The sequence below is a fragment of the Hibiscus syriacus genome, unplaced genomic scaffold (genome assembly GCF_006381635.1).
Source record: "Hibiscus syriacus cultivar Baekdansim isolate YM2019G1 unplaced genomic scaffold, ASM638163v2 tig00110346_pilon, whole genome shotgun sequence".
In the NCBI taxonomy this organism is placed as follows: domain Eukaryota; kingdom Viridiplantae; phylum Streptophyta; class Magnoliopsida; order Malvales; family Malvaceae; genus Hibiscus; species Hibiscus syriacus.
The window spans coordinates 2,418,084-2,479,031 of NW_024062697.1; the positions used below are offsets into that span (position 1 = coordinate 2,418,084).

General features: G+C 33.5%; 1 protein-coding gene across 4 annotated transcripts; it reads right to left on the minus strand.

Moving 5' to 3' along the window:
• Nucleotides 1–48,638: 48,638 nt before the first annotated feature.
• On the minus strand, nt 48,639–55,110 carry LOC120120709 (polycomb group protein EMBRYONIC FLOWER 2-like). 4 transcript variants are annotated; one of them, XM_039140263.1, is made up of 15 exons: nt 54,782–54,802; nt 53,860–53,988; nt 53,484–53,539; nt 52,559–52,623; nt 52,382–52,434; nt 52,115–52,168; nt 51,973–52,032; nt 51,591–51,637; nt 51,380–51,528; nt 50,919–51,180; nt 50,620–50,668; nt 50,393–50,476; nt 49,540–49,619; nt 49,254–49,343; nt 48,639–48,959 (listed from the first exon to the last, which is right to left on the minus strand). In XM_039140263.1, the coding sequence occupies exons 1-15, from the start codon at nt 54,785–54,787 to the stop codon at nt 48,836–48,838; spliced, it is 1,308 nt and encodes a 435-aa protein (XP_038996194.1). In that variant the 5' UTR covers nt 54,788–54,802; the 3' UTR covers nt 48,639–48,835. The 4 variants fall into 4 exon arrangements, with proteins under 4 accessions (XP_038996194.1, XP_038996195.1, XP_038996197.1 ...); XM_039140264.1 differs by lacking the exon at nt 54,782–54,802 and adding an exon at nt 54,947–55,110 and having other exon boundaries at nt 48,640–48,959; XM_039140266.1 differs by having other exon boundaries at nt 48,640–48,959; nt 51,380–51,513.
• Nucleotides 55,111–60,948: the final 5,838 nt, after the last annotated feature.

Genomic DNA, 60,948 nt, shown 5'->3' on the forward strand with positions numbered 1-60,948 from the left:
CAACTTATTCTTATATTAGTAGTAAATATGTGAGAGAATTAAAAATTCAATTTTAGAAGCTAGAAGTAATAATGTGATCGTGACTAACCCATTAGGGCATAGTGCTCGGGTGAATCAATTGTGTCGATGGTGTTCTATAAGGATTCAGGGAATTGAATTCTCTGCTATTCTAATGGAATTACCCTTTGACGAGTTTGAAGTTATTTTGGGAATATATTAGTTGTATCGTTACCATGCCAATATTAATTATCGATTGAAGCAAGTAGTTTTGAGAAGTTCTTATGGATCAGAAGTAATTGTGCACAGTGAAAGATTTAATCCATTAGCTAATGTGATATCGATAATGTCGGCCAAGAAGCTAATGTTACAAGGATGTCAAGCTTTCATCGCCAATATGATCGATACTCGAGCCAAGGAGAGGAGAGTGTAGTGGAGGACATTCCGACAGTCCGAGAATTTCCAGATGTATTTCCAGCTAAGTTACCTGGATTACCTCTAGATAGAAAGGTTGAGTTTCAAATTAAGGTTATGCTGGGAACAACACCAATTTCGATGGATCCTTACAAAATGGCCCCAGAGGAACTGAGTGAGTTAAAGTCTCAATTGCAAGATCTATTGGATAAAGGATTCATCATACCTAGTGTGTCACCTTGGGGTGCTCCAGTGCTATTTGTAAAGAAGAAATATAGTTCTATGTGTCTCTATATTGATTATCACAGCTCAACAAGGTGACAATAAAGAACAAGTATCCTCTCCTAAGAATCGACGATTTATTTGATCAACTGAAGGGAGCTTCGGTGTTTTCCAAGATTGATTTTCGCTCGGGCTATCATTAGATGAAGATACAAGAAAATGACATTCCAAAATTGCTTTTAGGACTCGATATGGTCATTATGAGTTTGTGGTAATGCCGTTTGGATTAACCAATGTACCTGCAGTATTTATGGACCTCATGAATATAGTATTTCAACCATACCTCGATCAATTTGTTGTTTTCTTCATTAATGACATCTTGGTGTATTCAAAGACAAATAAGGAGTATGACGCCAATCTTAAAGTGATTCTTCAAACACTACGAGACAAGAAGATTTATGCTAAATTGTCTAAGTGTGAATTTTTGGTTAACCGAAGTGGCATTCCTTCGACATGTGATATCTGCGGAGAGGATTCAGGTGGATCCTCAAAAGATTAAGGCTATTATAGATTGGGAAATTCAAAGAAATGTCTCTGAAGTATGGAGTTTCTTGGGATTGGCTATATATTATCGGAGGTTTGTTAAGGACTTTTCGATGATTTCCTCCCCATTAACAAAGCTATTAAGAAAAGATGAGCCATTCATTTGGTTGAATAAATTCCAAGAGAGTTTTTAATCCTTAAAGATGGTGCTAATGGAAGATCCAGTGCTAGTACAACCAAAATCGGGCAAGGATTATACTATCGATAGTGATGCTTCCCATAATAGTTTGGGATGTGTTTTAATGCAAGATGGAAAAGTAGTAGCCTATGCCTCGAGACAACTTAAGCCACATGAGAATAATTATCCGACGCATGATCTTGAGTTAGCAGTAGTGGTGTTTGCACTGAAGATATAACGCTACTATTTATATGGTGAGCGTTGTTACATTTTTACGTATCACAAAAGTTTGAAGTGCTTGCTGACCCAAAATGAGCTTAATCTGAGACAAAGAAGATGGATCGAGCTACTTAAAGACTATGATGTAATCATAGATTATTACCCCGGGAAAGATAACGTAGTAGCTGATGCACTTATCTGAAAGACTTTTGTAACTTTACGTATGTTAGATGCCCAACTTGCGTTAAAGGACAATGGTGCTTTGATGGCTGAATTAAAGCTAAGACCGCTATTTCTGGAGTGAATAAAGGAATCACAAAGGAGGGATGATAAGTGTTTAGCAAGAATAGAACAAGTGGAAAAAAGTTGGAATCGAGGATTTTGAAGTAAAGTCAAATGGATGCTTATACTATAGAGACCGAGTTTGTGTTCCAAATGATGAAGAATTGAAAAGATATATACTTTTTAAAGCATATTGTAATCCGTTGACTATGTATCCAGGAGGAAATAAGATGTATCAAGATTTAAAAGGGAGATATTGTGATCAGGCATGAAAAGAGCTATAACAGAGTTTGTTGCAAAGTGTCTAACATGCCAACAAGTGAAAGTTGAACATCAAGTGCCTTCAAGATTATTACAATTGATCTATATTCCTCAATAGAAATGGGAAAGAGTTACGATAGATTCATAACTGTATTACCTTTGACACCAAACAAAAAGGACTCAATTTGGGTAATTGTTGACCGATTGACAAAGAACGTGCACTTTATTCCTGTTTGAACTAATTTTTCAATGGATAAGTATGCAGAACTATACATCAAGGAGATACTTCGACTTCATGGAGTGTCAGTTTCAATAGTATCTGACAAAGATCCAAGGTTCACTTCGAGATTTTGGAAGTCTTTACATGGAGCATTGGGTACCCGATTGAACTTTAGCACGGCTTTTCACCCACAGATTGATGGTCAATCGAAGCAGACAATTCAGGTTCTGGAAGATATGTTAAGAGCATGTGTTATTTATTTCCATGGATCGTGGGAGAAATATATGCCGCTCGTAAAGTTTGTTTATAACAATAGTTATTAATCGAGTATCAAGATGGCGCCCTACGAAGCTTTATATGGAAGAAAATATCAAACACCATTAAATTGGTTTGAATTAAAATATCAAGACTTAGTAGGGATAAATCTGATAAAAGAAGTCGAAGAAAAAGTGAAGATTATTCAAGATAATCTTAAGATAGTTGCAGGTCGACAGAAGTCCTACGCTGATTTAAAGAGAAAGGAAATTGAATTCCAGGTGTGTAATAAAGTGTTTCTCAAAGTATCGCCTTGGAAGAAGATTCTCCATTTTGGACGCAAAAGAAAACTCAGTCCTAGATTCATTGGACCCTATGAGTCTTAAAAAGAGTTGGACATGGGGCTTATCAGTTAGCATTGCCACCAGAAATGGAAAAGATCCACAATGTTTTTCATGTATCAATGCTTAGAAGATATCGATCAGATCCTTTGCACATCATAGCACGGAAGAAATAGAAGTTCAATCTGACCTAACCTATGAGAAAGAACCAGTGCAGATTTTAGCATATGAAGTCAAACAGCTAAGGAACAACATGATTCCATTAGTTAAAGTTCTCTTGAGAAATCACGAAGTTGAAGAGACGACATGGGAACGTAAAGAGGAAATGAGAAGACAATTTCATCATCTCTTTGTATAATAAAAAATCAAGGATGAATTTTTTTAAGGGGTGAGATTTGTAATACCCCAAACATCGAGTCAGTGACTAAAATGCAAGAATTTAAAATTTTGTAGTTTAATTGGAATAAATTGAAAAGTTAAAGGACTGATTTTGAAAAAAATTATTAGGACTTGTTATCAATGTTTGAAAAATAGAAGGGTATTATGGTCTTTTAGAAGGAAATTAATTTAAAATTCATTTTAAAGTTATTTTAAGCATGTGGGTTTGGAGAGAGATGAAAGAAAAATCTGAAAGCTTTGGGATATCTTCTCTTCTTTTTTCTTCTACCGTGACTCTCATGCTAAGGTAAGAGACTGTGAAGTTGATTGTTACCTATATTTTTGAGTTGGTGTTTGGTTCATGGGTGGTATAGAAACTTAAGGATTCTTTAAGAATAATAGAAACTAAGAGATTGGTGAATTAAGGATGAATTAGTAAAATGGGGTTTTAAGGGATTTAATGAGATTGATTAGTATTTGGATTTATAATGCTATATTTGACTTATCAATGATCTAATTAAGGTGTTTGATTGATGGGTATGATTTTTAGCTTAAAGTATTTTATTGAGAATTATGGGATGTTAAAAGAGGATTAATGGATACAAGTTGAGTGGGATAAATGTTATTGAGTTTAAGGGCTTGAATAGAGTTAAGGGTAAAAGATTTAAGTAAGTTTTGAGAAAAAATCGAATTTAATTAAGTGAAATCTGGGTATGGTATCGATACTGAAAGAACAGTACCAATATTATAAGGCTAAAATTGAAGGATATTATAGAATCTAATGAACAATATCGATAGTGATTGAAGAAGTATCGATATTGATGTAGAGGTATCGATACCATGAGTAAGGTATCAATACTGTAATTGAAAATGGAATCTCATAATGCCAAATTGGTATCGGTACTGAAGTGGGTATTGGTACCATAGAAGAGAAGTATCGGTACTATAGGAGGGGTATCGATACTATTCAATCTAAAATTTAAATTAGGAGTTTTCATTCCATTTATGTAAGTGTTGATTGGTTACCCGTTAATGGAAATTCGGTATTGATATTGGACATGTCTATGTGTAGATTTGGATCGTAAGCATACTGAAAGAATCGACATAGTATGAGATTGAACAAAGGAAAAAGGATTTCATTTAGGACTTACGTGAGGCAAAGTTGAGTGCATTTTATATTAGATATGAGGGCGACTTGCGATAATCCAACCTCGAAGTTTTCGATCAAAAATAGTTTTATTTATTTTTATTTTACGCAATATTTTTTTATTATGCTTTATATAAATTTTATTTCCAAAGTATTGTTTGATTTTATTAACATATGAATATGTTTTATGTGAAAGTGTTATATATGAATGTGTTTTATATGAAAATGTTCTATGTGAATATAGGCTATGTGAATGTGTTATATATGGGTAAAGAATACTATGAACAATGTAAAATGAAATAATTATAAAGTTAAAGCCCAAAGTATATGTATGAGAATTAGAGGTATAGTTGGCATGCCAAGAGTCGAGAGTTCTACGAGGTCTTTCGGGACAAATTTCTACGCGGTTCTTGGTATAAATCTATGTGCCACTTTGTGCAAATTATATGAGCACTGGTGACTGCATTTAGTGCACAACCTCAATGTACTCAGATACCTTGAGTTTTGAGTAATATACGTTGGGCTAATAAAATAAAGTGATATAAATTGAATAATGAGTAATAGTATACGTTAATGGCATTAAATGTATCTCGATTTCAATATGAAATGTTTTATTTGGATTGAATAAGCAAGTGTTTTTAAATGATTTTATACTCATTATTACCTCACTAAGTCAACGAATTAGCGTGTGATTGTTTCACATATAGGTTCTAAGAGATCAGGAGATTAAAGCTAGGAAGGAACAACATACGCTTGAATAGGATCAGATCATAACAAATTGAAACGTAGGTTTATTATCATTTTGTAATTTTGTTGGCATGTATCATAAGGTTTTTAAATTGTAATGCTCTGTCAGTTTTGTAAACATAGTATTTTACATTTATGGAAATTATCAAGTATTTATTTTCATTTTGAAAAATTGAATTTTCAATATTACATTTGTATAAGGGTTCATCACTAAAAGAAAAAATATATAAATTTCAAATTTTCAATGAGTTTTAAAAGAGTCAAAGTTTTGAAAAGTTAATGTGACACCTCGGATTCGTATCTGGGTCAGGTATGGGTTAGGGGTGTTACACTTGGACGTGAAGCAAGTTGCAACAGTGAAAGCAGTGGTCGACAATCAATTTGCCGTTATCTTACCAATTTATATTGAACTTGAAAAAGAGGGTTTATTTTTAAGATGATTTATTTTTATTTTATGTTAATATGTTAAACTTGGATCTTTATTTTAAATATATTTTATGAATTCCATGTCTATTCACTTTGACTTATTATTGATTAGTGTTGCTTGAGTTTAATTTTTGTCTGTTTATAGAGATATAAATTGTCTAGTAATGTTGCGAAAGTAGGTTACATCATTAATTGTATCAACGGCTGTGAGATCAGCATTTAGCATAAAAGAGATTTTTGTTGACTATTTTGTCGTAGCATTCTTAGTATGCTTATTTGAATTATTATTGAGATATAGCCTTTCTTGTGAGTGTTGGTGAATATTTTTTAGAGAACAATAACCTGCTATGTTAATGCTAGACACATCAATCATAATGTTACATCATTTTTAATTGCATGCTATTGTTTCTCATCCCACAATCATTTGCCTAAATAAATAATTGCTTCATTTACTCGGGTTATCCCATTTATTCTATTTTTCTTTCTATTACATTGCTACATTATTGCTTTCTACGTCAACAATACACAATTTTACATTTTTTGAATAACAATTCTACGAAGTAATACTAATCACTATGGATACGATACTCGAGGCACTTGTTGCATCCACATTTACTACTTGATAATGATAATGTATGCTTGCACTTTACTGTTACATTACTCAGGGCATCAAAGGATCTCAATCGATCGATAAGCCTTTATACTTCAATGGATCTAATTATGGTCATTAGAAGAACTTAATGAAGCTATTCATTCAATACATTGATCTTGGAGCATGTAAGTTTATAATGAAAGGCTATTCTTCTCCAACGAAGAAGATGAATGATTGTAATGACCAAGAACAAAAGAACTTTCAACAAAAAGCCATGATCATGCATATTTTATTTTATGTGTTTGATCCATGTATATAAAAGTGTTTCTTCATGTTCAAATGCCAAGATGTTTTAGGATAAACTTGAAGAACTTCGTGATGACAAGAAAAAAGAACCATCAAATTCAAATCTCCTTCCCAGTCTAAAGATGGTGTGCTTTATGGCTCTTGAGGAGCAAGAGGTATTATCTAACTCAAATAAATTAAATTCATATTATTTTAATGAGTTACAAGGTTAATACGATGGATTAGTTTTTTATTTTGAGATGAACTCCAAATACACGAAATTTTTTTCAAAATTTAAAGTTGAAAATGATTTCTTTTGAAAATTGAAAATTTTGAAAAAGAAAATTTTGATTTAAAAGTTAAGCTTGAATGTTTAACAAAAGAAAATGAAATCATTTTAAATAATTCATCTAGCTTAATAATGCCAAAATGCTCACATTGTCATTTTCATGGTCACATTGTACATACTTGTCCTTTAAAGAAAATAAAAGCTTTTAAATTTAGACAAGTTTTGGTTCATAAGGGAACTAAGGGAATTGAAACTAACATTCAAGGACCTAAAGCAATTTGGGCACCAAAAAAAAAGTAAATGTCTCTTGTAGGTGTGTTGGAGCAATGGTGATAAAGAGAAAGATTTTGGATGCTCTAATCACACAAAAGAATTATGAGTAACCTCTAAACTTAAGGTTTATTGATTTTGTATGTTGGTTGCCTATTGTTTTTATGCATGCATGAGTATCGAGCATGAATGAGTAAATATTGTTTGTTGTCTCATGTATGTTGAAAATGTGTTATGATGGACATTTTTAAAGTTAAAAGTTTTTATCACTATTTAGTTCATCATAACTTTTTTAGTCAAGTAAATTTTTTATGATTTCTTTATAATATTTTGATCTTAGAATAATTTCCCCTTAGCCCATGAAGAGTTGGACCCAAGTAAATTTGATTTGGGCTTGAGATGAGCCCAATAAGAAATAAAAAAGGGTGTTTTTAATCTAGACCCAAACGTGAAAGGACTAAGGGAGAAATTATCCTAATTTTTGAAACAAATGATGAAACCCTTAATTATTGATGATCTCACATCTGATTTCCACTCCTCTTTTTCACCCAAAAGCTTTTCTTCTTACTTCTTCTTTGTCTTCCTCTTCCTCTCCAAACTTCAAGCAAAATCTTTGAACTTTAAGGTTTTCAAGCATTCTTTAAAGCAACCAAGGTAAGAACTACAATCTACATCTCCCAAGCTTCCATTCAAGCCCTCATTTGTAAGATTTGGCTTAGTTTTTCCAAAGGTGGCTTTTATGGAACTTTAGGATTTCAATATATTTTAGGAGAGTTTTAATTTATAGGATCCTTTCTAACACCATCCTAAGTTCCTAAATGAGTTGGGAACTCATTTTCCTTGTTTTGATTAGTGCAAGAGAAGGGTGAGAGTTTTAAAGCAAGGGGCATGGATAAATTGATCCTTGGTTGAGCTAAGGACATTTTTCAGCAGCTTAGAACCAAGGTAACATGATTATAACTTGTCCATACCACATGTAGGTCATTGTATGTGCATATATGGTTTTGGTTCATAAAGCATGCTAGAGTAATTCATGGTAAATTTCATATTTGATGTTTGTAAGCAAGAAAGATTATATCTTTTGACTTCTAAGACCTCAAATATGACTTTAATAAGCTTTCCTAGTCGTAGGGAGTGAATGGGTGAGTTTTAGATGTAATATCGTGCCCAAAATAAGGTACCTCAGGTCGTCAGTATCGATACTGGAAGACAGTGTCGATATTATTCTTTATAAAAGGAAAAACAAAATCAATTTATGAGAATAGTATCGATACTCCCTCAAGGAGTATGGATACTCAGGGTTCAATTTTGATACTTAAAGGGTGGTATCGATACCGATGCCAAAATTTGGATTCTAGAATACTATTTTGGTACATATACTCAAGGGAGTATCGATACCAAGGGTCGAGTATCAATATTCCCCATAGAAGTATCAATACCATGGCATTTTTCAAAACATTGAAGATCTTTTTGGTATCGATACTTAGGGTGAGTATGGATACCTAAAGGTCAGTATCGAACTACAGGCACAATATCGTTACTGTAGGCATAGTATTGATACTGCAGGCACAGTATTGATACCATCGTCCTTTGTTGGGCAGATTTGGTTTATTTTGTTTGAGGGTTCATGCTTGGGTATTTTGAGATAATATAAGCTTGAAGTGTTCGATACTAGTGAAAACAAATAAAATAATTAATTACACACCCAGAAATCAAGCAAGTTAAGATGACATAAGATTTGCCTTTGTATGACGCTCAGGAAACGGTTAGAACACCAAAGTTACTCTAGCATTTTGATGATTGTTCTTTGTTTGTGAAATATCCAGATATTGTGTGATGGTACGCATCTAATGCACGTAAAATTTCAGATCGTACCCTTATGCTCGAATAGGTTTAGCATGTGCGCTTTCGATGCACTTAAAATTTCGGTCCTTACCCCTGCCTCTCGGGTATTCGAGATAGTCTAGGGATATAAGTTCTGATGCAAGAAAAATATGGATTATTACCATAAATGTATCACATTCTTGATAGACTATTATGTTGTCTGAGATAAACATAAAAATCCTCTAACCACATCATTAGGCCTATCTCATGTTTTTCTGTATGCTTTGCATATTTATGACTCTACACACATGCATGTTCATGTAATGAATACATGTAGTATTGCATAGTTATTTTTGTGGCACTGAGCTTGCAAGCTCAGTATATGGAATGTGTTGAGTTAATCGATTGGCGAATATGGCCAAGAGGGGGGGTGAATTGGCAATTAAAATTTTGGTGGAAGCTTTTGCAGAAAATTGAAAGAAATTTGCACAGCGATTTAGAGTGGTTCAACTTTCTCAACCAAAGTCTATGTCCACTACCTTAGCTATCCACACTAAGGATTTTCCATAAATTCATTAATTTGTCTTTCTTTCGAGGACAAAGTGTAACCTTACAAACCCTCAAGAATTATACCCCAAATTCTTGAGAACACTCTCTCCCAAAGAGAACAATACAAATTTGCAAACTTACAAGGAAATCCTCACAAGGTAGATTGTTTGCAAAATTCTAGAACAAAGAAAAGAACACTTAAGAATGAATACAATTGAGCACAATAAGTTCTCTTGAAAGAAAAATGAATATTGAATGAAAAATAGGCTTGAAATGCTCAAACTTGAGGTTTGATGCTTTCTCTTTGATTCTCTCTTGATTCTAGTTTCTTGATGTTTCTTGTCTTTGATCAACGGCTTCTAAGCTTGTTTAAATACACCTTGAATCACTTCTGAACGTTGGGGATGATTAGTGGAGTCAATATAGCCGTTTAAGTGTGAAAACAATTAATTAAAACAATTGGGAGCGTCAGTGCATCGGTGTATCAGTATAAAATTCAAATATTTTGACCGTTGGACCCTAAGTGCATCGGTACACTAAGAGTGCATCAATGCATCAAGTGCATTCGATGATTTAAAATAGCCAGAGTGCATCAATGCATGAATGGTGCATCGATGCAACAAATGCATTCGATGTTTTCATAAAATCCTCAGTGCATCGGTGCATGGTATGTGCATCGATGCATGAAATGCATTCGATGTTCAATTTAATTCATGGTGCATCATGGATCGGTGCATCACTCTAAAAAATTGATTTCAGGCTTGATTTTGGTTCAAAATACTTTATGAAAATTGTTTCAAAATATATTAAGTATAAAACATAATTTTACACATTTAGTAAGGTTTGAATTTGATCTTAAAAGACTTGGAGTAATAATTTGATATTCAAGTAATTAAATTGAATATACTTTTAGAAAATCATTTGAAAAATCTTAAAATTCATTTAACTTAATTTGTTATATCGAAACATCAAAATGCTTTCAACAATCTCCCCCTTTTTGATATAACAAAACTCTTGAGTAATTTTAAGATTTTCTTTGAAAATAAGTTTTGAAATCAATTGAAAATTACTCCAAATTACTCTCCCTTACTATAACTCTTCTCCCCTTTAAAACTTTTAACACTTAACACTTCTCCCCTTTTTGTTAAATCAAAAAGACTTAAAATCGATTTAAACAAGGTTTTGAAAAATATAGCCAATTGATTAAATATCTATATATATATAGCTTAAGCTGCTAAGATCACAATAAAAAGAGAGATTAGCCATTAGTTTCATAATCAATATTCATAATAAAAATGTGAAATGGTAAATTGGTCATATTTCAACTAAAAGGTAAATGATGTATATATTGAAACAAACCAAAATATATATATGAAATAAAAGTTCAAATATCCATCAAACAGTCATCCAACAATCAAAGAAAGACAATCCAAAATGTTTTAACAATTTAAATTAAAGTTCAACCCAAAAATAATCAAAGCAAAATAAGTTTATTCATCCATAGAAGGATCGGGAGGAGGAGGAGGGTAACGAGCTCTCATCTCAAGCGTGAGTGCATCCAAACGATCATTCATATCTTGTTGTCGAGCTCCCAAGGTAGAGAGCTGGGACTTATTGAATGTGAAGCGTGAATCCATGGACGCATACCGTAAATCAAATGTCTCCAAAAACGAACAAAAATATGGAGGCATTTGATCTTCTTGTGGAGCTAGTTCCAGTGCATGCTCATCATCAGGTACATGATCGTCGATGTCTTGCATAAGTTGTTGAAATTCAGTATCATCGTCATCATCCGGAGCTGGAGGAGGAGGAGCTAGGAGCAGTTCGTGAGGAACTAGCTCCCGGAGTTTGCTTGCCTAGTCTAAAAACCCATTGACCGGTTACCTCATCTTGTTTCCAATCCGCTTTCTTCAAGGATGTGAGATTGATTTTATTTTGAAGTGAGATAGGATTGTCAAGAGAGACATCTAGACCAAGTTTGATAAAGAGGTTACTAAGAAGACATCCATAAATCAATGTTTCAACATGTTTTGAAGGAACAATGTTTATGATGTCCACTAGTTGACTGAATATAATGTGGGGCAGATTTATTTTGATTTTATTTTTAAGACAATACATCCACCATAAATCCCTAGCACGAAGTGTGGAGTACCTACCTCTGGATAGTCTAAACCACCAAGAGATCATCAAATGGAGAAAACAATCGTGATGAGATCGTAGAGTACTAACACTGGAATTTGGAACATAGGGATATTCCACATTTTCATTCTCATTATATACACCACTATCTTCTAACCCAAATCGGAAAGCTATAGTCTCGGGGTCAATATTAATATATTGGCCTAAAAGATAGGATCTAATGGCTATAGCTCCACATTGAGTTTCATTCTGAATACACACCGTATTGGAATAGAAAATGCAGACCAATTGTTGATAGACGATAGGTTTAAGCTGAAACAATTTATCAAACTTCCAAGCTTTAAGAGTCGGAAGGTATTTGAAGTCAATGTCAACCATGGTTTGAAGTGAAGGAATACGCTCTTCGCGAATTCTATAAGTTTGGAAAGAAATTTTGTACCTAGAGTACAATTCATCTCTACGACGCTCAGGCATGTTAAAAAAAGATCCTAATAGAGATGAAGGTGGAGGAGGAACGGGATTAGGAGGTTGGTTTGAACGAGAACGACTCGATGAAGTTCTAGGGCGTTTAGGATTTGACATTGTTTAAAGGAAATCGGAATAAGGAATATCACCTGCAATTTGAAACATGTGTATGCATAATCAATCCCAAAACTCAAATGAGTCCTCAATAATTCAAGGTTCTCTAAACCATATCATAATGGGCATGTTTTGAAAACTATTTAATAATATTTGATGAAAACAACACAATTAAATCAAAAATATTACTAATTTTCGAAATCAATTTTTTTTTAATTTCGAAATTCAAAGAAAAATCTTGAATTTTTGTTTTTGACAAAATTGGTAGAAAAATCTAGTTTAGAACCAACAAACAATCAATGCCCGATATAATGTTCATCCTAGAACTAATCAAAACTAGTTCTAAAATCAAAAATCAATAAAATAGAAGTTTTGAAATATTACCTTGAAAATTCAGATTGAGAGGGATGAGGAGCTGTTTTGCACGATTTAATGATATAAGCAGGTTTGAAAGTTGAAAAACTTGAAGATTCCGATGAAAAACCGTTGATTTTGAGCAAGAATGGAGATTTTTAGAGAGAGAGGGATGAACGGTGGGAGAGTTTTAGTTTTAGGGTTTGAGAAAATGAAGAAAATAAAGCATTTTAACCCAAAACCTGACGGATGCATCGATGCATGACCCTGTGCATCGATGCACATTCAAGGCGTGCATCGGTGCATCAACATGATGAATCGATGCACATTCAAAGGGATGCATCGATGCATTGTTAAGTGCATCGGTGCATGAAGCACAAAAAGTCAAAAATCTGTTTTAAATACTTAAAATGCTAAATTAATTAGCTCTAGTGGTATTGGAAACTCATATATTAAAAATTAATCATGTTCAATCAATTAAATTAATATTTATTTGAACATAAAATTAATTTTCATCGAGAATCATAAACTCCCTCTAACTAATAGTAATGAATGTAATAAGAAATTACTATTATAAGCATTTTTCATTTAGTCTTAAAAGTGCTAAAATTATTTTAAACACTAAGTGAAGATAGGTTAGTTAAACCTAATTCTCTCCTAAGTGTCCAAAAACGTTCCTTATCCAAAGGTTTTGTAAAGATATCCGCTAATTGAAGCAAAGTATCAATAAATTCTAGAACTACATCTTCCTTAGTGACATGGTCTCTAATGAAGTGATGTATTATTTCAATGTGCTTAGTTTTAGAGTGTTGGATGGGATTTTTAGTGAGACAAATAGCACTAGTATTGTCACACTTGATAGGAATGGTACCTACTTCAATTCCATAATCAAAAAGTTGTTGTTTCATCCATAAAACTTGTGCACAACAACTACTGGCTGAAATGTATTCAGCTTCAATGGTAGATAATGCAACACAATTTTGTTTCTTTGAAAACCAAGAAATCAACATATTTCCAAGGAATTGGCAAGTACCGGAGGTGCTTTTCCTATCTAATTTGCATCCTCCATAATCCTCATCAGAAAAGGCATGCAAGCTAAAGATAGAGTCTCTAGGATACAAAAGTTCTAAACTAGGAGTGTCCTTAAGGTATCTAAAGATTCTCTTGACAGCTAGTAAATGTGATTCCTTAGGGCATGATTGAAATCTAGCACATAAGCAAACACTAAACATAATGTCAGGTCTACTTGCAGTTAGATAAAGTAGAGATCCAATCATTGACCTATATAATTTAACATTTACATATTTACCTCCTTCATCTAAGTCAAGCTTTGTTGAAGAGCTCATTGGAGTGTCATGAGGTTTGCCATTTTCCAGTCCAAACTTCTTGAGCATATCTTTGACGTACTTAGCTTGATTGAAGAAGATGCCATCTTTTCTTTGCTTGATTTGGAGTCCCAAGAAAAATGAGAGCTCCCCCATCATGCTCATTTTGAATTCGCTTTGCATTAGCTTAGAAAATTCTTGGCAAAGAACATCATTAGTAGAACAAAATATTATATCATCAACATAAATTTGAACTACTAATAAATCTTTACATTTTTGCTTTAAAAACAATTTAGTGTCAACCTTCCCTTTTGAAAAACCTTTTTCAATTAAAAAATTTGACAGTCTTTCATACCAAGCTCTAGGAGCTTGTTTTAAACCATAAAGTGCTTTTGTCAATTTAAGAACATGATCTGGAAATTTTGAATCTTCAAAACCTGGAGGTTGTTCCACATATACTTCTTCTTTTATAAAACCATTTAAAAATGCACTTTTAACATCCATTTGATATAGTTTAAATTCATGAAAACATGCAAATGCTAATAACATTCTAATTGCTTCCATCCTAGCTACGGGAGCGTATGTTTCATCATAGTCTATGCCATCTTCTTGAGTATACCCTTGAGCAACAAGTCTAGCCTTGTTTCTCACTATATTACCACTCTCATCAAGCTTATTCCTAAATGCCCATCTAGTACCTACAGTAGATTTATTACTAGGCCTTTAATTAATGTTCATACTTTACTTCTCTTAAATTGATTTAATTCTTCTTGCATAGCCATAATCCAATGTTCATCATTTAATGCTTCTTTAATATTCTTAGGCTCTATGCATGAAATAAATGCAACATAATTACAAATATTTCTAAGAGAAGATCGAGTTGTTACCCCTTTAGATGGATCACCCATAATCTCACCATCCTTGACATAGTTGTACTCTCTTGGATAAGATACTTCCCTTTCTTCAATGGTTGGATTCTCGAGGGGATCATGAGTTTCCTCATCTTTCGTTTCTTCCTTTGATGATGATTCTCCAACTTCATGTCTAACATCATTTGTATTTATAATACCTACATCATCATTAACATAAGAATCCTTCCTCGGAAGGGGATTATCATCGAAAACATGTATAGACTCTTCTACAACTAAAGTTCTTTTATTAAATACTCGATAAGCTTTAGAATTTAAGGAATAACCCAGAAAAATTCCTTCATCACTTTTAGCATCAAATTTGCCAAGGTTTTCTTTACCGTTGTTCAAAACAAAACATTTACATCCAAAAGGATGAAAATAGATAATGTTAGGTTTTTTATTTTTGAAAATTTCATATTGAGTTTTCTTTAAAATTGGCCTAATCATTACTCGATTTATAACATAACAAGCGGTATTTGTGGCTTCCGCCCAAAAATATTTTGGCAAATTATTTTCACAAAGCATGGTTCTAGCCATTTCTTCTAAAGTTTTATTTTTCCTCTCAACAACTCCATTTTGTTGAGGGGTTCTAGGTGCTGAAAAATTATGGCTAATACCATTAGAATTAAAAAACTCAATAAATCCAAGATTTTCAAATTCAGTGCCATGATCACTCCTAACACTAGTTATAGAGTAACCTTTTTCATTTTGGATTATTTTTGAAAATGTGGTGAAATGTTCTAATGCTTCATCTTTAGTACTTAAAAATAGAACCCAAGTATATCTAGAATAGTCATCTACCAAGACAAATACATATTGTTTTCCACCCAAGCTAGTAGTTCTAGTTGGCCCAAAAAGATCTATATGGATCAATTGTAATACTCTACTAGTTGATACGTCATTAATGGATTTAAAAGAAACTCGCTTTTGTTTTCCTTTAGCACAAGTATCACAGATTTTATCATTATCAAATTTCAGTTTAGGCATCCCTTGAACCAATTCTCCTTGAACTAACCGTTGCAAAATACTCATGCTAGCATGTCCTAGTCTCCTATGCCATAACTAACTATCATGCTCATCCTTAGCAACTAGGCACAAATTAGTCATATTAATAGAATCTAAATGCACCATGTATATGTTTCCTATTCTATGACCAACAAGCATAACCCATTTAGATGCAATGTCAATGACTTTACAACCATTAATATCAAACATGACATTGAATCCCTTATCACAAAATTGACTAATACTCAGTAGATTATGCTTTAATCCATTCACATATAAAACATTCTTAATTTGTATGGAAGAGGTATTACCAATAGTACCAATACCTTCAATGTGACCTTTTGAATCATCACCAAAAGTCACTTTTCCTCCATTTTTGGGGTTAAGTTCAATGAACCGACTTTTGTCTCCGGTCATGTGTCTTGAGCATCCACTATCAAGGTACCATGAATTTGGATTTGTTTCCCGTGCCTTGTAGCAATGCTCCTTTTCCTACAAACATAGATTAATTTCTAATTTTTGGTACCCAAATTTTTTTGGGTCCATATACATTAGTTTCCAAAATCCTAGTCCCCTTAGGTATCCATTTGTGTAGGATATCCTTATCTTTAGTAGTAATGAGCTCTTTTGGAACCCATATACTTCTAATAATTTTTCCATTGGAGGTTTTTGGGGACCTCTATGATTGTAGTTTTTAAAACTTTTTCTAACAAAGTTGGATTTTGAATTTTCTCCATTTTTAAAACATTTTGTTCCAAATTTATCAAAAGAAGCTTTAAGATCATCAAATTTCTTTTGATGATCATCATTGACCTTTGAAAGTAAATTTTGCAAATCCAAATTTTTCTTTTCAAACTCTTCTAGTTTGATTTGCAAATTTTTTATTTTACTTTCAAGATCGTTGTTGGTTTTGGATATGAGTTTATTTTCATTTTTCAATTTAGAAACATCATTTTTATATTTTAAAAATAATTTCTCATAATCCAAAGCCAACCCATTATATTCCTCTAATAGCTCATCATAGGATAAATCATCAAAATCAGATGAGTTAGAGGTTACCTTAGAATCTTCCCCGAATGCCATCAAGCATAAGTTTGCTACTTCTTGTTCCTCTTCATCGGAACCTTCTTCATCGCTCCATATAGCCACATGAGCCTTGTGCTTATTCTTTGATTGACCATTTCTCTTCAATTATGGGCAATCATATTTGACATGCCCAGGCTTTTTGCATTCATAGCAACTGATTGGGTCCTTCTCTTTTGGTTCATTTTTTAGCCTTCATTTCGTTTGAATTTTCTTCCTCGGTAAGGTCTCGTCATTTTTATGATCCGTTTGGCAAACAATGCCATTTCCTCATCATCGTCATCTTTATCTGAATCACTCTCAATTTTCTTGGATTTGAGAGCAACTCCAATGTTTTTCTTCTTCTCCTTCTCCTTTGGTGTCTCTTCAATCTTATCGAGGTCCACCTCATCTTCAAGCATCATTTCATGAGTGAGGAGTGAACCGATTAGCTCTTCAAGAGTTAAGGACGTTAGGTCCTTAGACTCGATGATTGTCGTCTTCTTTGATTGCCATGATTTTGGAAGGGAGTAAACTAACTTCCTCACAAGCTTTTCATTTGAAATGATCTCTCCATATGATTTGAGGCCATTGACAATCGTTGAGAATCTATCAGTTATAGCTTTGATATCTTCATTTGGTTTCATCTTGAAATTTTTATAGCTATGCGTTAGAATACTAATTTTGGATTTCTTTACCTCATCGGTACCTTCATGAGTGACTTGAAGTTTGTCCCATATTTCTTTGGCGGTTGTACAAGATGAAAATCTTCCGTATTCATCTGGTCCAAGAGCACAAAATATGATATGGATGCCTTTAGAGTTGAGCTGGAACATTTTTGTCTCTCCTTCACTCCATAATCTTGGATGAGTGAGAGGCTTGAAGTATCCTTCTTCTACGACATTCCATGCTCCCATGTCACTTGCTTGAATGAAGTACATCATCCTATTTTTCCAATAGGAATAGTTAACCCCATTGAAGAAAGGAGGATTGTTGACGGGCATCGAATCGAGACCGAAGTCGAAGTTTGAAGCGGAGGCCATTGCTGATACCAATTGTTGAGTTAATCGATTGACGAATATGGACAAGAGGGGGTGAATTGGCAATTAAAATTTTGGTGGAAGCTTTTGCAGAAAATTGAAAGAAATTTGCACAGCGATATAGAGTGGTTCGACTTTCTCAACCAAAGTCTACGTCCACTACCTTAGCTATCCACACTAAGGATTTTCCACAAATTCACTAATTTTTCTTTCTTTTGAAGACAAAGAGTAACCTTACAAACCCTCAAGAATTATACCCCAAATTCTTGAGAACACTCTCTCCCAAAGAAAACAATACAAATTTGCAAACTTACAAGGAAATCCTCACAAGGTAGATTGTTTGTACAATTCTAGATCAAAGAAAATAACACTTAAGAATGAACACAATTGAGCACAATAAGTGTTCTTGAAAGCAAAATGAATATTGAATGAAAGATAGTCTTGAAATGCTCAAACTTGAGGTTTGATGCTTTCTCTTTGATTCTCTCTTGATTCTAGTTGCCTGATGTTTCTTGTTTTTGATCAATGGCTTCTAAGCTTGTTTAAATACACCTTGAATCACTTCTAAACGTTGGGGATGATTAGTGGAGTCAATAGAGCAGTTTAAGTGTGAAAACAATTAATTAAAACAATTGGGAGCGTCAGTGCATCGATGCATACCCATAGTGCATCGGTGCATCAGTATAAAATTCAAATATTTTAACCGTTGGACCCTTAGTGCATCGGTGCACTAAGAGTGTACCGATGCATCAAGTGCATTCGATGATTTAAAATAGCTAGAGTGCATCGATGCATGGCTGGTGCATCGATGCATCAAATGCATTCGATGTTTTCATAAAATCCTCAGTGCATCGGTGCATTGTATGTGCATCGATGCATGAAATGCATTCGATGTTCAATTTAATTCATGGTGCATCGATGCATGGATCGGTGCATCGGTGCATCACTCTGAAAAATTGATTTCATGCTTGATTTTGGTTCAAAATATTTTGTGAAAATTGTTTCAAAAATATATTAAGCATAAAACACAATTTTACACATTTAGTAAGGTTTGAATTTGATCTTAAAAGAATTGGAGTAATAATTTGATATTCAAGTAATTAAATCGAATATACTTTTAGAAAATCATTTGTAAAATCTTAAAATTCATTTAACTTAATTTGTTATATCGAAACATCAAAATGTTTTCAACAGAATGTGTTTATGAGCTCAAGTCAGTAGAGGATCGTCAAGGAGCCTATTGCACAAATATATTCCAGGCCAGACTTTGCAGAGTATGTCTTGAGTTTATTTTAGAGGGCATGTATTTTATGTGGAGTTTGTATTATTTGAGTCATAGCTCTATTTTAGTTTAAAACGTTATGGTTGTATTAGTACGTATTTTGGGAGACTCATATTTTTGTGAACTCAGATTATGATCTTTATTTATGCTATGATGAATGATTTGATGTTTTGTAAATGTATTTTAAGAAAATTTTGGGTTGACCATTTTGTTGGTTTCGTGTGGCGTCGTAATCCATAGATCTTCGGGTCAGACTAGATTGGGGTGTTACAGAAAATTATTTTTCTTTCAACAAGTAATATCCATGATTTATTGGATTTTTTTAAATTAGATTCATATTAAATTTATGGTATCAAATATGATAATGATTTTAAAATTTCTTTCAATTGGTATCATTTAAATATTACATATATAAGAAAATTTCAAATATTCCTTTTAACTTGCATATGCTTTCTTTGACATCTTCCATAAATACAATTGATATCATAATTTTTTTTTTAATTTTAAATATCAATTGGCATCATTTTATTTAAAAAATAGTATCCTATGAGTTATATTTTTGAAATATTTTGGGATCTATAAGTAAGGGGAGTCATAGAAAATAATTTTTAAATATATTTGCATTCATGTGAATCTAAATCATGTAAAACGTGATTTATGAAATATATTTTTGTATTTCATGATTATATGGTAATTAGTTTGAATATTCATCAGTTGATTTTAAATGTTTGAACCTTAATTTTTAATGAAATTCATTCTTTTACTTTTTTTCTATTTACATGTGCCTAATTCTTTTTTACATTACTGATATGCAAATGAAAATGAGATTAAATGTTCATGCATGTGTTCTTACTAGGATATGGTATATCTCTAACAATTTATACTCATATTCAAACTTCACATTATGTAGTGCTTTATGCATGTGCAAATCATTGTGAATTTTCTTTATATTGCATAAAGTTTAACAGTCTTGGATTTATTGAATTTCATGTGTTACTAGCATTCTTTCTCATCTTATTGAAATCCAATATTCTTCTTAAGTGCATAAGTATTTTTGTGCCAAAACTTTTCATGGAATGCTTTATTAAGGTGGAGTTTTGTTTTAAAATGATTTATATGTTTGAACTCTTTAATATTTTATTTATTTAACTTATTATTCGAAGTTGAATTATTTTTTATATAACCAAAAAGGGGAGAAGTAAGTGAAAAATTAAATTTCTCAAAGAAAAAGCGGAGCTTTTGTCAAAAACAATTTTTCAAAGAAGTTATATCAACAAGGAGAGGTTGTTGAACTTTTATTTTGATATAACAAATATTTTTAAAATTTATTTTGGACTTAAATCAAATAATTCAAAGTTCATAACAATTTGAAAATATATTTTTCTAAATTATTTTATATATTTGATATGTTTTTGAGTTAATTAAAATGTGTTTTAAGTGTTTAAAATGTGTTAATATGAAAACCATTATTCAATCACTACTTGACATTGTTCATGACATTGTTCATACACTTGTACTGTATTTTGATAAAATTTTGAAACTTTGCCCCCTAAATAGTTTTGACAACCCAATTTTCTTCAATGGTCATATTTTTAAGTAAATGTTTCGAAACTTTCATTAAAGTTTTAAAACTCTCGATTACAGTAGTTTAAGAGTTTCGAGACTTTCCCAAAAGTTTTGAAACTTTATGTGCATGTAGTCTTAATTGCACATTTTTAAAACTTCCAACGGCTATAACTCATCCCGACTAATAAAACGGCTAGCAACTCATTCCACACAATAAAAACATTCCAAGGAAACTTGAAAAATGGTACTACATCTATCCAAGCTTAGAGATCAAGAGAAAATAGTTTTCATTCTTATTTACTTCATTTTTCTCTTGTGCATAGTTATATAGAGCTTAATTACATATCCTTAGTTTTGTTCTTGTGAGCTTAAATCTTTGAAAACACCTACCTCGTGAGGTATTCTTGTTTACCAATCATCATTTGAAAAAGGGGAGAGGTTTAAGTTGAGCCTAGAAAACTAGAGTTGTAAAGGTTATTCTTTGTCCTAAAAAAAGAAAGAACAAATTAGTGAATTTATTGAAATTCTTAGTAGCGGATGTAGACTTTGGTTGAGAAAGTCTAACCACTATAAATCTTATGTCTAATTCTTATCTTTTATTATTTCCACACAAAATATTTTTTAAAGGCCAATTCACCCCTATTGGCAATTTCAATTAATTAATCGAGCCTAACAAAAAAATACAGTTTAAAATTTAATTGTTTAGGGTTACAATTAAAAATGATTTTGAATAGATAAAATGTCAATTTTAGACATCATGTTGGTATTTGAATTATATTTATACTTATTATTACTATGATATTTAAAATTTATCAACTTAAACTATAATAAAAATATAAATATAAATATATTTTACTAAGAAAAATTTGTAATCAATATTTTTTAACATGTGGACTTAAAATTATTATGAAAATAATAATTTAGATACTTTTTTTATAATAAAATAATATATATACTTAAAGTAAAATAAATCTCTTAAGTTCTATCAATTTATATCTAACAATCAATTTGAACATTAATAAAAAATAATAAATAATTATACATGTATGTGCATTAATTTAAAAACCAATCAAAATTAAATAATTGAGGACAAAAATATAATTTCAGAAAAAAGTGATTTTCCATATCAAAAGTTAGCAATTTGAGCTTTTGAGGTTATGTTATAAATCAATTTTCCAACCATGATTTTAAATCAATTTTGATTATGAGTGAAAATTCACTTTTTTCATTACCAAAAACATCCCCAAACTGAAAGTTGATATGACCATTTGACTAATGATTTTTGTTGTTCATTAGTACAACGTTGACATGACTTTTCACATTGTTGAAATGACGATCTTGTCGAAACGATTTTTTCCTCAAGTGAGATTTTAAAAAAAACACACCATTTTTTAATTATCTCTTTCTTGATTAATTTTTAATTAAAAAGTAATGTGATTTAAAAAATCTCTCGTTTCAAAAATTTTGAGATTCCTTTTAAATAAAAAAATATATGGTTCGAGAAGTCGCTCCCAATCTTTGATTATGGTGTGATTGGGCAACCAAAAATGTTTTTTCATTTTAAATAAAAATTAAGTTTAATTAAAATGAAAAGTTGAGGTCTGCGTTACCAAAAATCGAGTTCGAGAATCGCATACGCGTCGGGAAAGATTAGAACCCCCACAATGCCCTAAATCGGTACCTAGTCGATTAATTAATATATTCGCAATGAATTTTATAAACTCGGATCTAATTTAGTTCATGATCCCATAAAACAACAATTTATGAATTTTTAAATGAAAATAATAATATTTAATTATTTCCTATCCAGAATAACAAACCCCTCATTCCTTGAAGCAATCAATTCTTACTCTAATCGAAATAAATGTGTAACATCCCAAAATACGGGTTAGTGACTAAATTGTAAAACTTCAGAATTTGGTGATTAAAGTAGAATAATTGGATAATTCAATGATTTATCTGGAAGGATTGTTAGTAATTATTAAAAGAATTAAAGGGCAAAATGGTCATTTAACCATTAAATGATTAAATTGTATTATGTTGAGGATATATACGGGGGAAAGGGATAAGAAGAATATCTCTTCTTCTCCTCTTTGTTCTTCTATACGAGAGAAAGCCACAGCAAAGGTGAGTTTTCTATTTTCTTGGTTATTTGTTGTTTTAAAAGTTGGGTTATGATCACTAGATGATAATTAAGCTTAAGGAAAGCTTAATTTGTTCTAAAACAAAAAGATGAAGAAGTTATAAGAGATTTAAGAAAACGAGTTTTTATATGAAATCATGGAAAAGAGTTGATAAGTTGAATTTGAAGTTAAATTTGACTTGTCATCATGCTAATTAAGGAATATGAAGTGTTAGAATGGTATTTAGAACATATTGAAATTTGAGTATTATTCTTGAATTACATATGAAGGATAGGATTTTGAAGTTATAGATGATTTTCATGGATATAAGTTTGTTTAAATAATGGTAGTTGAGTTTAATGACATGATAGGGGTTTAAAATAGAAGAATTAAGTGAAGAATTGATGATTTTCGAGGTTAAAATACAATTTCGGGGTAGAGGGAACCGATACCCTATGAAGGGAATCGATTCCCCCTCTTGGATGAAAATTCCAGTATGTGCAGGGGAAACAGATTCCCCCCTGGGGGGTATCGATTCCCCAGGAATAGATTCCCCCTGGGGGGTATCGATTCCCCCCTAAATGAAAAAATGGAATTTGATTCATTAAACCGGTTTAAGTTATTAACATCAAGTTTAAAGTTTAGGCTTCTGATAGTTGTTTTGAAATGATATATTTATGTAGATATTGAGCCTAAACAAGTTCCGGAATAATCAAAGGATTATAATCGAATCAAAGCAAAGCTAAGGTGAGTGCAATTTTAATTGTACTTATATTATTGAACGAACCTCGGCTTGCGATGAGCCAATGATGGAGTTACTATGGTAAGAAGTGACTCCTAAAATGTTATTTGATATGTGATTCTTATATGTACATGAATAAATGATATGCATAAACATAAGAGCATGAAACATAAGATATATGATATGATATACATGCTTATATGCATATGTGATATATGCTATGAGATATGACCAATGTGAAATGAAATAAGCTATGTGAATATATGAAATGATATATGAATATGCAATATGTGATATGATATGAAATATATGGTTACACATACATGTGGTATGTGACAGAAGAGAAAGAACAAGTGATGAGAAATATATTCATAATAAATTCCCATAGTATATGATACGAGAGCTATAAGTATAGTTGGCATGCCAAGAGTCGAGGGTATTGTAGTCCTTCGGGACGTAGTCCTTCGGGACGTAGTCCTTCGGGACGTAGTCCTTCGGGACGTAGTCCTTCGGGACGTAATGGTCCTACGGGACATATATAGCAGTCCTTCGGGACGAATACTGAACAAATGTTTGATGCCCCATGAGGGAATTTATACGAGCTGTGGTGACAGCATTGGTGCACAACCTCAATGTACTCACATACCTCTATTCTCAATAATATACATGGGCAACAACAACAGCAATTGAAATATAAATTAAAGTGAAAGTGATGAAAAAAGGTAAGTTTCATGTATGCATGACTTGATTATATATGTCATAGGAAATATATCCATGCATATTGAAATATCATGATCAAATGGTAAGAATGCATTTTCATGAATCTACTGTTATATGTTTATTTATTGCCTCACTAAGTCTATGACTTAGCGTGTAAGTGATTTACACGTAGGTACCAAGAAACGTGAAGAGAAAGAATAGAAGTGGCAAGGACAGTATTATTACTAGAAGATCAGATCAGAAGTAATCGACAAAGTATGTATTTTGTTGTGTATAAAGTGTTGGCATGTAATAAGTCATTAATTATGAGTACTCTGATCAAATTTGTATTTTGTGGTCTCTTTTATGTAAATTAAAGTATTTTGTTTTAAACAAGTTTTAAATTCCCTGGGGTTTTCTTTAAGTGTCAAGGTTTGAAAAGTCAATGTGACACCTCAGACTCGTATTCGGGTCGGGTACGGGTTGGGGTGTTACAGTTAATGGTATCAGAGCCAAGGTTTAGTCGATTCTCGGCATAAACTGGAGTCTTGAGTGTTTTATAAGGTATACATGCCAATAAAATAGTGAAAAGTTTTGATCTGATGGAATAGTAAGTATACTGTTGTGCTAATAGAACTATATGATTGTATTTTTATAGATGTCCGGACAAGGTAGTTCAAGAAATGAAGTGGGAGATGATATACCCGCTGAAAGTAGTAATTCACCTGCTCTGGCCAGGCAGAGTGAATAACAGACACCCTCTGGAGTGCATGTGAATGATCAAGATGTATTCTTTAGAACTTTAGATGCGGTATTGACGCGTTTTCAACCTCCTGTTACTTCAACTCCAAAAATGAATGTTGCGAAAGAGTTGAAGGGATTAGGAGCTCTAGAGTTTAGAGGGGAAGCCGATGAAGGTCCTGTTACTACAGACCTTTGGCTTAATGACGTGAAGGTCATGCTTACGGGACTTCATTGTTCCGATGCTGAGAAGCTAGATGGAGTAATTTCCTTGATGAGAGGACAAGCAAGGATCTGGTGGACCAATGTTACATTGAGAATAACTAACGCCCAAGTAACTTGGTCATTATTTTTAGAATAATTCAAACATAAGTATATCGGAGATCAATTTGTTCGTCAAATGAAGCAAGAGTTCATGAATCTAAAGCAATGGAATCACACTGTATATGAGTAAGAGTGTGAATTCAATAAGTTGAGTCGCTTTGCTGCCGAGCTTGTTCCTACTGAGAAAGATGCTTGTGAGTGGTTCGTAGAGGGGTTACGTCCTCGGTTAAAGGAGATGTTGATTGTATTGAATCTATCCTTGTTTCAATAGGTAGTCAATCGTGCCAAAGCTTTGGAAAGAGCTCAGAATGAGAGATTTGAAAATTCAAGGACTCAAACAGTCAAGAGAACGGGTACTTCTTCGAGTTCCGCACCGTCAAAAAGAGGCAGAGATGCTGGTTCTCGACCTCAAGCTAGATCAGAGTCAGTGGTATCCTCAGATAGAGGATCAAATCCGATGAGAGGCAGACAAACTCAATCAGTAGGATCTGGAGCTGGGAGATTTAACCAGAGTCAAGACAGACAATGCCAACATTGTGGAAAAAATCATTCAGGGATATGTAGAAGGATTTCTGGAGCTTGCTATAGATGTGTGGAGACCAGAAATTTTGTTCGGGATTGTCCTAGAGTAGTCGATGAATCTGCACAGCCAGAGAGGTCTATTTCTACAGGCCAAAGGGGAAGAGGTAGAGGCAGAGGAAGAATTCAGTCAGAGTCCTCTGCTCAACAAGAGATACGTTCCACTGCTCGAGTGTATAATCTCAGGACCAATGAGGATCGGGATGACCCAGAGATTATAACAGGTACCTTTTTGTTGTTTGATAAACGGGTTATGGTATTGATTGATACGGGTTCTACATATTCATACATTACTAGTAAGTTAGTGAGAGAATTGAACATACAATTAGAAGCTACTAACAATGAGGTGATAGTGACGAATCCGTTAGGACACAATGCTCGGGTAAATATGGTGAGTCGAGGGTATCCCATACGAATTCAGGGAATTGAATTCCCTGCTAATTTGATGGAATTACCTTTTGAAGAATTTGAAGTGATACTGGGAATGGATTGGTTATATCGTTATTATGCTAATGTCGACTGTAGACTGAAAAGAGTAACGTTGAAAAGTCCAGAAGAGATAGAAATCGTGGTGTTTAGTGAAAGGTGGAATCCATTGGCAAATGTGATCTCAGTGATGACGGCAAAGAAGTTACTGTTACAAGGATGTCAAGGGTTCATTGCTAGTGTATTGGATGGAAGAGCCAAAGACAAAGAGATTGAAGAAATTCCTATCGTTAGAGAGTTCTCTGATGTATTTCCTACAGAATTGCTAGGTTTACCTCCAGACAGAGAGGTAGAATTTTATATTGAGATAATGCCAGGAACAGCGCCCATTGCAATGGCACCATACAGGATGGCTTCAAAAGAGTTGCAAGAATTAAAGATTCAATTACAAGAATTGCTGGACAAAGGTTTTATTAGACCAAGTGTATCACCTTGGGGAGCTCCAGTTTTATTTGTTAAGAAGAAGGACGGTTCAATACGTCTCTGCATTGACTACAGACAACTCAATAAAGTGACCATCAAGAACAAGTATCCACTTCCCCGAATTGACGATTTATTTGATCAATTAAAGGGAGCTTCAGTGTTCTCAAAAATTGATTTACGTTCGGGTTATCATCAATTAAAGATTCAAGAGAAAGATGTTCCAAAGATGGCGTTTAGAACAAGATATGTTCACTATGAGTTTATTGTAATGTAGTTTGGAGTTACGAATGCACCAGCTGCTTTCATGGATCTAATGAACAGAATTTTTCAACCATATTTGGATCAGTTCGTGGTGGTTTTCATTGATGATATTTTAATATATTCAAAATCAGAGGAAGAGCATAGTTCTCATTTGAGGATTATCTTACAGAATTTACGAAACAAGAAGCTTTATGCTAAATTCTCTAAATGTGAATTCTGGTTGAATGAAGTGACATTTCTTGGACATGTAATTTCTACAGAAGGAGTTCAAGTGGATCCTCAAAAGATTAAAGTTATTCTGGAGTGGGAAGTTCCAAAGAATGTGACAGAAGTTCGAAGTTTTCTGGGGTTAGCTGGTTATTATCGAAGGTTCGTTAAAAACTTTTCGATCATAACATTACCCCTAACTAAATTTTTGAAAAATGAAGTAAAATTTATTTGGACTCAAGAATGTCAATAGAGTTTTGAAAAGTTAAAGAAGATTTTGATAGAAGCTCCAGTGTTAGTTCAACCTGAGTCTGGCAAGGACTTTGTAGTGTATAGTGATGCGTCTCATAATGGCTTGGGATGTGTATTAATGGAAGAAAGCAAGGTGGTGGCCTATGCTTCGAGATAATTAAAACCGCATGAGAAAAATTATCTGACACACGATCTGGAGATGGATGCAGTAGTGTTCGCTTTAAAGATCCGGCGTCATTACTTGTATGGTGAAAATGCTACTTGTATACGGATCACAAAAGTTTAAAGTACTTGATGACTCAGAAATAGTTAAATTTAAGACAGAGAAGATGAGTGGAATTTCTCAAGGATTAGGATGTTGTGATTGATTTCCATCCCAAAAAGGTAAATGTGGTAGCGGATGCCTTAAGCCGAAAGACGTTTGCAGCCTTACGAGCTATAGATGCTAAACTATCATTAGGTGGAGATGGTGCAATTTGTGCAGAATTGACTATCAAACCATCATGGTTAGATCGAGTTAAAGAATTGCAAGCTAAAGATGAAAAGTATTCAAAGAAGTTGCAGCAAATAAAGAATGGAGAATGTACAGATTATGAGATGAAAACTAATAGGAACTTATATTATCAAGGGAGGCTAGTGATTCCATATGTTAATGAATTAAAGAATGATTTATTAATGGAAGCTCACTGTAGTCCATTGACGATGCATCCAGGAGGAAACAAAATGTATATGGACCTCAAGAGTCGATATCGGTGGCTGGGAATGAAGAAAGACATTACGGAATTTGTATCAAAATGTTTGATTTGTCAGCAAGTTAAGGCTGAGCATCAGGTTCCGTCGGGACTGTTACAATCAATTTTAATTCCTCAATGGAAATGGGAGAATGTAACAATGGATTTTGTGACGGGATTGCCTTTAACTCCGAACAAAAGAGATTCAATATGGGTGATTATAGACAGGTTGACTAAGTCAGCTCATTTTATTCCGGTACGAACTGATTTCTCTATGGATAAATATGTTGAGTTGTATATCAGAGAGATTATACGGTTACATGGTGTACCTATTTCCATAGTTTCTGATCGGGATCCTAGATTCACGTCACGATTTTGGAAGTCTTTACATGGATCATTGGGCGCAAGACTAAATTTTAGCACAGCGTTTCATCCTCAGACAGATGGTCAGTCTGAACGAACTATCCAAATTTTGGAGGATATGTTAAGAGCTTGTGTTATCGAATTTAAAGGATCGTGTGAAAAATATTTTCCGCTTGCTGAATTTGCATATAACAATAGTTATCAGTCAAGCATCAAAATGGCTCCATATGAAGCTTTATATGGAAGAAGATGTCGTACACCCTTGAACTGGTATGAACTTAAGGATCGAGAAGTTATTGGTCCTGAGTTGATTCAGGATATGGAAGAGAAAGTTCAAGTCATTCAGAATAATCTGAAAGCTGCAGTTGATAGACAGAAATCATATGCTGATTTAAAAAGGAAAGAAATTAAGTTTCAAATCGGAGATAAAGGGTTCTTGAAAGTGTCTCCGTGGAAGAAAGTATTAAGATTTGGACGTAAAGGAAAATTGAGTCCTCGGTTTATTGGACCATATGAAATCGTTAAGAGAGTAGGACCAGTGGCATATCAATTGGCTTTGCCACCTGAAATGGAGAAAATCCACAATGACTTTCATGTCTCCATGCTTAGGAAATATCGATCCGATCCATCTCATATTGTGACTACCGAAGATATCGAAGTTCAATCAGATTTGACTTATGAGGAAGAACTTGTTCAAATATTGGCTCACGAAGTCAAGCAATTAAGGAACAAGACTATTCCATTAGTCAAAGTGTTATGGAGAAATCACAAGGTGGAAGAAGCGACGTGGGAACGTGAAGAGGACATGAAGATTCAATATCCCCATCTCTTTTTACAATGAAAATTCGAGGACGAATTTTCTTAAGGGGGAGAGATTTGTAACATCCCAAAATACGGGTTAGTGATTAAATTGTAAAACTTCAGAATTTGGTGATTAAAGTAGAATAATTGGATAATTCAATGATTTATCTAGAAGGATAGTTAGTAATTATTAAAAGAATTAAAGGGCAAAATGGTCATTTAACCATTAAATGATTAAATTGTATTATGTTGAGGATATATACGGGGGAAAGGGATAAGAAGAATAACTCTTCTTCTCCTCTTTGTTCTTCCATACGAGAGAAAGCCACTGCAAAGGTGAGTTTTCTATTTTCTTGGTTATTTGTTGTTTTAAAAGTTGGGTTATGATCACTAGATGATAATTAAGCTTAAGGAAAACTTAATTTGTTCTAAAACAAAAAGATGAAGAAGTTATAAGAGATTTAAGAAAACGAGTTTTTATATGAAATCATGGAAAAGAGTTGATAAGTTGAATTTGAAGTTAAATTTGACTTGTCATCATGCTAATTAAGGAATATGAAGTGTTAGAATGGTATTTAGAACATATTGAAATTTGAGTATGATTCTTGAATTACATATGAAGGATAGGATTTTGAATTTATAGATGATTTTCATGGATATAAGTTGGTTTAAGTAATGGTAGTTGAGTTTAATGACATGATAGGGGTTTAAAATAGAATAATTAAGTGAAGAATTGATGATTTTCAGGGTTAAAATACAATTTCTGGGTAGAGGGAACCGATACCCTATGAAGGGAATCGATTCCCCCTCTTGGAATAAAATTCCAGTATATGCAGGGGGAACAGATTCCCCCATGGGGGGTATCGATTCCCCGGGAACAGATTCCCCCTGGGGGGGTATCGATTCCCCCTAAATGAAAAAATGGAATTTGATTCATTAAACCGGTTTAAGTTATTAACATCAAGTTTAAAGTTTAGGCTTTTGATAGTTGTTTTGAAATGATATATTTATGTAGATATTGAGCCTAAACAAGTTCCGGAATAATCAAAGGATTATAATCGAATCAAAGCAAAGCTAAGGTGAGTGCAATTTTAATTGTACTTATATTATTGAACGAACCTTGGCTTGCGATGAGCCAATGATGGAGTTACTATGGTAAGAAGTGACTCCTAAAATGTTATTTGATATGTGATTCTTATATGTACATGAATACATGATATGCATAAATATAAGAGCATGAAACATAAGATATATGATATGATATACATACTTATATGCATATGTGATATATGCTATGAGATATGACCAATGTGAAATGAAATAAGCTATGTGAATATATGAAATGACATATGAATATGCAATATGTGATATGATATGAAATATATGGTTACACATACATGTGGTATGTGACAGAAGAGAAAGAACAAGTGATGAGAAATATATTCATAATAAATTCCCATAGTATATGATACGAGAGCTATAGGTATAGTTGGCATGCCAAGAGTCGAGGGTATTGTAGTCCTTCGGGACGTAGTCCTTCGGGACATAGTGGTCCTACGGGACATATATAGCAGTCCTTCGGGATGAATACTGAACAAATGTTCGGTGCCCCATGAGGGAATTTATACGAGCTGTGGTGACAGCATTGGTGCACAACCTCAATGTACTCATATACCTCTATTCTCAATAATATACATGGGCAACAACAACAGCAATTGAAATATAAATTAAAGTGAAAGTGATGCAAAAAGGTAAGTTTCATGTGTGCATGACTTGATTATATATGTCATAGGAAATATCATGATCAAATGGTAAGAATGCATTTTCATGAATCTACTGTTGCATGTTTATTTATTGCCTCACTAAGTCTATGACTTAGCGTGTAAGTGATTTACACGTAGGTACCAAGAAACGTGAAGAGCAAGAATAGAAGTGGCAAGGACAGTATTATTACTAGAAGATCAGATCAGAAGTAATCGACAAAGTATGTATTTTGTTGTGTATAGAGTGTTGGCATGTAATAAGTCGTTAATTCTGAGTACTCTGATCAAGTTTTATTTTGTGGTCTCTTTTATGTAAATTAAAGTATTTTATTTTAAACAAGTTTTAAATTCCCTGGGGTTTTTCTTCAAGTGTTAAAGTTTGAAAAGTCAATGTGACACCTCAAACTAGTATTCGGGTCGGGTACGGGTTGGGGTGTTACAAAATGAATATTACAGTTTCATTAAATTATTCAAATGCACCCATAACAGATTAAATTAAAATTACCAAGCCTTTTTAGAAAGAAGAAGAATATTCGATTATTTAAAAATATCGAGACCAAACCTTAGATAAGTTCTAACAATCTTTTCTTGAAAAATTTAAATAATTGAACATTTTTTCCTTTCATTCCCAAATTTTAAATGAAGAATCATTTTTTTAGGTTTCACTATTGGGATACACTTTCAATTTAAAATTGTTAAAAGCGGCTCTCTAATAAGTTAAGACAAGCCCCTTAAAATAATTTTAAATTTAAATGGTATTACCCTTAATCCGATTATGTATTTATAAGTCAAGTTATGCACATGAGGGTAACAATACAATTCATAATAAAAATGCCATGCAATTCACAACTAAATCATTCATATATTTGTACATATATGAAAACTTATCAACAATGAAAAACCAATACAAACAACTACTTTTTTTATTGAAACAAAGAAGTCAAATTGCATTAAATAAAAGTTAGAGGGCCAAATCACAATGAAAAATGATTTCAATAAAACAAATGAAACGTCTCCAAACCTGGAAGGACGAAAACAACAATTTGGCCCTAAGGATTCCAAAACCAATGGGTTACACCCTTGAAAGGCGTGACCAGTGCACACGTGTTATGAAAACCAAATTTTAATTTGGTTTATTCTTCCTCTATGTCCACGAGATGAAAACATAGAAGTGCCTCTCGCCTCAGCTCCAGTTTTCAAGGGCCGACGATAGAACCACCAGAATGCTCGTCGACGGTCACCGTACGCCGCAGAACGCCATTGGTCATCGGTCACTGTTCGAGCCGAAATTTCATGAGAAGTTTTGTTTTTATGTCGTGGTCGCAGATTCGATATTCTTTTAACTGATAAATGTTTCGATTTTCCCTCTTCGATTTGTTGTCAAACTCCGTTGGATCAGCTTGATTTTAAAGTATGTTGTTCATTAGCGTCTTGGGAGTCTTTCCACCGTTCAAATCCTGGAATGAATCCTCCGATTACTGAGAATGAATGTCGGTCGAAAATGGGAGCCTCTCTTACTTTATTTACTTTGGTTTTCACCTCCCCTTTTTGATTTGCAGGAATGGATATTTATCTTCTTCAAAGAGGATATTCTTTCCCTTATTAAGAGATTTGAAAATCTCTCCTCATAAAAGAGAGATTATTTTCCTTCTTAGATTGATTTGGATCTATTGTACTTTAAGAATTTTAATAATATTCTTTTCAAAAGATTATTATTCTTGCCATAAAGCTCATATTCTCTTCATCGATCAGTATATGGAAACATCATCGGCATGTGACTGGTTGTGGGTCTTGTAAATGGGTTGAAGGATGTAATGGGCCTGTAAAAATAAGACATTTAATTAGTGCACTAACGTTTATTGTAATATATTTATAAGTATAAAATAATAATTTCATATACCTTTAAATATATGTATGTATAACCACAAACATAAATAATGTGTAATCATAAGTAATTTATTAATATATAATATATCAACAAAACTCGAATGAAATTCTGGAAAAAATGAGCGTCTACAGCTGCCCCTCTTTACTCATTGTTGTGTAACGAGAATAGAGCAAAGATCAAAAGATGGTCAAATTTGTCCGGCCATGATAAATTCAAAAGATTAATCCATTCCATTGTAACTTCAGGATAAGTAAGACTTGAAAAATCTTCTGAAGACGAGTCCGCTCTTTCTTCTTTCAAGGAGGATAGGACTCGAACAATCTTCAGAAAATGGGTATGCTCCTTCTTCTTTTAAGGAGTATAGGAATCAAAAAATCTTCGGCAAATGGGTATGCTTCCTCTTTTTTCAGGGAGTATAGGACTCGAACAATTTTTGAAAAATGAGGCCACTCCTTCTTCTTCCAAGGAGTATAAGACTCGAACAATCTTCGATAAATGTGTCTGTTCCATCTTCTTTCAGGGAGTATAGGACTCGAACAATCTTTGAAAAATGGGTTCGCTCCTTCTTCTTTCAAGGAGTATAAGACTTGAACAATCTTCGAAAAACTGGTTTGCTCCCTTTTCTTTCATGGAGTGTAGGACTTGAACAATCTTCGTAAAATGGGTTCGGTCCTTCTCCTTTCAAGGAGTATAAGACTTGAACAATCTTCGAAAAATGGGTTCGCTCATTCTTCTTTCAAGGAGTATAGGACTTGAACAATCTTCAGAACATGGGTCCGCTCCCTCTTCTTTCAAGGTTTTGGAACTGGTTATCCCCATCTTGATGTTTCAATATATTCAATCTTCAACTATATTTGGGAACCCTGTAGATATTTAAGTAATCATGTAATTATGAATGCCATGATCCTATTCATGCTTAAAATGTATGTTGTTGTGAAATTTAATGCATTTTCTTCTTCAAAAGAACAGCATCTCCTTTTGATCTCAATAAAATTTAGCTTCATCTTGGGCATAGAACATTTGACTATTTCACCCCAGTTAACAATCTTGATACCATATCTTTCAGTTCAACAGGACCTTGGTTTTTTTCTTTCTTGAACCCCGCCAGTACCAATGACCAACTTCTTGATTAGTAATAATCATTTCTGGGTCATATTTTAATGGCTGAGACTTTCTATGTATTCCAAGATTTTAATTTCTCGTAACTATATAGACTTGCATGTAAAAACCATTATCAACTTCAGAATACCTACATTTTCCAAAACTTTTTGCATAATTATACACAATGATCTCATGTACTTCAAGTTAAGCTATATGTTTTTACTTCTCAAAACAAAATGCTTGCAAAAGGGAAATTAACAAAAAATTACATATTTTTATTTATATAAATGTAGAGAAATTTAGGTAAATACATTGGAAACTTTTAACTGGAAGAAGTAAAAGAACAAGAGAGTAAACGTCTTCAGATATCAATAATACAGATTTTTTTCAACTAGCACGCTGTTAGAATGACTCGAGTGTAGCTTCTGTCAAAAGGATCTCTAAAATTATGACGATGCGTAAGGGTGTGAAGCTCTTTCTAAATTACCAAATCTCTAAATGTTGGATTCTATATACCAATATTAAATCTCATGTGCATTGAATTTCTCTCATGGTTGTTTCCATCGAGACTCATTAATCTTTAGTCCACACCCTAATCACCAACTGACATTGTTACTACCCATATCAGGAGCTCTTTCAACTTCAAAAATCAATTCAGAACCTCCACCATGCACGAATTCTGAATTTAAACAAAACTCAAGCCACCCTTTGCAGGTTTTCAACATGAGGCTTCATTTGGTTTCAAAATGCCCTTTTCAGATTTTCATCTTGAACCCCCTTTTATTTTTTTATTCTTCTTTTCTTTTCTTTTCTTCTTCATTTTCTTTTTCTTCTTTTTCAATCAAAATATCTCTTAACAGCGTCGGAATTCACTCGATAGGGTAATTCCAATCCATCCATCTTAGTTAAGACAAGAGCTCCCCATAAAAGGCTTTCTTGACAGCATAAAATCCTTCCCGGTTGGGCATCCAGTTTCCTCGAAAATCTTTTTGAATTGGTAAGATCCTTCTAAGCACCAGATCTCCTTCATGGAATTCTCAAAGGTGAACTTTCTTATCATATGCTCGTATCATACGTTTTGGTACATCTAACCATGACAAATAGCTTTCAATCTATTTTCTTCAATTAAATTAAATTGGTCATATCTGGCTTGTACCCATTTTGCCTCATTTAGCTTCACCTCTGTAAAAATTCAAAGTGAGGGAATTTCCACCTCAATAGATAGAACAGCTTTCATCCCATATACTAAGAAAATAGAGTTACCCCAATCGACGTTCGTACTGAAGTTTGATAAGCAAATAGAGCAAATGGTAACTTCTCATGCCAGTCCTTGTAAGTCTCGGTCATCTTCTCTATGAGCCTTTTGATGTTCTTATTAGCCGCCTCCACTGCCCCATTCATCTTTAGGCGATAAGTGGTGGAATTATGATGTTTTATTTTAAACTGCTCACAGACTGAGTCCATCATCTTATTGTTTCAATTCAATGCATTGTCGGAGATAATCCTATCTGGTAAACCATATTTATAAATGATTTCCTTCTTTAAGAATTTACATACAGTCGACTGGGTAACATTTGCATAGGAAGCTGCTTCTACCCATTTGGTGAAGTAATATATTGCTACCAGAATGAAACGATAGACATTTGAAGCTTTAAGCAAAAATTTTCCAATCACATACATGCTCCACATTGAGAATGGCCACGGAGCTGTCATCACATGCAACGAATGAGGAGGGGTATGTATCATATCTCCATAAATTTGATATTTGTGACATTTTCGGGCATAATTGATATAGTCAGTTTCCATAGTTGACCAAAAATACCCAAATCTCATAATTTGCCTAGCCATTATATGCCCATTGGCATGGGTACCACATATTCCTTTATTCACTTCTTCAAGAATTGTTTTGGCTTCTTTAGTGTCCACACACCTTAATAGGACCTGATCCAAGCTTTTTTTATATAGGGTCTCACCATCGAGCACATACCCTGATTCCATTCTTGTAATGGTTCTCTTGTCATTCTCAGTTGCTTGTTTAGGATAACTTTGATATCTTATACATTGGAAGATATCATAATACCAGGGATTTTCATCTTCTTCTTCTTCAATATTTAAGCAATAGGTTGGATACTCATAAGCTTTCATTTCAATGGGCATCATATTTGAGTTCTCATTCATCTTAAATGTTGCTGCCAGAGTGGCTAAAGCATCTGCCATTTGATTCTCTTCTCTGGGGAGGTAATTGAAAGTTACTTCTTCAAATTCTTCAACAAGTTCCATAACCAATTTACGGTATTCTACAAGCTTGGGATATTTTGTCTATCATTCTCCCCTAAGTTGGTAAATTACCAGAGCTAAATCCCTGTATACCTTGAGCATTTTTATCTTACGTTCAACGGCAGCTCTAAGACCCAGAAAACAAGCCTTATACTCAGCCATATTTTTTGTACAATCAAAATTGAGTCGACTAGTAAAAGAATAATGCTCTCCATCTGGTGAGACCAAAATTGCCCTAATTCCATGTCCCATGGCATTTGAAGCACTATCGAATTTCAACTTCCAATATTTACTAGTGGATGTAACTGCTTCTTCCACTAAAATTACCATTAAATCCTCATCTAGGAAATCAAAGTTCAATGGCTCAAATTCTTCAGAAGCCCTACTTGCAATGAATTCCGCTATAGCGCTCCCTTTAACCGTTTCGAGCTTATATACTGGATATTAAATTCAGACAATAGGATTTACCAACAAGCTAATCTTCCAGATAATGCAGGCACACCCATTAGATACTTCAAAGGATCAAGCTTGGATATAAGCCAAGTATTATGATACAGCATATATTATCTAAGCCTTTTAGTAGCTCATACTAAAGCACAACACAATTTTTCAATTGGTGAGTATTTGGTCTCACATTCAGTGAACTTCTTACTAAAATAATAAATAACCCTATCCTTCTTCTCAGTTTGGTCATGTTGCCCCAGTACACACCCCACTGAATTTTCATAAATTGACAAATAAAGAATTAGGGGTTTGCCTGAGAGAGGTGGCGCTAGGATTGGAGTATTCAACAAATATCGCTTAACTGCTTCAAAAGCTTCTTGACAATTTTTGATCCATTCTCCTGAAATATTATTTCGAAGAAGGTGAAATATGGGATCACATTTTTCAGTCAACTGCGATATAAATCGAGCTATATAATTCAATCTCCCCAAAAATCATAAAACCTCTTTTTGCGTTCGTGGGGGCAAAAAATATTGAATGGCTTTTACTTTATCGGGATTATTTCAATTCTTTTTCGGCTTACTATAAATCCCAAAAGCTTCCCAAAAGTACACTTATTTGGGTTTCGTTTTAGCTGGCATTTTCTTAGCCTTTGAAAAAGCTTTCTTAAATTATCAATGTGTTCTTTCTCTTCCTTGGCTTTAACAATAATATCGTCGACAGAAACTTCTATTTCTTTATGCATAATGTCGTGAAATAACGTTACCATACCCCTTTAATATGTTGCCCCTGCATTCTTCAACCCAAACGGCATTACTTTATAACAAAGCGTTCCCCACATGGTAACAAACGTCGTTTTCTCCATATCTTTACAGTGCATTTTAATTTGATTGTAGCCAGAGAAACCATCCATAAATGAGAACAAAGAATTTCCAGCAATATTATCCATTAAAGTGTCTATGTGGCAAAGGAAAATTATCCTTTGGATTGGCTCTATTGAGATATCTGTAGTCGACACACGTTAGAACTTTCCCATCATTCTTTGGTACTGGGATGATATTCGCTACCCACTCAGGATATTTGGCCACCTTAAGAAACCCAACATCAAATTGTTTCTTCACTTCTTTAATTTTGAGCAACATTTCAGGTCTTATCCTTCTCAGTTTTTGTTATACAGGCTTATATTCAGGCTTTATCAGTAATTTGTGCATAAACAATTCTATATCTAAACCTGGCATATCTTCGTATGACCAAGCAAATACATCCTTGTATTCTTGAAGCAATTCTATCAAATTTTTTCGTCCTCCAACAGACAGAGTGATACCAATCTTTATTTCTTTCCTATCTTCATATGTCCCCAAATTCAAGATCTCAGTAAGCTCCTCATGCAACAGAATCTGTTTATTTTTCTTTTTCACCATTTTTAGCAATTCAAAAGGTAGTTCACGTCCCTCGTCATCATCACAATCTTCAATTTTCCCTTGACATATAGGTATCTCGAAATCAATCTCTGGGTCAGGGTCATCAGTATTCATATTATTGATATCTGAGTTATTGAAAGAATAACGAAGGAGAAGATATATATATACATATGGGAGAATATTTTCCCATATAAATAAATAGAAATAAATAATACATACATACATATAACAAAGAATGAAAAATGCATGGGAGAATGTTTGCCATTTTGAATTAATAAGAATGCATATTTTATTGAAAGTAAGCAAAAACAATCAGCTTAACCCTTTACATAAAATCACCTATTGCCCCAGGGTATGAACAAAAGGGAAAAGTTCTAGTGTATTACTCTGTAAAAGGCTTGTAAACTACAGGCAATTCCTCCATGGTCCAATTGTTCAACACGAAGCCCGGTGGTGCAGGGTAAATGCCTGTAGCTCTCATTTCTTCAAATTCATCATCTGTTATAACATTGATGCCTAGATCTGCCAAGGCATCCTCAACCATCATTTCCTTGTTTCTTGGATTCTTTTGGAACATATGCCCTCCTGATACGAAAGTACTACACAACGGTGGGAAGGTCATGGGTTCCCAGCTAAGGTCTTCTCCAACCAATCTTTCCTTTCTCATTTCTTGACTCTTTTTAATGCCTCTCAACTTTTCTCTTAAAGTCGGTTGATACCCCAACCCAAATTGATCCCTTTTAGCAATAGGGTAAATTGGATGCAAAGTTCCTTGCAACTGACTTCCTAACCCTTTTCCAACTTTCGCTCCTCTTTCGAGGGTTAAGTTCCATTTTAGTGTAATTTGACAATCTAGGATTTGGTACCCTTTTGCCTTCAGCCAAAAATGTGGCATTAACAAACTCTAATGATATGAAAGAACATTCAACAGCTTGCTCCTCCACTTCAATATACGGAGCAGTAGCAGAAACAGACGCAATGATGTCCTCTTCAACATGAATACATATTAGCCTTCCATCAATTACAAGTTTCAAACTTTGGTGCAATGTCGATGGAATTGCACCGGCCTGATGAATCCAAGGCCTTCCCAACAAGCAGTTATAAGTAGGCATAATGTCCATCACAAGAAACTCCACTTCATAGGTTGATGGACCAATGGTTAAAGGAATATCCATATTGCCTAATAATTCTCTTTTAGTCCCATCAAAAGCTCAAACCACACTCTGACAATTTCTCATAAGTGTAGTGTCCACTGGCAACTTCTTCAAAGTCACCAAGGGCATTACATTTGAAGTTGAACCATTATCAACCAATACTCTGGACAGGACGTGTCCTTTGCACCTAACTGTGATGGGCAGAGCTTTATGACTACCTATCATCCCATAAGGGATCTCATCCTCAGAAAAAGAGAAAAAGTTATTAACTTGTATATTGGCAACTAATCGGTCCAACTTTTCTATGGGAAATTCTTTTGGCACAAAATTCTAGTTCAAAACTTTTAACAAGGCATTTCGATGGGCCTCTGAACGCAAAATAAGTTATAAGATAGAGATACGGGCAGGAAGCTTATGTAGTTGCTCAACAATGTTGTACTCACTGTGTCAAAAATTTTAAGAATTTCACTATTTAGTTCTCCGTTACAGGTTCATTAATGACGGGCTCATCTTCTTTTATCTGCAAATCAACATTTTTTCCCTTATCAATAATAACCTTCTTCGCAGGTGCTTTAGGTTGGTTAAGAGAATACACCTGCCACTTCTGGTAAAGTGTATCACCTCACATATTTCCTCACTTTCTTTTGTTGCTTCTCTCATCTGACAATAATACCTCCATGGTACCTATTTATTATCTTTGTATGGGAACGGAGATGGAGGTTTAATAACCACCTTCTGAGCTACCTTTTCTATCACTCGAGTCTTGGGAGTAATGATTAGGCGACAACTAGCATTATAGACCCCTTTTTACGACCTTTCAAAAGCACAAATTTCCACCTCCTCTTCTTCAACAACATCTTTAAAAAGCTCAATATCTTTATTATCCATCATTTCTTGTACCAGAGCTAAGAAATCAGGACATTGTTCTATGACATGTACTTCACAATTATGATAATGTCATACCTCTTCACTAATAATTTGATCACATGACAGACTAGGTTTCAGTAATCCGACCTTAATCATCTGACATCACACCCAATGCATGGGTGATTCCACCTCACTAACATTATTTATAATCTTCCTTATTTTCTCTTCAATAATTGCATTAATCTCTGCTCCTGCATGGTTCGACAACAGATTTTGGGCTACATTCGGTTGTTCGCTATCGCCAAAATTGATGATATTTCTTGTTCTCATGCTTTGAAAAACATTTTTAAATGCAGTGCAGTTCTCGATGGAATGTTCGGGATTCCCTGCATGGTATTCACATTGAGCTCTAGCATCGTACCATTTGGGATAAGGAGGTTGTATTGGTGACACATGATAAGGTGAAACCACATGTAAATCATATAATATCTTAAACAATTCCTTATAAGTCATCGGGATCGGATCGAATTGAGGTCTTTCTCTATATTCTCTTCTCTAGTCCCTTGCCCCTTGTCTATTGTCATTTTGAGTTGATGATCATGTTCCCTGAGGTCGAGTCATGATGATATTATTAGACTCATATTTCCTCACATTGTTAACTTCATTTTCCTTCTTCTTCATTGGTTGTCTCTTATTAGACTCCCCTCCCTCGAGCTTTCCACTTTTTACTACCATTTTAATCATTTCTCCAGCCATAACCATATCATCAAAACTTTGATAAGGATTACCTATAAGGTGTGTGAAAAAAGGAGCCCTTAGGGTATTGATGAAAAACATATTTGTCTCCTCCTCTTCTAGTGGTGGGTGAACTTGCACAGTCACGTCTCTCCATCTTTGAGTGTATTGTCTAAAGCTCTCATTAGACTTCTTTTCCATGTCTTGCAACATCATTCTATTAGGCCTAACATTCTTCACATGTTTATACTGCTCAAGAAATGATTTAGCCAGGTCTTTCCACGACCTAATATTAGCTCTACTCAGTTGATTATACCATCGGATTGTTGAACCTGTCAAGCTTTCCTGGAAGCAGTTTATTAATAACTAATCATCTCCTATGTATCCAGTCATCTTTCTACAAAACATCATAATATGAGCAGAAGAACACCTAGTACCGTCAAAATTCTCAAAGTCAGGAATCTTGAACTTCAGGGGAAAAACCAAATCAGGAACTAGACTTAATTATTTAGCATCGAGTCTATATACACTGGCATCTTCTTTTATAGCTCTGAATTCCCCTTCTAACAGTTTCCATTTTTCCTCTAATTGCTTGTTTTTTTCTTTTCTATCTTCTTCATCAAGATCAGGAACCTGGAGGTATTGATATTCTTAAGGATGTGAACTAGATCGAGGATACAAATTCATAGAGGCACCGACTGGATTGATGTGTACTTTCCCAGTATGAACAGGCGTTTCTTGAACATTCTGAGATTGTGCTAGGGTGAACCCTGAGAGGTAAAGTGGTCCCTCAGTTATAATTCCAGACACAGGGCTTTTTCCATGTTCAGGATTCCTTCCTTCCAGCAGACTTGCAAACTTGGAAAACATTTCTTTTTGAGCATTCAACATGTCTTCTTGCATCTTCCTCATATTCTCTTGCAACTCTAGCTGAGTTTTCTCAATTTGAGTGATTTTTTCATCCATGACTTTCTTCCTAGGATTATAAAGATGCTTGGAGGTTTCCAGTATTCTGTCACATAGTCCCTTTTAGTTAATTTTGATATTTTATTAATGAATATGAAATATATGATTATGAATGAATAAAATGAGGTGTAAAAAATAAAAATGCAGGGTGTTGATCCTAGAACGACTCCTTAGAACAACTTTTTTTTTTATAAATAAAGTTCAATTACAAGATTGGAACGTATCACAGATAAATCTGCACTATTTCTCCTATTTATTTGATATGTTCCAGCAGCTCTATAATCATCTGGTTTTCTTCAACCTCAGGCTCTATTTCTTCACTTACAGCAACAACTTCATGAGACAAGTTGACCAAATATTGAGTTATTCCTTGAGCATGCTCTAAGTAGCAAGCAATGAGGTCATCTCTTTGTTTAACTCTCACCTGAACTTGCTCCCACCGATAACGCCACTACATACCCCCTCTAAAAATCCTGAACCATAGCCTCAAGCTCACTCACTCGTTTCTTTAGACTTTCAACCTATCCACGGCTTAAGCTACCCTCCCGGCTTTGGTATCGTCATAATGCAACCTCTAAACTTGAAATCTTCCCTTTCAAATACTCATTTTGGGCTTGATTTTCTTGTAATCTTTGCTCTAAAGAACTCTTTTCTTTCGATAGAATCTTGACTTGATTCCTATTTTTCTTTAGCTCTTTTGTACTTTCTTCGACTTCTCTCTTTAGGATCGCCACTTCTTGTCTCCATTCAGCAAATGATTTACTTGAACTGGAAGCTATCTGGGCTTTCACCATTCGTTGGTAGGATGATTGAAGATCTTCAAAGTCCAGTCGAAGTTGCTTCTCCACCTTTTCAATTTGATCAGTCTGACCCTTTTGAATGTCAATTTCCAACTCTTTTTGATATACTTCATCCTCTAACTTTTACAGGGTCACTCTCCATTGCTTTATTTCTTCTTCGAAGTCACGCTTAGCTAACTCTAACGGAGATGGCACCACTCTCAGGTGTTCTTCCATAGGCTAGATATTTTTAGGATTAACCATTGGGATATTATCATTTACTCGATTGCTCCACCATTGTTCGTATTCCTGAGATAACTCGAGATCAAATGTGAAGAGATTCACACAACGAGTATGTTTCCATGCATCAGTAACCCCTTGACTTTACTCTTGTATTGTTCTCCTTTGAATGCAAAATTTGGCTCTGATAAGTCCAATGTGGCTGGAATGATTTGCCTTGACCCATACTGTCTAGAAACTAGTAGAGGTGCATACCCTACAGAACCCCAGATACTGGCAAAGGAACCTAATTTCGCTCTCCACATCTGTAAAGTATATCTGAAGAGATATTCCACGAAGCTCACCACAATACATCACCATCTCTGATATCCTTGAAGATAACCATCCACTTTTCTTCAGTAAAACCCCCGTGACATTCTTTAGAAAGTAAATCCTTCAAAGGAGAAAACCCATCTAGAAACACTCGTCCTGGTGCTATTTCAACATGCTTGAAGTGACTAAGAATCCATACTAGTAGCATGGGCGCACATCATATAAACCAAACTTCTCCTTCGTGTCTACAAGAACTCAAAGAAGTCTCGGCTAGAATGGTTCGAACAAGGTCTACATGCTTAGTTAATCTCTCAAACAAGTCAACAACCGATACGTCTATATATCGCAACACCTTCGAAAAAATGACAAGTCCATAAATCCCTAAAGTAAACAAGACAAGCTTTTTTCTCTTGTCTGGATGACGATCAATTGCTTCTTTCAGAGTAGTCCAAGAGATGCATTCACTGTTTCCTTTCTTCTTGGTGTTTCTAACAACCCATTCTTCGCTCATTCCAGTCATCAGGGGCAATTTCTTTTTGAATGAATGAGTGATTGGTAATTTGGTGTATATTCTGTCCATTTGAGACCTCGGACAACAAATCAAAGCTCAATACTCCTATATAGTAGGTGTGAGATCCACTCTTCCAAATGTACAGCTATAAGTGGGATTCCAAAACTGCACCAAGGCTCTAAACAGAGTTTGATCAATTAGAACATCCAGTAGATAAGATATATCACCATACAACTGATAAGACATCTGTTTATCGACTGCTTCACATCTTCCCCAAACTTCTTTTAGCTCACTCAGATCATTCTTACGTACATTGATGTGAGTGTAACCAAACAACTCTGACATGTATCCTAGCATCAAACTACCTCCATTGGTCAGCTGGGACTGTTCAGACCATCTCAGAACATCTACATTGTCTTCAACATCTTTTTAAACCTTTCGTTCCATATTACTAGCCTTCTATATGGCATAGATCACGAATCAATACCATGAAATGGATAGTGCAATGCAAAACAAAAGGAAGTAAAGAGAAGATAAAAGTAAATCAGTAAGTAAACATAAATAAATTAATCATTGATAATAATTTGCTAATGAATCCTACCCTCACATATTGGCTACCCAATCAAGCTTTATCAGATCCTACCCAAACATGATATCTACCCCCATGCTTTGTTTGAACATTAAAAACCTAATCTCATGCTATCTAGTTTGTATGCTTATTCGAGAAAAGTAAACCTAACCACATGATTTCTAGTTCGCATACATTTATTCGGAAAGTGAAAGTAAATGACTCTTAAAGTTTGGGTCAGGCTTGACCTAGATTCGGGTTCTAGGTTCACTATATGCTGGGTTCAGCTCTAGAGTAATAGGTTCTCGAATTGTCCTTGTCGGTGCCCTCTTGGGCTACCAAACCCTTAATCTTGGCCCATCATAGGCCTTTGGGGATCGAGTTCAATTTGAGGGAACATACCTCCTTATATCAATGCGGAGGTGAATACCATCACGAGGACCATAAGGCGTGAGCTCCAGGAGCGATCCACTATCTCATGCGGAGGTGAAAACCACACGAGGGAGTAGTTTCTCACTCCTACTTAATTTGGACGGAGCGAGGTTATAGCTCATGTTATGATAATGCAACTGTGTAGTGTGTGACGAAAAGCAAAAAACACACAATCACAAAACACTCAAATCAATTCCCAAATCCTTTTAAAACACACAATTAATCTGAAACCATTAGCAAACATATCAGTACAATTATTTATTGGTTAATCAAATTACAAATCAAAATGCAAACAAAGTTTATTTAAAACCAAACAAGGGATCAAAAACCAAATTAGAACGAATTTATAACTTTCATTTGCAAAGACAATTAACTAATCGACTATCGGCCTGACTCTCTAAAAAAGTCCCCAGCGGAGTCGCCAAGCTGTCAAAACGATTTTTTCCTTAAGTGAGATTTTAAAAAAAAACACACCATTTTTTAATTATCTCTTTCTTGATTAATTTTTAATTAAAAAGTAATGTGATTTAAAAAACATCTTGTTTCGAAAAATTTAGGATTCCTTTCAAATAAAAAAAAACGTATGGTTCGAGGAGTTGCCAGCAATCTTTGATTAGGATGTGATTGGGCACCCAAAAATATTTTTTCATTTTAAATAAAAATTAATTTTAATTAAAATGACAAGTTGAGGTCTGCGTTACCAAAAATCGAGTTCGGGAGTCAGTTATACGTGGGGAAGGATTAGCACCCCCACAGCGCCCTAAATCGGTACCTAGTCGATTAATTAATGTCTTTGCAATGAATTTTATAAATTCGAATCTAATTTAGTTCATGATCCCATAAAACAACAATTTATGAATTTTAAAATGAAACTAATAATATTTAATTATTACCTATCGAGAAGAAACAAACCCCTCAACCTTGAGGCAATCAATTCTTACTCCAATCGAAATAAAGAAATATTACAGTTACATTAAAAAATATTCAAATGCACCCAAAACAGATTAAATTAAAATTATCAAGCCTTTTTAGAAAGAAGAAGAATATTCGATTATTTAAAAATATCGAGACCATACCTTAGATAAGTTCTAAAAATCTTTTCTCGAAAAATTTAAATAATCGAACATTTGTTTTTCTTTTGTTCCCAAATTTTAAATGATGAATCATTTTTTTAGGTTTCACTGTTGGGATACACTTTCAATTTAAAATTGTCAAAAGTGGCTCTCTAATAAGTTAAGACAAGCCCCTTAAAAATATTTTAAATTAAAAGGGCATTACCCTTAATCCGATTATGTATTTATAAGTCAAGTTATGCACATGAAAGTAACAATACAATTCATAACAAAAATGCCATGCGATTCACAACTAAATCATTCATATATTTGTACATGTATGAAAACATATCAACAATGAAAAACCAATACAAACAACTACTTTTTTTAAACAAAAAAGTCAAAATGCATCAAATAAAAGTTAGAGGGCCAAATCACAATGAAAAATGATTTCAAGCAAACAAATGAAATGTCTCCAAACCTGGAAGGACGAAAACAATAATTTGGCCCTAAGGATTCCAAAACCAATGGGTTACACCCTTGGAAGGTGTGACCAGTGCACACGTGTTTATGAAAACCAAATTTTAATTTGGTTTATTCTTCCTCTATCTCCACGAGATGAAAATAAAGAAGGTCCACTCACCTCAGCTCCAGTTTTCAAGGGCCGACGATAAAACCACCATAATGCTCGTCGCCGATCATCGTACGTTGTCGCACGCCATCAGTCATCGGTCACTGTTCGAGCCGAAATTTCACGGGATGTTTCGTTTTGACATCGTGGTCTCGGATTCGATCTTCTTTTCACATGAAACGACCTCTAGCACCACGAAATAGACGATAAATGTTTCAACTTTCCCTCTTCGATTTGTTGTCGACCTCTGTTGGATCAACTTGATTTTAAAATATGTTGTTCATCGGTGTCTTGGGAGTCTTTCCACCGTTCGGGTCGTAGAATGAATCCTCCGATTACCAGGAATGAATGTCGGCCGAAAATGGGAGTCTCTCTTCTCTCTTATTTTATTTACTTTGGTTTTCACCTCCCCTTTTTAATTTGCAGGAATGACTATTTATCTTCTTCAAAGAGGATCTTCTTTCCCTTATTAAGAGATTTGAAAATTTCTCCTCATAAAAGAGAGATTATTTTCCTTCTTAAATTGATTTGGATCTACTGTACTTTAGGAAATAATAATTTTCTTTTCAAAAGATTATTATTCTTGCCATAAAGTTCATATTCTCTTCATCGATCGGTATATGGAAACATCATCGACATGTGACTGGTCGTGGGGCTTGTAAATGGGTTGAAGGATGTAATGGGCCTGTAAAAATAAGACATTTAATTAGTGCACTAACGTTTATCGTAATATATTTATACGTATATAATAATAATTTCATATACCCCTAAATATATGTATGTATAACCACAAACATAAATAATGTGTAATTCTAAGTAATTATTAATATGTAATATATCAACAAAACTCGAATGAAATTCCAGACAAAATGAGCGTTTACATATCTACGATACTAACGTGACTGTCTGTGATGGCTGATGATGTAACTAATAAGCTAAATTGATTTTTTTTATTAAGTCTAAGGGTCAAATTGATTATTTTTAAAGTTTAGGCTTATTTAAATTTTTTTAAAATTATTATTTAAATTTTAAAATATAAAATATACAGACATATAATAAATTAAATATAAAAATACTAAAAATAAAAATTAAATTACTAATATATATATATATATATATACATATATATTAACTAGAATGATTGAAAATAATATTGTTAAATAATTCATTAAATTTAGAAGCGACTCCTAATGTAAGTTTTATTTTATTTAGAGGTAAATTTTAATTTTATCACTTTTAAATTTTATTTTTTATAAGAATTTATAATATTTATTTAATTCAATTTTATAAAACTTTAGTGAATTTGAAATAGAAAAACATTTGAAATTTAAGATAATTAAAAGTAAATATATAAAATAAAATTTGTGCAGAATGTACAAGTTCATATTAAACTTAAGATAGCAAATAATAATTTATATTTTTAATATTTTACTCATTTAATTTTTATTTTTGATATTATCTATATTTATTTTTTTAAATAACTTTATATTTTAAATATAAAAAATATTTTTATTTTTCTAAAATATTAAAGCCCCTCAACTCCTAAAAAACTAATGACCTTCAAACTCAATAAAAAAATCAATTTAACCCATTTACTACATCACCAAATCAACAATAAAAATCATCGGTCAAAGGGTCACGTTGGATTTTTTTTTCTAAGTTTGAGGACCACATTAAATGTAAAAATAATTCAAGAACCACACTAAGAGGATAAATAATTAATTAAATATATATATATATATAATATATACACAAACCCAAAACGTATCGGAACAGCATTAAACAATTTGGGAATGTTTTTGCTGCCGATAAGTGCTTTTGGCAATCCCAAAAGCATTCCCTTAGGTGAGTATGTGAAAGGCGCGTAATATGTTTCTATCAATAACGTACGTTCTTCTGCGTGACCAGAATTCATAGCGTGTGCAATTATTAACAGATAACTCGACTTATGAACCAATCATACATACATACATACATACATACATACATGTGTGTGTGTATTTAGCATATCAGTTCAGAACAAAAACAATGAGACTGAAATCAGTTTACTTCTTAGAAAAGTGAACCTAATGCCAGTGTTGAATATTTAAGGTATTGCTATTACAATAATGATTAATGAGAAAGGAAGCATTCAGTTACCTGGAGAAAGAATTATTTTAAGAATCAATTTCCAGCTAAGTTGAAGAATATTGTGATCGAATCATGGAAAGAATGGGCTCGATCAGAGTAAAAACAAATCGCGTAGCCTCCATTTTATGTTTCATCTTTTCGTAGCATCTGATCCCTCATTTTGGCAACTTTGAAGTATCAGGTTACAGTTGTTCATTGCGCAGGCATCAAGAAGACCATGATTCCAAAGTTTTATCATGAATAACCTCCAGCACCTGAGACAGAATATATATATCTATATCTCAAAGATAACAGCAATTTGTAATTACCATTAATAAGAAAATTCATTTCAACAAAGTTTTACAATACTTGTATTACTTGCAGTATCCTAAGAAGGTGTCGATGATACGTTGCTTAAAAAGGTTCATAACAGATTGCTAATTTGCTATGCATATCATTCATAAGTTAATCTTTTCTCTACCAAATTCCAAAAGTGGTTATTCTTATTGTTGGCAAAATACAACTTACGCAGTCAAAACAAATGAGTAAGAATTTTTCAAGAACATTACCAAAACAGAGCAGGTGCTTGGACCAAGTACGGCCCATGGAGTTTAGAGAAAGCCTCACATGCCCACGAAACGTGACCATCAGCCAGAACCCTGTCGAATGAATCAGTAGACTATTTTAATCAGAAAGAAGACCACAAGAAAACAGTTCTATGTGGTGCCAAATCGAGTACTAGAATCTTATTATAATTTCTTGACATACAACTATTAGAATGGTTAAGGGAGAAGAAAAGTAAATGATAATTATGAATTCAATTGACAAGATAAGGCAAGAAAAGTACTAGACTACCTTTGCTTTCTAACAAACGAGTTCCAAAGATGCATAATCTGCTTCTCATCTTTGCTAACATCCACAAAATCATCAAGCATCTGTAACAAATTGTTATTATTGTTATTCTCTCTATTCTCAGAAGTAGAATAATCGGAAGATTTGGTTAAACATGCAACTAGTTCTCGGACCATGAACAAATTAATGCTCGTAAAATACAAGCAAGAATTGAGCAAACTATTTCTAGTTGAGACAAATGAAGAGAATTCGTTGTCTAAATCCAACAGATCACTATTTATTTAATGACTCTACTTTCCTATCACAACTGAAGATTTTATAAACCCAAAATAGTAAAATTTTTGCTCACCAGCTATTCTGGCCCCCAATCATGTTGAATGATTTAAATACATTTTTTTTCTTCTTAATTATATACTTATGCAGTTATGATCTCAAAATACTAAAACACATTTCTTGTCGGTTAAATTGCTGAGTTAAGAATTTTATATCATTGACCACTGATTCAGTTTTCCCAATCATTTTCAAATGTCATACTGAAGAAATTATTAATAGTTAGAGCAGACTTGCCTCTCAATTCTACTGCATGCAAACCAACTTGACGTTTCTTCCTAGTTATGATTCGAATGACTGAACTTAAAATGACATTAAACAAGAATCAAGAAAAACCTTTTTCTTGCACACACTGTTTCACAGGAACAGCATCAGGAAAAATAAACTCTTCCAAGTTCTAATGCACTAAAAATAATAGAATTCATAAGTGAGTTCCACAAAATCTAAAACCTAAACAGGCATTTTGGCGTAATGAGAAGAACAGAAAAATAAAAGAAATACTTAGATGCAAAATTGTAAATTGTACCCTGCGATCTTCAAGATCAGCAATGTCATCATCAACTTCGTCTTCACTGTCTCTATCAGACGTTACTTGGTCCATTGCCATCAGCTTCAGTTAAACAATAAGAACTTTTCAGTACATTCAGAGAGATAATATTATAAAAAGAAAATGGAGATATCATGACATGACATGGATATTCATGAAAAGTCTAATATAATAATTAAACTAAGCAGATGGCTAAAACTGATCACCTGAACTCGGTGTGAGTGAAAGAATTGGCGTTTCAACAGGAGCATGCGGCTGTAAGAGAAAAACATTTTGAAACGTTAAAAAATAAAAAAAATAGCATGCCTAAACTTTGGTGATTTGAGAAGGTAACACTTTCTATTAGCAAACAAAACCTAAGGGGCGGAACAAAATACGAAGTGCAGAAAGCATATCGTGCAATGCGATAAAAAGGGGGGGAGGGGGGGAGAGAGAGAGAATATATAAAAGAAAAGCCCTCTGCAAAAAGGAATTGACTGAGGAAAAATTGCCATAGAGAACATACTTCTTAGAATCAGATCGTTCTGCCACTATTTTCCTTGTTTTGGCAGGAGGAGGAGCTGTATCAGTTACAGATAATGTTTTAATACAATCAGGGTCCAGAGGAGAATGAGCCATTGCAATTGAAACTCCTGGACCATCACAACTAGTTGCGACCCGTGCAAGACACTCAGTTGTATTAGCATAATCAGATCCATAATTCTCCAGACCATGCCATCCGTTCAGCGCATCTTTCTCAATAGGAATTGACTTGGAAGCCCTCTCACCTTCAGAGAGTTCAAAAGTTATGTTAAAGAAAGGTAAATATGAGTCATCTTTCTAGTATTGTTTACTATTAAGTTGCAAAATTACTTCGGTGATTTCAAGATGTAAAGCATTCACAGTTCACACACTAAGAATAAGAGACTAGAATTAAACATAAAGATGGATAACAATGTAAACTGAACACGTTACTAGAAAAATTACCATCATCATTCTCCAGAAATCCATTCTGCCTGCTTTCACTTAACATTTTGGGCGAGTCCATCTCCAAAAATTGTACATTGACATTCTTCGCACTCTGCAAAGGGCATGTAGACCTACGCTTTCGAGGTTTTGAGCTGCACATGCAATTCCTTTTACCATTGAACTACCAGTATTTATTTCCGGCAAGATGTACCAAATAGTTATACCCTACCAGAAGCAGAAAGTTTCTCCTCGTGGGTCTACTCCATTTGCCAAAGTCTGTAACAAGAATTTTTGGCAGGATATTGAAGTTTGAGAAGTCAATGTTTTTTGCCTAATCACAAATGATTTTCTGAAATTTAGAGAAGATATGTTTTTTGCCTAGTCACAATTGATTTTCTAAAATTTAGAGAAGATACGAAATGAAACAAGGATATTTTATTTTCATAGTCAACCATTGTTAATTATGAACAACATAACACCCCATACCAACAACCATTACTTGCACTTCTTCCCTCAAGTCCAAAATTACATGATATACCATCTTTGTTGGCAGCATGATTGTTCCTCATTCAAATCTAAGTTCCATGTGGATCTTGAAGGAAATTTTTTACCTCAGATATCAATGAATCAATTTTCACCGAGACATTAACTGCCTGATAATCCTCTGTTACCTACAATAAAGACAATTTTTCAATAGTCTTTATGGAAAATCTCAATTGAGTGGCAAGTCACTTTACAACTTGAGCTACTAACCCAGAAGTCAAAATTGAATAAATCATGTGAAGAGCACAAGTGATACCGCAGACCCTGTGAACAAAATCAAGGTGGTCTGTGTCAAACAAGCTTGTTGCTCCAAAAAAAGAACTAGATATCTATGTATAGCAAAAATCAGAACAATGCTTGAATCCGACAAATTGCAATACTTGGGAACAAGAAGCAAAAGATTCATACAAGAAGAAAATCATGCTTTATAAATATGATAATTAATATCATATGTTTAGATAATAGATTTGTATCCACCTTAAAACTTGCGCATTGCATCAAGCAAAAGGGACAAGAGAAATCTTCAGTTACTGCAAGTTCAAAAGATTAAAAAAGAACATGGGAATTAGAGCTCAGAGAACCGATTTTAGCCATTAAAGGGATAAAGTAAACATTATGTACAATGCAGAGTTCATTGAAGATAAAGAGATTAACCTTCAGTCTTTTGTAGCATATTGTCATAATCCTTATAGTTGAAAATTACAATTCCGGCCCTCAACCTACACAAACAGATCATAGATAAGTTCACAACATAATAAGTGAAAGAAAACACATAATTGTTAGAAATGCATAAATTTTCTTTCCTTTTTTAGGAAAAGTTTATAACAGTAGACATTAAGTATAAGGTCAATGGAGAAATATAGAACTCCAGCAATCAATATCAACTTTAGTTGGTAATTTGGAGATATCTTTTATGCCTACAACTAACGCTAATTGTATTCTTGGAAAATAGAAGTAATCTGTTTAGACTGTTTTTCACACTGTTATTTGAAAAAACAAAATTCAGGGCCGTGCTTAGAAATATGGAGACTTGTAGGATTTTGAAACTGTCACAGGGCATATGTCTTGAAGACAATCTTCTAGTACTAAATCTTCCCAACTGCGCAAATCAAATTCTTAACATGTTACAACTTGGAACCGACTCTCATCAAGATATTCAATAAACTCACCTAAACAACATTCATTTTCCCTTTATAATGAATTTAATTGCCAATAAAGCACTTTAATTCAAACATCAAAGAATATTTCTACTTTTCAGAAGCATTAAATAGCAGAGAAATATATATTTCCCACTTCGTAACTGTACTTGTCAGCCTTAATCACAAAATCCTGACTCAAGGACAAAACAATCATCCGCTTAAAGAACTAGTAGATTATTTCTGGTTGTTCTTGTGAGGGATCTCCAAGTACTATGATTTTTTCATATATATAAACTTAAAGTTTTCTACTAGGGGAAAATGAAAACAGATGGTCCCTGACAAAAGTACTTCGCAAGTATCATACTTTAGGAAAATAAGATATATAAAATTCAAAGTGTTACTTCAGATATCAAAGCATAGATTGAAAGGAAAGTTCATACCTCTTTTTACGCCTCACCTGAATTTTATATTTCAGACATCTTCGAAGAAATGAGGGCTGAAGCAGAACATGATATTAGATTAGAAAGTAGAGACTGATACAAAGAATGTGGTCCCATCAGGAAAAACAGTAGGTGACCATGCTATGAGGCATCATACCTCCTCAAATCACCAAATTAAGGCTACACAGTTTCTGACTTATGGGGTAAAGATTAATCAAAGAATCTATTTGACCAAAAATAGTGAACATCTTTGCAAGAATTCCCAAATAGCGCAAATAGGAGGATCTCATGGACACGAAAAACACACATCTAAGAAGGACTTTGACTATATAACAGATCAAATATAGAGAATGCAATGCTCAAGAAGAGGTATTACATTGTGTAAAGCACGGCGATGAAGAATATTGTATAACTCAACAGGCTTGCAATATATTAATAGATTCTCTATAGCTGTATCTGTTTCCTCTGCAGACAAATGCAAACATGAATTTTGGCGGCACATGACCTGCAGTCCAAATAATCACATTCTTATCCTCACACCAGAAACTACATCACAATAATAAGAAAAACAGGAAAACAAGCATCAACACTATGATTTTCATCGTATGCAATGGTGAGCAGTGCTACATATCAAATCAATTTTAATAAAATCTATGCAGACTAACCAATCAAACAGCCAATAAGCCAAAAAAAATCTAGATTAAATTTGAATATCCCAAATGAAAGTAACGAAGATGAATATATGGTAGACTAAGACAACTTTGAGGAGGATGTTAATACATAGGCTTCATTAAAATGGCTGGTTTACCCCAATGCAGATGTCAGAATTTCTTTAGCAAACATGAATTTAAAAGGATTATTCCTAGGGTTTCCAATGAGAATCTACATCAGCTCCTTTTAGTATAATAAAGTTGACGATCAGCCACAATTTAACAACAAAAGTATGTTATTATTTCAATGTTTACATAAAAGATAAACCAGAGCTCAAACAATAATTCGAAAGCAAAGTGCTACTATTTCACCTAGAAAATCTGTTGTGTTTCATTGCTCCTGCATATCTAAAGTTAAACGAAACACAGCACAAAGACATCTAACCCTTAATCAAACTATTCAAGAATTCTACGAGAAGGACAGCATCGTGATTCAAAGAAATTCTAGGGTAATATATCAGAAACCCTAATTCATCAAGAAATTTATAAAGATTATTCTGAAACTAATATATATATATATATATATCGGAAAAGAGGGGTAGAACTAGAACCCAATTACATGAAAGAAGAACAGATAAATTAGCTTACCCTCATACCTAAAGAATATCGAAAGCAAAAAAACTAATTTGAAATTTTGAACGTAAAAAATGGTCAAAATTTCTTATACAGGATAAAATAACAGATGACGAGCACAAATTAGGATTATATAATCTGTGGCTACAAAACGACATAAAACATTTTATTTATTTTTACCAAGATTAAAGTGAATGTATCGACAGATCTGGAAAATCGCCGGAAAATTTGGAATTGGCGGTTTCTGAACAGAAGGCGAAGGGGGAGGGAGGAAGGAATCAAAAAGAAAATTTGGTTTTATAAATTGAAAAGGAATCAAAAAGAAAATTAAATAAAACGTCAGTTTGTTTATTAGGTTCCTTTTAACGGGAATATTTACAAAACTCAATCGTTTTCATTATCAATCTAATAAAATGGTTATAAAATAATATATGATTTAAATATTTTTATTCCTTTGATAATAAATATTCAATCATCTTATTATAATTATTGATTTAGCCCTTTATTTTTTTTATACTCAATATAATCATTTGACTAATGTTTTCTATTTTTACCGATTCTGTTATTTTGTGACCCTCTAACTTAATGGAATAACTCAATATGATCCTTTGACCATCTTTTTTAATGTTGTTATAAATAGAAAAATTATATCATTCATCACTCAACTATATTATTTTTTTATTTTGATCACTAAACTTTAAAAACTCTTTAATAACTCTTTACAATGATGAACTCAGAAAACTAGCTTCAAACTATTTATCTACAGTGATGAACCAAGAAAAATATAGCTTCAAACTCCAAGTTTTCACCTTCTTGTTAATGGCCATTGTCATAACTCATTTCCCCACAAAATTAGGCTGCATTCATTGAATCCAAGCACAAATATTCAAACCCTAATTCACCTCAATCACATAAGCAGTTCACATTCAGTAATTCCTTCACCAATTCGGGCCAATGGCACATCGACGATTCCATTCGTCGGAAGATCAACCACTGCATTACTCAAAAAAACTTAAATTTATTTTCCATATATGGAAATCTTAGCTAGAAGAACAACAATAATTATCAAATTAATTAACAATTAATAACCCAAACTGCAAATCCAACAAAACTATCAAATTTTTTATTTTATTCGATGATTTGAAGTTAAATGGAAAATGTGTCGATTAAAAAAAAGCTCACATTGACGAGATTATTTTTGGGTGATGAAAACGTCGCCGTAACGTTGACAGAGAACTGACGTTTGCAGTACCCGATCATCTCCGACGGCGGCACCGGATACGGAACAGATGACGAAAACAACAATCGGCAACTGTTATTCCAGACTCTCTTTATTAAAAACCCTTCTGTCGATCATAATTCTCTGGTGTTAAATTTAATGAAAAAGGAGAATTTTCTTTTAAAGAAAATATTTTGTTTTTAATTTGACTTCGAATGCTTTACTTAAGGAGTTTAAAATTCAAACAGAAGTGCATGTACTGGCATAATTTACTCAATTTATAATAGCATTAACATGGTGGTTGAGTTGGTTGATGTGTAACGTCAGCATAAAATGATAAAACTATTACTTAAAGACGAAAAATATTGATCACATTGAATATTATTTATGACTTGGAGGATCACATTAAATATAAAAAAAATGAAAATCATATTAGTTTAAAAAATGTAAGGAAAAAGTGTACTCTTTTGTCTAGTCTTTTGGATTGTTGGATTTGAGAAAATGAATACAGATGATGCACTTATTGGGGTAATGTTTGGCCCAAACCAAGCATTATGAATAACATATATAAAAGTGAGTAAAATTTAGGGTAAATTATATTAATAGTTACTGAATTTTTCTAAAGTTTTCATTTTGGTCTTCCAACTTTTAAAACTTACAATACAATCCTCTAACATTTACTCCGTTTGTAATATGGTCCTCACCGTTACATTGTCGTTAGTACGTTTGCAATATGGTCACTGAAATTTTCAAGCACTTTTATTTAGGTCCCCCAACTTTTAAAACTTACAACACAGTCCTCAATTTCATTCTAAACCCCAAATTCTTTTTCGATCTCAAATTTCCTTTTTCGATCTCAAATTTCCTTTTTCGCTTCTCTCTTTTCATTTCCAGCATAGCTTTTTATTCGGGGATGCATGAGAAATTCTAATCTAACTTTGAATTATGTGGAGGTGTTGAATTGAATAAGGGTCCATTGAGAGAAGACCCGACCAAGGGACTATCGAAACCATCAACGATTCAAGGTGTAATGTTAGATACAGGTCATCTCAGGTGAAGAATAGATGTTCGATGAAATGCTTGTGAGAAAAAAAATGGGGATAGAAATGCAGAATTGACAAATACTACTAACATGAACTAAGTATCATTGTTGAAAGTCACCAACAAAGCTGGAATTATTGTGTATAAATTTGACCAAAAATAGTGAACATCTTTGCAAGAATTCCCAAATAGCGCAAATAGGAGGATCTCATGGACAAAAAAAACACATCTAAGAAGGACTTTAACTATATAACAGATCAAATATAGAGAATGCAATGCTCAAGAAGAGGTATTACATTGTGTAAAGCACGGCGATGAAGAATATTGTATAACTCAACAGGCTTGCAATATATTAATAGATTCTCTACAGCTGTATCTGTTTCCTCTGCAGACAAATGCAAGCATGAATTTTGGCGGCACATGCCTGCAGTCCAAATAATCACATTCTTATCCTCACACCAGAAACTACATCACAATAATAAGAAAAACAGGAAAACAAGCATCAACACTATGATTTTCATCGTATGCAATGGTGAGCAGTGATACATATCGAATCAATTTTAATAAAATCTATGCAGACTAACCAATCAAACAGCCAATAAGCCAAAAAAAATCTAGATTAAATTTGAATATCCCAAATGAAAGTAACGAAGATGAATATATGGTAGACTAAGACAATTTTGAGGAGGATGATAATACATAGGCTTCATTAACATGGCTGGTTTACCCCAATGCAGATGTCAGAATTTCTTTAGCAAACATGAATTTAAAAGGATTATTCCTGGGGTTTCCAATGAGAATCTACATCAGCTCCTTTTAGTATAATAAAGTTGACGATCAGCCACAATTTAACAACAAAAGTATGTTATTATTTCAATGTTTACATAAAAGATAAACCAGAGCTCAAACAATAATTCGAAAGCAAAGTGCTACTATTTCACCTAGAAAATCTGTTGTGTTTCATTGCTCCTGCATATCTAAAGTTAAACGAAACACAGCACAAAGACATCTAACCCTTAATCAAACTATTCAAGAATTCTACGAGAAGGACAGCATCGTGATTCAAAGAAATTCTAGGGTAATATATCAGAAACCCTAATTCATCAAGAAATTTATAAAGATTATTCTGAAATTAATATATATATATATCGGAAAAGAGGGGTAGAACTAGAACCCAATTACATGAAAGAAGAACAGATAAATTAGCTTACCCTCATACCTAAAGAATATCGAAAGCAAAAAAACTAATTTGAAATTTTGAACGTAAAAAATGGTCAAAATTTCTTATACAGGATAAAATAACAGATGACGAGCACAAATTAGGATTATATAATCTGTGGCTACAAAACGACATAAAACATTTTATTTATTTTTACCAAGATTAAAGTGAATGTATCGACAGATCTGGAAAATCGCCGGAAAATTTGGAATTGGCGGTTTCTGAACAGAAGGCGAAGGGGGAGGGAGGAAGGAATCAAAAAGAAAATTTGGTTTTATAAATTGAAAAGGAATCAAAAAGAAAATTAAATAAAACGTCAGTTTGTTTATTAGGTTCCTTTTAACGGGAATATTTACAAAACTCAATCGTTTTCATTATCAATCTAATAAAATGGTTATAAAATAATATATGATTTAAATATTTTTATTCCTTTGATAATAAATATTCAATCATCTTATTATAATTATTGATTTAGCCCTTTATTTTTTTTATACTCAATATAATCATTTGACTAATGTTTTCTATTTTTACCGATTCTGTTATTTTGTGACCCTCTAACTTAATGAAATAACTCAATATGATCATTTGACCGTCTTTTTTAATGTTGTTATAAATAGAAAAATTATATCATTCATCACTCAACTATATTATTTTTTATTTTGATCACTAAACTTTAAAAACTCTTTAATAACTCTTTACAGTGATGAACTCAGAAAACTAGCTTCAAACTATTTATCTACAGTGATGAACCCAAAAAAATATAGCTTCAAACTCCAAGTTTTCACCTTCTTGTTAATGGCCATTGTCTTAACTCATTTCCCCACAAAATTAGGCTGCATTCATTGAATCCAAGCACAAATATTCAAACCCTAATTCACCTCAATCACATAAGCAGTTCACATTCAGTAATTCCTTCACCAATTCGGGCCAATGGCACATCGACGATTCCATTCGTCGGAAGATCAACCACCGCATTACTCAAAAAAACTTAAATTTATTTTCCATATATGGAAATCTCAGTTAGAAGAACAACAATAATTATCAAATTAATTAACAATTAATAACCCAAACTGCAAATCCAACAAAACTATCAAATTTTTTATTTTATTCGATGATTTGAAGTTAAATGGAAAATGTGTCGATTAAAAAAAAGCTCACATTGACGAGATTATTTTTGGGTGATGAAAACGTCGCCAAAACGTTGACAGAGAACTGACGTTTGCAGTACCCGATCATCTCCGACGGCGGCACCGGATACGGAACAGATGACGGAAACAACCATCAGCAATCGTTATTCCATACTCTCTTTATTAAAAACCTTTCTGTCGATCATAATTTTCTGGTGTTAAATTTAATGAAAAAGGAGAATTTTCTTTTAAAGAAAATATTTTGTTTTTAATTTGACTTCGAATGCTTTACTTAAGGAGTTTAAAATTCAAACAGAAGTGCATGTACTGGCATAATTTACTCAATTTATAATAGCATTAACTTGGTGGTTGAGTTGGTTGACGTGTAACGTCAGCATAAAATGATAAAACTATTACTTAAAGACGAAAAATATTGATCACATTGATTATTATTTATGACTTGGAGGATCACATTAAATATAAAAAAAATGAAAATCATATTAGTTTAAAAAATGTAACGAAAAAGTGTACTCTTTTGTCTAGTCTTTTGGATTGTTGGATTTGAGAAAATGAATACAGATGATGCACTTATTGGGGTAATGTTTGGCCCAAACCAAGCATTATGAATAGCATATGTAAAAGTGACTAAAATTTAGGGTAAATTATAGTAATAGTCACTGGACTTTTCTAAAGTTTTCATTTAGGTCTCTCAACTTTTAAAACTTACAATACAGTCCTCTAACATTTACTCTGTTTGTAATATGGTCCTCACCGTTACATTGTCGTTAGTACGTTTGCAATATGGTCACTGAAATTTTCAAGCACTTTCATTTAGGTCCCCCAACTTTTAAAATTTACAACACAGTCCTCAATTTCATTCTAAACCCCAAATTCTTTTTCAATCTCAAATTTCCTTTTTCGATCTCAAATTTCCTTTTTCGATCTCAAATTTCCTTTTTCGCTTCTCTCTTCTTATTTCCAGCATAACTTTTTATTCGGGGATGCATGGAAAATTCTAATCTAACTTTGAATTATGTGGAGGTGTTGAATTGAATAAGGGTCCATTGAGAGAAGACCCGACCAAGGGACTATCGGAACCATCAACGATTCAAGGTGTAATGTTAGATACAGGTCATCTCAGGTGAAGCATAGATGTTCGATGAAATGCTTGTGAGAAAAAAATGGGGATAGAAATGCAGAATTGACAAATACTACTAACATGAACTAAGTATCATTGTTGAAAGTCACCAACAAAGCTGGAATTATTGTGTATAAATGGCATATAATAATTTCTTCATTTGATCATTGTGGTTAAAGATTTTCCAACAGATGATCAAATATAATGAAATCCCAAACAGTGCATTCACCTCTCAGTCTCTTTCGCAACTCGAAAGGCACCATGATAGGGTCAAGTAGCTGCTCCAAATATACTACACTGTCATGATGCCTTTCGAGTTGCGTGCATGCAGAATTGTCTTCTAAAGCTATAATTCAATACAATTCAACTGTAAAATTTCCAAAACATGTAAAAAATCCAATTTGTTCACTATATATCAGTCTCATAATCAACATGAAC

Coding starts and splice junctions, on each gene's coding strand:
- LOC120120709 (XM_039140263.1), bottom strand. Junction 52,169..52,381: donor TGCAATGCGCAAGTTTTAAG/GTGGATACAAAT, acceptor TTTTGTTCACAG/GGTCTGCGGTATCACTTGTG. Junction 51,529..51,590: donor GGAGAAACTTTCTGCTTCTG/GTAGGGTATAAC, acceptor CAATGGTAAAAG/GAATTGCATGTGCAGCTCAA.